The sequence below is a fragment of the Rhinatrema bivittatum genome, chromosome 5, assembly GCF_901001135.1.
Source record: "Rhinatrema bivittatum chromosome 5, aRhiBiv1.1, whole genome shotgun sequence".
Lineage (NCBI taxonomy): Eukaryota > Metazoa > Chordata > Amphibia > Gymnophiona > Rhinatrematidae > Rhinatrema > Rhinatrema bivittatum.
The window spans coordinates 13,859,351-13,914,412 of NC_042619.1; the positions used below are offsets into that span (position 1 = coordinate 13,859,351).

Below are 55,062 nucleotides of genomic sequence, written 5' to 3' on the forward strand. Positions count from 1 at the left end.
TTTTATCTAGACCGTACAGTTGCTCACAGAAAGAGCACTCAATTATTCGTCTCTTTCCATCCTAACAAGTTAGGACAACCTGTGGGTAAGCAGGCTCTTTCTTCCTGGTTGGCGGACTGCATTTCTTTCTGCTATGAGCAGGCTGGCATTCCTTTTCAAGACCGTGTTAAAGCACACTCTGTGAGGGCCATGGCGACTTCAGTAGCACACCTACGCTTGGTGCTGCTTCCTGACATCTGCAAAGCTGCAACCTGGAGTTCTCTCCATACCTTTGCAGCCCATTATTGTTTGGACAAGGCTGGAAGACAGGACTCCATCTTCGGCCAATCTGTCTTGCGTAACCTTTTTCCAACCTGATGTACCGACACCCTTCCACCTGCCCGGTAGGGTGCGGATGCCCTTACCAAATTCCACCCCAGTTGTTGTGCCTCTTGCACGTCGTTGGGTACATTTGGTGCAAGTCGGGACATCCTCAGCTCGGTACTCACCCATTTGTGAGGACAACCATCCTGCTTGTCCTGTGAGAAAGCAAATGTTGCTTACCTGATGTAACAGGTGTTCTCACAGGACAGCAGGATGTTAGTCCTCACGAAACCCGCCCGCCACCCCGCGGTGTTGGGTTTGTTTTGTTTTTACTTTTTAGGCACTGCCTGTAGCTTTGAAAATCAGACTGAAGGGAGACCCCTGCTGGCTGCAGGGTCAGTGCCTTGCTGGGCATGCCCAGTAGGGGCCAGTCAAAGTTCTGTTTAAACTTTGACAGACGTTTTCCGTGGTGGGCTCCATCCTCGATGTCACCCATTTGTGAGGACTAACATCCTGCTGTCCTGTGAGAACACCTGTTACATCAGGTAAGCAACATTTGCTTTCTCTATGAAACAAACGCACAATTCTAGGATCGTCCCCCCTCCACCAGAGATGGATTGTCCAGCGCCTGGTGACACAAGGCTGGATCCGCTCCTGGAGGGTCCTACCCTGGCGAGTGTTTGGGTATTTGCCAGGTTTGGCCTCTGTTGGAAACAGGATGCTGGGCTTGATGGACCCTTGGTGTGACCCAGCATTGCAATTTCTTATGTTCTTATGTCCTCCGGAGCCGAAATGTTAGGGGAATGCTCCGACACGGATCTTGCCAACGAAGCCCCTTGGGGCCGTCCGAATGTCGAGGCCCCCGACCTCTCCGGAATTCTGGGCTTTTTTGCCAGCGGGGAAGAGGATTAATTTCCGACCTGGTCTTGAAGGCCTTATGCAGCAGCAAGACGAAGTCAGAGGAAAAACTAGAAGAAGAATCTGACTCCTCTCCAGTGTCCCCCTCGTCGTCTTCAGCGAATATGTCAGGCCTGAGACACCGCTGGCGGGAAATCCTCCTCCCCCTCCACAGTTTGCACGGGAGATCTGGAGGCTGCCAAAATGGCCTCCATTCCCACGCTGTGGGGGAAGGGATCCTGCGAGAACCTTGAGGTATGCCGCACCGGAGAGATTTATCCTGGCTCCCGGCGCTTAGAAGATGTATCCCCCGACACGTTCCCTGATGTCCCCTCCCCCTTGGGGAGGCATCTGGAACAAAGCCTGCTGTGCGAGGGCATCCCCACAGGCCGAGCATGCCAAGCCCCGTGGCATCAGACGGGAAGACTGGCAAGCTGCTGAGCCGAAATGGGACCGGAGCACTGTAGACGAAACGCCCGCACTGCCTTAACCCAGTGCGTCACGAGAGGGAAGATAGAGAACCGCTTCACAGTCCTTTTTTTTTTTTTTTTTTTTTTAAACAAAAAGCACAGTGTCAAATCAATTTCCTGGAGCTCTGGGCGATCATGTAAGCGCTGTAGGCTTTCAGAGATCGGCTGTCCAACAAAATTATCCTGATTCAAATAGAAACCAAACAGCGCTGTGGTATGTCAACAAGCAGGGAGGCACAGGGTCGTACCTCCTGTGTCAGGAAGCGGTTCAGATCTGGTCCTGGGGCCCGTCCCACAGGATGGTACTCAGGGCCATGTGTCTGGCTGGAATGGACAGACTAAGTTGTGTCTTCAGACCCCACACGTGATCTCTGGACCGGGGATGGCAAACCAGAAATCCACCTCTGGGGAAACTGAGATGTGGACCTGTTCACATCCCCCTACAACAGGAAGGTGATTCAGTTTTGTTCCCTGTACAGGTCAAACGGCGAGCCTGCCTCAACATTGGGGCAAGGGTCTTCTGTATGTGTATCCTCCAATTTCTCTGGTGACGAAGACTCTCTTGAATCTTCACAAGGACCAACGGACTATGATCCTCATAGCCCCTCATTGGCCGAGACAGGTCTGGTTTCCACTCCTTCGGGAGTTGTCCATCCGGAGACCAATACCCAGATCTCATTACACAAGATGAGGGCAGGCTTTGGCATCCCAACCTCCAGGCCCTGAAGCTCACAGCCTTGATGTTAAGCGGTTAATCCTGCAGCCACTCAATCTTTCTGAGGATGTGTCTCTGGTCCTGGTGGCTTCTAGAAAGCCTTGAACTAGAAAGTCCTATGGACTGAAGTGGAGGATGTTTTCTGTCGTGTGAGCAGAAGGTCCTAGATCTGTTTTCCTGCTCCACACAAAAACTGCTTGACTACCTTCTACACCTATCAGAGGCTGGTTTGAAGACTAACTCAGTTAGAGATCATCTCAGTACAGTTGGCGCATGCCACCAAGGTGTAGATGGTGCGCCCATCTCTGTACAGCCTATAGTTGTATGCTTCATGCGGGATCTGTTTCAATTGAAGCCGTCGCTAAGGCCTCCCGCTGTGTTTTTGGACCTCAATGTGGTGTTAGATCAGTTGATGAAAGCTCATTTTGAGCCGCTGCACACCTGTGACCTGAAGTACCTGACCTGGAAGGTCATATTTTTGGTGGCAGTCACCTCGGTGTGCAGGGTCAGTGAGCTCCAGACCTTAGTGACTTATCCACCTTACACTAAGTTTTATCATGGCAGGGTGGTCCTGCCAAGGTGGTGATGGATTTCCATCTTAACCAGTCAATCGTCCTGTCAACATTCTTTCTCAGGCCCCATTTGCACCAAGGCGAACGAGCACTGCACAGTTTGGATTGCAAGAGAGCCTTAGGCTTCTATCTGGAGCGGGCAGAAGCCCAAAGACAGCCCACCCAACTTTTCATTTCTTTTGACAGGAATAGGTTGGGAGTTGCCGTTGCCAAACAGACACTATCCAATTGACTAGCAGAATACATCTCCTTCTGTTATGTCCAGGCGGGATTGCATCTTGGGGGTCATGTCAAGGCTCATTCTGTCAGAGCCATGGCAACGCTGGTGGCCTACTTGCGAGCAGTTCCCGTGGAGGAGATCTGCAAGGCTGCGACGTGGAGCTCTCCACACATTCGCATCACACTATTGTCTGGATAGGGATGGCCAATGTGACAGGAGGTTCGGCCAGTCTGTTCTCCAGAATCTCTTTGAGGTGTAGAACCCAACTCTCCCTGCCTTAGGGCTCATTGTTTGGTTTCAGGCTGTCTCCCCCTCTGTTACCAACAGCACTGTGGTGGTTGTGCCCGTTGGCACCTGGTTGGTGCTGGTTGGTCCCCTTTTGGGTTGGGGAGCAGCCTGTAGCTAGGGATTCACCCATGTGTGAGGACTATCATTCTTGTCCTAGGAGAAAGCAGAGTTGCTTGCCTGTAACAGGTGTTCTCCTAGGACAGCAGGATGTTAGTCCTCACAAAACCCACCCACCACTTCGTGGAGATGGTTTTCTCCTGTTTTTTATTTTTATTGTAATTCTGTTACAAGACTGAAGAGGGACCCTGAGTGGATGCCTGGTTTAGGGCCCTGTGTTACTGATTTCTCTTTTCTCCTGGGGCCCCGTGTTACTGATGTCTATTTTCTCCTGGGGCCCCATGGTGTTCATTTCTCTCTTTCTCCTGGGGCCCCGTGTTACTGATGTCTATTTTCTCCTGGGGCCCCGTGTTTCTGATTTCTCTTTTTCTCCTGGGGCCCTGTGTTTCTGATTTCTCTTTTTCTCCTGGGGCCCCGTGTTACTGATTTCTCTTTTTCTCCTGGGGCCCCGTGTTACTGATTTCTCTTTTTCTCCTGGGGCCCCGTGTTACTGATGTCTATTTTCTCCTGGGGCCCCATGGTGTTCATTTCTCTTTTTCTCCTGGGGCCCCGTGTTACTGATGTCTATTTTCTCCTGGGGCCCCATGGTGTTCATTTCTCTTTTTCTCCTGGGGCCCTGTGTTTCTGATTTCTCTTTTTCTCCTGGGGCCCCTTGTTACTGATTTCTCTTTTTCTCCTGGGGCCCCGTGTTTCTGATTTCTCTTTTTCTCCTGGGGCCCCTTGTTACTGATTTCTCTTTCTCCTGGGGCCCCTTGTTACTGATTTCTCTTTTTCTCCTGGGGCCCCGTGTTTCTGATTTCTCTTTTTCTCCTGGGGCCCCGTGTTACTGATTTCTCTTTTTCTCCTGGGGCCCCGTGTTACTGATTTCTCTTTTTCTCCTGGGGCCCCTTGTTACTGATTTCTCTTTTTCTCCAGGGGCCCCTTGTTACTGATTTCTCTTTTTCTCCTGGGGCCCCGTGTTACTGATTTCTCTTTTTCTCCTGGGGCCCCTTGTTACTGATTTCTCTTTTTCTCCTGGGGCCCCGTGTTTCTGATTTCTCTTTTTTCTCCTGGGGCCCCGTGTTACTGATTTCTTTTTCTCCTGGCCCTTGTATTTCCTCCTGGGGCCCCTTGTTACTGATTTCTCTTTTTCTCCTGGGGCCCCTTGTTACTGATTTCTCTTTTTCTCCTGGGGCCCCATGTTACTGATTTCTCTTTTTCTCCTGGGGCCCCTTGTTACTGATTTCTCTTTTTTTCCTGGGGCCCCTTGTTACTGATTTCTCTTTTTCTCCTGGGGCCCCGTGTTACTGATTTCTCTTTTTCTCCTGGGGCCCCTTGTTACTGATTTCTCTTTTTCTCCTGGGGCCCCGTGTTACTGATTTCTCTTTTTCTCCTGGGGCCCCGTGTTACTGATTTCTCTCTATCTCCTGGGGCCCCGTGTTTCTGATTTCTCTTTTTCTCCTGGGGCCCCGTGTTACTGATTTCTCTTTTTCTCCTGGGGCCCCTTGTTACTGATTTCTCTTTTTCTCCTGGGGCCCCATGGTGTTCATTTCTCTTTTTCTCCTGGGGCCCTGTGTTTCTGATTTCTCTTTTTCTCCTGGGGCCCTGTGTTTCTGATTTCTCGTTTTCTCCTGGGGCCCCGTGTTGCTGAGTTCTCTCCTTTTCTCCTGGGGCCCCGTGTTTCTGATTTCTCTTTTTCTCCTGGGGCCCCGTGTTGCTGAGTTCTCCTTTTCTCCTGGGGCCCCGTGTTGCTGGGTTCTCCTTTTCTCCTGGGGCCCCGTGTTGCTGAGTTCTCCTTTTCTCCTGGGGCCCCGTGTTGCTGGGTTCTCCTTTTCTCCTGGGGCCCCGTGTTGCTGAGTTCTCCTTTTCTCCTGGGGCCCCTTGTTGCTGAGTTCTCCTTTTCTCCTGGGGCCCCGTGTTGCTGAGTTCTCTCTTATCCTGGGTCCCTTTTCTTTAATTGTTTCAGCTGAAACCAATTCTTTCGGAGATCGAGTACCTGCAGGACCAGCACTTGCTCCTGACAGTGAAATCCCTGGATGGCTACGAATCGTATGGTGAGAGGCAGGACAGAAGGACCCTACCGAGCAGGCAAAACCCACCTGAGTGCACCCAGCAGTGCCAGCCCTAGTGAGGGGGAACAGGAAGTTGGGGAGTGGGATAGAAAGAAGTGAAAGACAAGAATCAGAGCAGGTAGAAAAGAGGGAGCTAGGGGAACAAGGAGGAGGTGGAGAGTGGGATAGAAGGAGAAGGGAACAGAAGGAGCTGGTAGGGAGTGGGACAAGTGGGGGAGGGGAACAGAACGTGGGGATGAGGGGGAACAAAGGGAGGAGGTGGGAAATTGGATTGGGAGGGAGAGGGAAACAGATGGAGGAGGCAGGCAGTGGTTTAGAAAGATTGGGGAGAGGAAGATCAGAGGGAGGAGTTGAGATTGGAGCAGACAACTGAGGAAGTGGGATAGGATTTGGGGGATGAGAGGGAACAGAGGAAGGCAGAGGAGAAAGTAACGGGGGAGAGATTATGGCAGACCAAGACCCTCCAGCCTGCCGCGGTTGCTCAGACCCTAAGCTGGAGATCTGGTAGAGTCCGTGGTTCTGTAGTAGGGAAGGGATGATGATGACGGTGGGATGAACCGGGCCCGAGGTTCTCACCTGCCGCCATGCTCTGGGCTTCTGTCCCACGCGCAGCTCACGCCGTGTTCCCGCATGTGCCCGGCAGGTGAGTGCGTCATAGCGCTGAAGTCCATGATCGGGAGCACCGCCCAGCAGTTCCTCACGTACCTCTCGCACCGCGGCGAGGAGACCGGCAACATCCGAGGCTCGATGAAGGTGCGGGTCCCGGCAGAGCGTGTGGGGACCAGGGAGCGGCTCTACGGTAAGATCACCGTATATGGGTGCCACACTTAGGAGGTCTGAACAGCAGTTACAGGGTTACCCAGCACTCACAATTCCTTATTCGTGGGCAATATCTCCTCGTGCCTCGGTTCTACTCCCAGCTCTGCCACTGATGCGCTGTGTGACCCTGAGCTCTCATGTTATCTCGTTGTCCCTTGGTTCTAATCCCAGCTCTGTCACTAACTCTCTGTGTGACCCTGAGCTGTCATGTTATCTCCCTGTGCCTCTGTTCTAATCCCAGCTCTTCTGCTGACGCTCTGTGTGACCCTGAGCTGTCATGTTATCTCCCTGTGCCTCTGTTCTAATCCCAGCTCTTCTGCTGACGCTCTGTGTGACCCTAAGCTATCATGTTATCTCTTTGTTCCTTGGTTCTAATCCCAGCTCTGCCATTGACGTTCTGTGTGAGCCTGAGCTAAATCATTTTATTTCCTGGTGTCTTGGTTCTAATCACAGCTCTGCTGCTGACTTTTTGTGACCCTGAGCTGTCATGTTATCTCCTTGTGCCTCGGATCTAATCCCTGTTCCCTGTACGTATCCAGATCAGTCCAGACTCCTGGGTTTTGCCTCCCTTCCAGCAGATGGAGACGGAGAACATTTTCGAGGTACTGCTTTATAATCTGGTGTGCCACCTGCAGCTCCTCAGTATTTCTCTGTCTCCAGCAGATGGAGGTGGTGCAAAACCTGAGGCTCTCTACCCAGCTTTAAAAAAGAAAAAAAAAATCAAGGAGCAGATCATTCTACCTCCCAGGGGGTCGCTAGGTCCTGGTTGGGCCATCCCCACTGGTTGTAGGGGTCAAGCAAGCAGAGATTGGGAACCCCAAATTTGGCTGTCCTGGGCGCCAGGGGTGATAGCTGGGGGAACCAGCTCCCTCCCCTTCAGTCTGCTGCCGCTGCCATAAAGCAGGAAAGTAACCCTTTATTTTGTTTTTCTCAGCTTCTTTGCTAAAGTTTACAAAAAAAAAAGGTTGTTCCCTGTACGTACCTGGATCAGTCCAGACAGTGGGTTATGTCCCCAATCCAGCAGATGGAGTCAGCACAAGCTTTGAGGGGGCGTATCCATATATACTACTACCCCCTCTGCAGGAGTTCAGTATCTTCTGACTCCAGCAGATGCGAGTAGGGGAATCAGGCTTCCCCTCCTTTTCCTTTTTCTTCACTTTCTTGCTTGATTATGGCTTGTTGTTGTCTTTTTCTGTGGATCAAGTTTGTATCGTTTGTATTAAGTTTAAAAAAAAAAAAAAAAAAAAAGGCAGAGTTCTTTCAACTTCTGGGGAGTGGCTTATCTTCCTTGTCTCTTCTCTGCGGCCTTGCTGTTTATTTCTCGTTGCAGCCAGGGGTAAGTTTGTTTTTCCTTTGTAGTTTTTTCCTTCACAGCTCAGCCCCCGGTGCCCGCGAAAGCCGGTGGAGCCGGCCTCTTCGCTCTTTACTCCCTCACCCGCGGCCATTTTACAGCTCCTCATGGGCTGCTGAGCCATTTAGGGAAAGATGTCTGGGGCGGGTCGTGTGGCCGGGAAGGCCCCCCCGCGGCACCCTCCTCTATTTTCGGACAGCGGGCAGTGCGGGCCGACCGGGCCCCCCCGCAGCGGCGCTTTTGTGCGCGTGGCCCCCCCCCCCCCCCCCCGTGGCTTTTTCTTTTCTCCTACAGCGATCCCGATGCCGCGGCCGTCCAGCTGTGCGGCCTGCGGAGACCCGGGGTCCCGGATTTCCCGGGAGGGCATCTGTGCACGATGCCTTCCCGGGGGGGAAGGTACCTCACAGTCCCTGACTGATTTCTCTTTTTTGCCCGGGCGGCGCGGGCCGGCCACTCCGCCATTTTTGGCGGGAACGGCGGCCATTTTACATTCTGAGCGTCCTGAGGCGCAGGCCACGAGGGGGAACGGATCCCTGGAGGCCACGAGGGAGAACGGATCCCTGGAGGACTCTACCAGCGGGGGTGTTCCCCCGATTTTGGTGCAGGAACCAAGCACCCAGAGCCAGGGAGCAGGAACCACGCCGCCCCCGAAGCGCACCCGAGCAGGCCGGGGTTCTCTCCGGAGTTTATCCTGCTCATGCATACCGCTTATCTGCAGGGGCTGGAAGCACCTGTGGGACCCCCCCCCCTCCTAAGATCCCTCGGATGTCGCCCTCGACGCCGGCCCCCCCCGACCCTCCGGGAGTGGGGGCCTCCCGCCTTCCTACCCGGGTCCGATCCACGCCCACGGCAGTGGGGGCGGTGCCAGACCCAGCGGGACATGGACTTGACCTCCCGGACGGGGGACAAGGGGACGGCACGCAGGAGGGGGATGATCCGCGTACCCTACGCCTCTTCCAGAGGGAAGAGCTGGACGACCTCATCCCGCAGATCATCCAAGAATTAGATTTGGACCCGCCACCAGACCCGCCTGCCCCAGTAGCTCCCGCTGTCGTCACTTCTTCAAGGAAGGGAGATCCTGTCCTGGCGGCACTCCGGCCGAGGGCTCGGGCTTTTCCCATTCATGACTCGTTTTTACAACTTCTCACCAGGGAATGGGACACCCCAGAGGCCTCCCTGAAGAGCAGCCGGGCTATGGAAAAGCTGTACCCGCTCCCCGAAGATTTCTGGACCTCATCAAGGTCCCAAAGGTGGACTCCGCAGTGTCGGCGGTCACGAAGAGGACGACTATCCCAGTGACGGGAGGTGCGGCGTTGCGGGACACACAGGATCGTAAGTTGGAAGTTTTCCTTAAGCGGGTTTTCAAGGTCTCACTCCTCACGTCTCAGAACCTGCCGTCCGATGAGGCTGCCCAGGCAGATCGGCTAGAAGCCGCAGTGGCGTATGGGGCGGACGCCTCGTACGACCTTTTTCGGGTCCTCGCAAGATCCATGGTTTCGGTAGTGGCAGCACGACGACTACTGTGGCTACGCAATTGGGCGGCTGATACGTCCTCTTAAGTCGAGTCTGGGCTCTCTTCCCTTCAGGGGCAAGTTCCTCTTCGGGGAGGATTTGGACCAGATCATCAAGTCCCTGGGGGAGAACGCTGTTCATCGGCTGCCGGAGGATAGGTTTCGACCATCCAGAGCATTTTCTTCTTCTCGGACCAGAGCCAGAGCGCAACGGCGCTACAGGGGATACAGACAGGCGGGCTCCCGGTCATCCGCCCCCAGGTCTCAGCCCTGGTCGCGCTCCTTTCGCGGGCGTCGGCCCGCACGCACTACTCCCGGAACCGGGAACCCCTATACCAAGTCTTCACAATGATGCCAGTCTCGCCCACTCCCCTGTCCCCAGGATTGGGGACCGACTAACGTATTTCTACGCGGAGTGGGCACGGATCACCTCGGTCCAGTGGGTCCTGGATACCATAAAACACGGCTACGCATTGGAATTTGTTCGCCCCCCCCGCAGGGAAGGTTCATCTTTTCCCCCTGTGGCTCGGACCTCAAGAGAGGAGCGGTGCTGCTGACTCTGGACAGACTCCGGGAGATAGGCGCTATTGCGCCCGTGCCCTTCGGAGAGGTGGGCTCGGGCCACTATTCCATCTATTTCGTCGTACCAAAGAAGGACGGTTCCTTCCGGCCTATCCTAGACCTCAAGGAAGTCAACAAATCCCTTCGAGTCGTTCGGTTCCGCATGGAAACGCTCCGGTCAGTGATTGCGGCGGTGCATCGGGGGGAGTTCCTCTTCTCCCTGGACTTAACGGAGGCCTACCTGCACATTCCCATCCGCCCGGACCACCACCGTTTCCTTCGTTTCAAAATTCTGGACCAGCATTTTCAGTTCACGGCTCTCCCGTTCGGATTGGCGACGGCGCCGCGCACCTTCACCAAGATCATGGTAGTCGTGGCGGCAGCTCTCCGGAAGGAGGGCATCCTGGTTCATCCTTATCTGGACGATTGGCTCCTCCGGGCGAAGTCATTCGATCATGGACGCTCAGCGGTGACTCGAGTAGTACGGTTTCTACATTCCCTGGGATGGGTAGTGAACTTCTCCAAGAGCTCCCTCATGCCCTCGCAACGCTTGGGTTTTTTTGGGGGCGACCTTCGACACCCTACTGGGCAAAGTTTTTCTGCGCCAGGACAAAGCTCAATCCTTGGGGGATCACACACGACGGTTCTCTGCGTTACCAGAGCCCACCTCCTGGGACTATCTGCAACTCCTGGGAGTGATGGGGTCCACCATCGACCTTGTACCTTGGGCTTTCGCGCACATCAGAACCTTACAGTGGGCGCTCCTCTCCCGTTGGAAACCAGTATCGCAGGACTACCAGATGATTCTCCCGCTCCCGCAGAATGCCAGGGACAGTCTGGGCTGGTGGTTGGATCCGCCGAACCTGGCCCGTGGCGTGTCCCTCGATCTGCCAAATTGGGTGGTGGTGACCACCGATGCCAGTCTAGCAGGCTGGGGTGCAGTCTGCGATCGAAGCGCCACGCAGGGGACGTGGTCCACGGTGGAGGCGAAGTGGTCAATCAACCGTCTGGAAACCAGAGCGGTCCAGCTAGCTCTGCGACATTTCCTCCCGCTTCTTCGGAACCGGGAAGTCAGAATCCTATCGGACAACGCTACCACCGTGGCCTACATCAACCGACAAGGAGGCACGCGCAGCCCGCAGGTCGCGCTCGAGGCGGCGCTGCTGATGCAATGGGCGGAGCGTCATCTTGTCCGGCTAGCAGCCTCGCACATCGCCGGTGTGGACAACGTCCAGGCGGACTTCCTCAGTCGTCAACTGCTGGACCCCGGAGAGTGGTCTCTCTCCGACAAAGCGATGCAACTTCTCATCCATCGGTGGGGGGCCCCCCACTTGGATCTGATGGCGTCCGCTCTCAACGCCAAGGCTCCACGCTTCTTCAGTCGCCGGAGAGAGCACGGCGCGGAGGGAGTGGATGCCCTGGTCCTCCCGTGGCCGCCACATCTTCTGCTCTACGCTTTTCCACCATGGCCCCTGGTGGGCAGGATGCTCCGCAGAATAGAAAGCCATCAGGGGACCGTGGTTTTCGTCGCCCCGGAATGGCCCAGGCGACCCTGGTTTGCGGACCTGCTACAGCTGGTGATCGACGGGCCAATCAGGCTGGGGCACCTCCCCCAGCTCCTACATCAGGGCCCGGTATTTTTCGAGCAGGCAGAACTCTTCTGTCTTGCGGCCTGGCTTTTGTGAGGCGCCGCCTCCGGCGTCGGGGCTACCCGGAGGCGGTAGTATCCATGCTATTGCAGGCACGAAAGACATCGACGTCGGCGGCCTATGTTCGAGCTGTGGTGTACCAGCCAGGCCACGAGACCCGCTAAGGCTTCTGTACCTCAGATCCTTCAGTTTCTACAGGCAGGGGTGGAAAAAGGGCTCGCCTATAATTCACTACGGGTTCAGGTGGCCGCCCTTGGCTCGCTGTTGAGCGATGGGGGCTCTCTTCTACAGTATCCTGACATTGCTCGTTTTCTCAAGGGTGTCAAGCATATGCGTCCTCCGTTACGGGACCCTTGTCCCTCCTGGAGTCTTAACCTTGTGCTTCGCTCCCTGTCGGGACCACCGTTTGAGCCGCTGCGCAGCGCAACGATAAAGGATCTCACTCTCAAGACTGTATTTCTTGTGGCCATCTGTTCCGCTCGACGCATCTCGGAGCTGCAGGCTCTGTCGTGTAGAGAGCCCTATCTCCGTTTCTCCGACTCTGGAGTTTCGCTTCGCACCGTTCCCTCCTTCCTTCCGAAGGTGGTTTCTGCATTCCATGTGAACCAGACGGTGGAGTTGCCGTCCTTCTCTTCCTCAGAGCCGAAGTCTCTCCGTCTCTTGAATGTCAAGCGCACTCTGCGCCTCTATCTGGAGGCTACAAATGAGTTCCGGACCTCTGACCATCTCTTCGTACTCTGGGCCGGTCCTAAGAAGGGGTCTCAGGCCTCGAAGACTACCATTGCCAGATGGCTGAAGGCCGGCATTGCTGCTTCCTACATTGGGTCGGACTCCCCCACCCGGAATCATAGCGCATTCTACACGTTCTCAGGCGGCTTCCTGGGCGGAGGTTCGCTCGGTATCCTCGCAGGAAATTTGTAGGGCAGCCACCTGGAAATCGTTACACACGTTCTCGAGGCACTATCGTCTGCACCTCGCCTCTTCAGTCTCTGGACACTTTGGCGAGCAGGTTCTCCGAGCAGGCCTCGCAGGACCCCACCCGATTTAGGGAAGCTTGGGTACATCCCACTGTCTGGACTGATCCAGGTACGTACAGGGAAAAGAAAATTATTACTTACCTGCTAATTTTCGTTCCTGTAGTACCATGGATCAGTCCAGACGCCCACCGCGTTTGGGTTCTTGATCCTGCTCAGCTCTGCGCTACTTCTTGCTCGCAGTGTTCTGTGTCTTCACAGTCGTTTCTTTTCGCTGTTTTTCACAGCTCCCTACAAGTTGGTAGGATGTTTGCAGTTACTTGTTGCGGTTACAATTGTTTTCATTATCTGTTTCCACAAACTTGATCCTTCGGGGGTTTCTACTCTGGCTTTGATATACTCGATACTGAACTCCTGCAGAGGGGGTAGTAGTATATATGGATACGCCCCCTCAAAGCTTGTGCTGACTCCATCTGCTGGATTGGGGACATAACCACTGTCTGGACTGATCCATGGTACTACAGGAACGAAAATTAGCAGGTAAGTAATAATTTTCTTTTTTTTTCTGCAGGCAGCTGGCCTTCAGTGCTCCTACTGTGGGAGGCAATACAGGAGCTGCGGGACGGGGGAGGGCTCCCTGCCGGCACAAGGGATTGTGCATGGGGCGGTGAGCGGTGATTTTTAGGGCTCTCTCTCCATCCCTCACCCAATTCGGTGCTGGAGAACCATGCCGCGGGCGGGACGTTCTACTCTCTGTGGAGCGTGGCTTTCCTGCTGCGCCTCGTTTGGCCCGTGCTCCCGCTGCCTCCCCAGAGGGGAGGGTTCTTCTGAGAGCGAGGCGGCAGGAGCATATTTCTCGTGGTCCAGCTGGGGACTGCGCAGGAGCCGTGGGCTGAGCCGTTCCCCCTCAGCGCGGGAACGGCGGCCATGTTGGATGCCTTCTGCGTGGCTGAGGAGAGATTGGCGGAGGGAGGGGATTTCCCTCCGGAGCTGGTTCCCGTCGATCTGAGCCCCGATGAGGCCCGTGGGCATTCGGGAATGCCTGATGCAGAGAATCCTAGAATGTTTGGAGGGGTAGGAGGAGGTTCCTCTGGGTCATCCCCAGAGTTTGTCCTAATGCACCAGGCTTTCTTAGCCAGCGGTGCTCGGAAGAGGGGGGCTTCCCCACGAGCCGGGGGGTCGAGCCCTGCCCCTGAAGGCTTTTAGAAAGGGGGACATGCCGGCTGCTCTCAGTATTCAGAGGGTCCAGGCCCCCGTGGTTCGGTGGGGGGACCTCAAGAGATTTCCCTGGAGAGCTCAGACCCGGACGAGGGCCTGAAGATGAGAGTGGTGTGACTGGCTCTGGAGAGTTTCCTCTCTCTTCTGTGCGACAGGGCGGTCAGGTGGCGTATATCAACCGACAGGGGGAACCAAGAGCCATGCTGTGGCCCTGGAAGCAGAGATGCTGATGCTGATGTCCTGGGCGGAACGTCATCTCACAATGATAGTGGCATCCCATATTGCGGGGACCTCCAATGTTCAGGCGGATTTCCTAATCTGGCAACAGCTGGATCCGGAGAATGGGAGTTGGCAGAGAGCGCCAAGGATTTAATCGCCCGCAAGTGGGATCAACCGCATGTAGACCTGATGACTACCTGGGAGAATACCGAGGCGGAGCGATTCTTCAGCCGCAGAAGGTAGCATGGAGTGGAAGCCATAGATGCTCTCGTAGTTCCTTGGCCTCAGGGCATTCTCCTTTATGTGTTTTCTCCCTGGCCCCTGATAAGCAAGGTGCTCCGGATAGAAGTTCATCTGGGTCCGGTGATTCTGGTGGCTCTGGAGTGGTCACATTGACCGTGGTTTGCGGATCTGGTCAACCTGCCAATGGACGGTCCCATGCGCCAAGGTCCTATATTTTTCGATCAAGTGGATCACTTTTGTCTTGCGGCCTGGCTTTGAGAGGAGCAAGTGAGAAAGAAAAGTTATCCAGAGGATGTCATTTCTACTCTGTTACGGGCCCAGAAACCCTCCACTTCTATGGCATATATTCGAGTTTGGAGGGTCTTTGAGTCTTGGTGCAAGACGTAGGGTGGTGATCTTCGACAGGCCTCAGTCAGGGAAGTTATATCTTTCTTACAGAAAGGCCTTATGAGGGCTTGTCTCTCAATTCTCTGAGGGTTCAGGTTGCAGCCCTGGGTTGCCTCAGGGGTAAAGTCCACGGTTCCTCCCTTGCAGCTCATCCAGATGTAATCTGTTTTCTTAGAGGGGTGAAACACTTACGTCCTCCTGTCCGTCGGATGTGTCCCTCCTAGAACTTGATTTTGGTTCTCAAGGGATTGTGTGAGGCACCCTTCGAACTGCTAAAGAAAGCCACATTGAAAGATCTGACTTTAAAGGTGGTATTCTTGGTGGCCATTTGCTCTGCCAGACGAGTCTCTAAGCTGCAGGCCTTATCCTGTAGGGAACTGTTTTTAAGGATCTTGGACTCTGAAATCTCTTTACGAACGGTCCCATCCTTTCTACCAAAAGGAGTATCGTCCTTTCATATTAATCAATCTGTGAAGCTTCCAGCCTTCTTGGACCTGGAGTTCAATTCGCCTCACGCCAGGGACTTGACACTCCTGGATGTCTGACGAGCCAAGCTCTTATGCACTATTTGGAGGTTACGAACAGTTTCAGATTATCGGATTATCTTGGTGTGGCTCTAAGAAAGGGCAGAAGGCCTCCAAAGCTACGATAGCGTGTTGGTTGAAGGAGGCTATTGCGTCTTCTTATATTTGTTCCGGCCGTCCCGTCCCGGAGGGGTTGAAGGCTCATTCCACACGTTCGCAGGCAACTTCATGGGTGGAGTACCAGGTGGTTTCTTCTCAAAAGATTTGTAGGGCGGCTACTTGGAGGTATTTACATGCATTTGCAAGACACTACTGCTTGGATGTTCAAGTCACGGACATCTGCAATTTTGGCGAGAGTGTCCTTCGAGCGGGACTCTCGCAGTCCCACCCTGTCTAGGGAAGCTTTCGTACATCCCAGGAGTCTGGACTGATCAGGGTACGTACAGGAAAAGGAAAATTGGTTCTTACCTACTAATTTTTGTTCCTGTAGTACCACGGATCAGTCCAGTCGCCCGCTCACTGTAGAGGTTCAGCCTTTTTGGGTGAGAGTGTAACTAAGGAGAGCCCGCTCGATTACTTTTCTGATCTATGGCATAAGGTTCTGCAGACTTTCACTGTAAGATAAGTTCAGTTTTGTTCCTTACTCTCTGCTCGTTTGGGGGTTGAAGTTGGCATGTTCAAATTTGTTTGGTTTTTAAGTTGTTCTCTGCTTGGGCACTAAAACATATTGAAGAGTAGCAGATGGCACAGATTATAAAGCGGTGCCTGCGAAATGTTCTCTGTCTCCATCTGCTGGCAGGGAGGCAAAACCCAGGAGTCTGGACTGATCTGTGGTTGTACAGGAACAAAAATTAGCAGATAAGAACCAATTTTCCTCTCTGTTGATGACTTTGTGTGACCCTGAGCTGTTATCTCCCTGTGCCTCGGTTCTAATCCCAGCTCTGTCACTAACTCTCTGTGTGACCCTGAGCTGTCATGTTATCTCCCTGTGCCTCTGTTCTAATCCCAGCTCTGTCACTAACTCTTTGTGTGACCCTGAGCTGCCATGTTATCTCCCTGTGCCTCGGTTCTAATCCCAGCTCTGCCACTAACTCTCTGCGTGACCCTGAGCTGTCATGTTATCTCCCTGTGCCTCGGTTCTAATCCCAGCTCTGCCACTAACTCTCTGCGTGACCCTGAGCTGTCATGTTATCTCCCTGTGCCTCGGTTCTAATCCCAGCTCTGCCACTAACTCTCTGCGTGACCCTGAACTGTCATGTTATCTCCCTGTGCCTCGGTTCTAATCCCAGCTCTGCCACTAACTCTCTGCGTGACCCTGAGCTGTCATGTTATCTCCCTGTGCCTCGGTTCTAATCCCAGCTCTGCCACTAACTCTCTGCGTGACCCTGAACTGTCATGTTATCTCCCTGTGCCTCGGTTCTAATCCCAGCTCTGCCACTAACTCTCTGCGTGACCCTGAGCTGTCATGTTATCTGTCTGTGTCTTAGTTCTAATCCCAGCTCTGTTACTACCTGTCTCCGTGCCCCTGAGCTAACTTATGAGAAGGACTGGGTTAAAAGGAATTTGCCATTGTGAATTGCCCCTCCCTCTTAACTTATTCCCTGGAGAAGATACGCACGTGCCTTGGTTAATCTGAACTCCCAGCACGGTGCGCGGCTTGAGGGCTGGGAGTCACCCGGTGCCCCTCTGATACCGTAGTCTGGGGAGAAGATGGATCTCTTCAGCTGCTTTCACTCCTTGACCTCCCCCTCTCTCTCTCTCTCTCTCCCCCTCCCCCTCTCCTTCTCCAGAGTGGATCAGCATTGACAAAGATGAGACGGGGGCAGCCAAGGGAAAGCCGGCCTCCGTGTCTCGGGCGAGCCAGGACTACGTCAGGTGAGAGAGTCTGGGCTCGGGCGGTGAAGCTCGTGGTGCGCCAGGCAAAGCTGCTTTACGCAGGGCAGCAAACCCATCGGCATGGACCCTGGGGACACCGATTCTTATCCCGGCAGCTCGTGGATACCGAGGCCGGGTCTCACCCTGTCTGGCCCGGCAGCGCCTCGTAAAAGTCTTCACACCCTTGCGTGTTTTTCATCTTCGGCTGTCCAAAGGATACAAATCCAAATGCATTGAAGTAGGAATTTGTTTCACTGAGATCCGCTATTTCAGAAGTAATCAACAATGTAAAACCAAAAAGTCTTGATTGCATTAAGTCTCTTGTCACAGCAAACCCAAAGTAGCTCTGGTTCAAGGAATTACCTTACGAAAGCCCAAAATAATTTAAATACACCCCCCCCCCCTCCCGTCACAGTAGCTGAGCTGATTCGAATACTCCTGGGCGAAGAATTGAGCTGCATCCGTTGCATGAAGTGAATCTGAAGCAAACGTCAAACGTGCCGAGCAAGGAGCTGCCAAAAGAGCTCGGAGAAGACGATATTGAAAGTTACAGAGTGGGGGACAGGTGGAAGGAAAGGTCAGCGTGTTGGACTCTTCCTTGGGGCACTGGTCGGGTCCATGGTTGTAAAGTGAAACAGTCTGGCACCACCAGAGACGCTGCCGTGGGTTAAGGAAAGGTCGCCATGGGGGCATAAGATATCTTTAAAAGAAAACTTGTGCAGCAGTTTCTCGATTACACCGAAAGCCTCAGGATGTGCCGCATAGCAGCGCCAAAGCAATAAAAGCCACGGTTTTTTAGGGCAGATTTCCTTTTACTCGTTTGTTAAAAAATAAAAATACATGTAAAGCAAATGCCATGCAAATCACTTATGAGTAAAAAAATAACTCGCCAAATGTAAAACGCGCTTTTTTGTTTTACTTATGGGCCACTTTCATGCCATGAAACTGGAAATCCGCACTAAAATAATACGGGGTAGAAAGAGGTTATTGAACGGAAACGCCCCGGTCGCTGCCTGACTTGCTGGGAAGGTTTCCCCGTACCTCGGCCGCGCTGAGGGGAGGGCGGGAGAGAGCTGTGTGCCCCCACTCCCTCAGCTGTCACCACGGGGGGATGTACCCGGAACCAGAGCCGCTCGGGGAGCCGGGGGCTGCCACTGAGCCCGTGGGGTAGACAAAAGCAGCAGGCGTCAGGCTGACCGGATCCAGGCTCCCACTCCTAGCAGCAGCAGCACCATCACTCCGTGCTGCCAGAACCGAGCCCCCACCGTAGCTGGTGCTCCCTGGCGTGCAGGTCGTTAAAAATCCCAAGGTAGGGCTACACGTGGAGAAACCAAAACTCTCCCTGACTGTGCTTATCAAGCAGTACGAGCAGAAAGGGGAAATTGCCTGGTACTTGTAAGGAAGTATTGATTTCCAGCTTCCTTCCTTTAATGTATTGAAAAGTTCTTCTGGCCTGCCTATGTAACAATCTAAACAGTGTACATAACGTGCATAATAAATATATACCACAAACAGACAAAAAAAATATCCTTTGAGAGCAAATAATTACTGAGCGGCCCGTGGCCAGTGGAGAAATGAACCTGGTGGCTGTAGCCGTCTTCATTAAAAGCAGAACGTTCTACTTATGGCACTGCGGACATAAAGCACACTACTGCAGGATCTGTTGTTCTGCTTATTCCCACGTAACAAGTAGGTCCAGGTCACCGTCCTGTCTAGGGCTTCCTTTTTTGGCTCCTAAGCAGCGTTGGATGTCTCCTGCCGATTGCTTTCTCGGTTGTTTATGCATTGCAAATGGCCACCAGGAATGTGAGCTAACTCTGGCTCTGCCCCAGGGCTTGCATTCCAGGGAGTGTAAAACGGCTCCTGGCCCGTCCGGTAGCACGCCTCCCTGCAGTGCAGGGTCATTCCCACGCCTCCCTGCACTGCAGGGTCATTCCCACGCCTCCCTGCAGTGCACGGTCATTCCCACGCTTCCCTGCAGTGCACGGTCATTCCCACGCCTCCCTGCAGTGCAGGGTCATTCCCACTACCTTTGCTAACATGGCATCTGCACATAGACCGGCTGACCTTGGTGCGGGTGTTCACGTGCTTTTTCTGTGCCAAAAAACCCAGCTAAATACGGCAGCCTACCTCACTACAATCAAACAATTAGTAACTAAAATGAAACTTGTAGTAAACATCGATAAAACAGAAATAATAATCCTTGAAAGAAAAATTCAGATCAACTCCTTCACCACCACTAATAATAGAGAATCAAACAACTGCCATCTCCCCAATCTCTCATGCACGCAATCTTGGAGTCATCGACAGCGAATTATCCTTTAAAAATTACATCACAACAAAAATAAAAGGAGGATACTTAAAACTACTAACCCTGAGACGTATAAAACCCTTTCTAAGCCCCGAGGACTTCAGAACAATATTACAACTACTTATTCTCTCCATTCTCGACTACTGCAATTCTCTACTACTCGGTCTACCCCTATCAAGTTTTTGTCCCCTCCAAATTCTACAAAATTCAGCAGCCAGACTCCTAACTGGAACAAAAAACACGAACACATAACCCCAATTCTGACATCCCGGCACTGGCTTCCAATTAAATACCAAACCGAATACAAGATATTAATCATTGTACATAAACAGATACATGAGAAATGAACCGACTGGTTAAGTGAAGAGATTAAACCCCACGAACCACACAGAAACCTGCGCTCTGCCAACAAAGGTCTCCTATCAATTCCTCCCCGCCGATCCACACAACAACTTACCTCTATAGGCGACCGAGCAATCTCCCTCGCTAGCCCCAAACTCTGGAACACACTACCGACTGAACTAAGACTACCACCCAGCCTGAAAACCTTCAAGAAAGAACTTAAAGCATGGCTTTTCACCAACACCTACCAAGACTCACCCTGAAATTACCCTATTCCTCCCGCTACACAATATGACAGCCCTTCCCCCATCAGAAAGACAAGCACACTACCGACTGAACTGAGCAACTATATGCTCCACCCCTTTCTTCTGCATCACCGAAGCGCGTTTGAAACCCTCCATGATCAACCAATTTGACACACCAAAGTTATGACACTACCCGAAACAGCTTGCCAAATATTCTTCGTTACTTGCACATGCCTTATAATTTAACCTTTTGTTTTTTTCTTCTAGAACATAACCTATGTTTATAATATAACCTACGTCTTATATTATACTTTTGTTCTATACTTATACCCTTGTTACCCTTGAAAAATATCCTCGTTACATTGGATGTTTCTACCAGCCTATTACAAGAAACCCACCCCCTTCAATAATTAACACCACTCCTCTTGTATCATATAATCTTGTATCATGTAACCTTTCCGACCCCCACAACTCACCTACGTAAAATCTTTAACCATGTTAACCCAATGTAAAAAAACCTTTGTAAACCGTTGTGATGGCAATACCAAATGACGGTATATAAAACTCTATAAAAATAAATAAATAAATAAATAAAGGGTTAAGTTTGCACGGAAAAAGGTTCTGCTAAACCGCAGGTTAAAACCCATGCTAAGGTCTGCGTTCCCTACTACATCAGCACCGGTGTTTGCAGTGAAGCATTGAGGGGACACTGCACACGTGTAGGAGAGGGGGGTTTCTTAGTCTCGGTGCTAAGCAACGTGTGTGATGGGAAAACAAAGGCAACCCATCACCCTGCTAACACCATCCCTACCGCAAAACCTGCTGCTGGCAGCGTTATCTTGAGGGGATGCTTTGCAGAAACGGGGAGAGGATGGTTTGTGAAGACCCGAGGGGAAGATGGCTGGTGCAAAGTACAAGGCAGATCCTGGAGGAAAGCCTGGGCCTTTCAGCAGGGCAGTGATCCTATGCACGAAGCAAAAGCAACAATGGAGAGGCTGAGCAAGAAGAGAGTGAATGTCCTTGAGTCAGCCAGAGCTGAATGCAATGGAAAATCTGTGGCAAGACTTGAAGACTGCGGTCCATGGACGATCCTGAAAGAGCTTGGGGGGACCGATGTAATAAAACCTGCACTAAAGTCGGGAGTTAAGAGTTTAGCGCTGGCTTTATTTAATGTGGGCATTAAAAAAAAAACAAAACACAGTTCCCGCGATGCATGTCAGTAAGTTCGGTGAGTCCCAGGGGCCCCTGCACCAACGATCACTGCGGAGAACTCCTTTGAGGGTTCAGAAGGTGAGGATCTGCAGGCGGAGGACTTGCCAGAGACAGATCTGGCTTTGGCGGATTAGGATCCAGAAAAGACATGAGAGAAGGCCCCGGCTGTAGAAGGGGATTATCCTAAGGTGGTACGGAATCCACAAGGAGGAGCTGGGTCCTCTGATACCCTATGTTCTGGAAGAATTGGGTATAAAGATCCCACGAGAGGAATCGGATCAGGAAGAAGTGGACTTGGTCATGGATGGAGTCTGGGGTCCGGCAAGGTCTTTTCCCTTCCACAAGTCTGTCAAAAAGTTGGTATTTAGGGAGTAGGGTACTCCTGAGACTGGCTTGAAGGTTAGCTGAGCCATGGACAAGTTGTATCTTTTGCTGGAGGATACACTTGAGCTTCTGAAGGTCCCAAAAGTGGATTCCACAGCACTGAAAGACCTTCAGGATAGGAAGCTAGAAGTTCACCTCAAGAATTTTTTTGAGGTTTCTGCTCTTGGCATACAAGCGGCGGTGTGCAGCAGTTTTATGCTGAGGGCGGGCCTGCGCTGGGTGCAGCAGTTTCAAGCGGACAAATCCTTGTCTGACTCTGAGGCGGAGCAGCTGGAAGCTGTGGTGGCCTATGGATCTGATACGTTATATGACCTCATCAGGACTTCGTCCAGGACCATGTTGTCGGTAGTTTTGGCCCAGAGACAACTCTGGTTGAGGAATTGGTCGACGGATGTTTCATCCAAGTCTCAGTTGAGAGCGTTGCTCTTTGGTCAGGACTTAGAAGAGATGATCAGACTTCTCGGAGAGAATAAGGGTCATAAGTTGCCTGAAGATAAGCTGAAAGGGAAAGGGTTTTTCCTTCATGCTCTCATTTTAGAGGGAATAGGTGGTTTCGGCCTAACAGTGCTTCAGTTGGCGCCCAGAGTCAGCCCTTGGGAATGCAACCGGCCTGGAACCAGTCCTTTTGAGAGCGAAAGCCGGGTAGAGATGGCTCTTCCCAGGGTGGCGGTGGAGTCATATCCGCCCAGTGAAGCGAGGCTGGTCCACTTCTCAGTTCCGGTTATAGGGGGTTGGTTGCCTCTTTTTTTTTTTTTATGAGGAGTAGGCCAAGATCACGTCAGACCAGTGGGTCTTAAGCGTGATAAGACAAGGTTACACTTTAGAATTTGCTTGGACACTAAGAGACTTGTTCATGGTTTCCCCATGTACTTACAAGGAAAAGAGGATAGTAGTGCAGGAAACAGTCTGTCATCTTCGCATGCTGGAAGCCATTGTTCCTGTCCCCCTGGAGGAACAGGGGACAACTCGCTATTCCATTTATTTCATAGTCCCCAAGAAGGAGGGCACGTTCCACCCAATCTTGGATTTACAAAGGGTAAACATGGCTCTCAAGGTTCCTCGGTTTTGGATGGAAACCCTGCTTTCGGTGATTGCGGCGGTGCGCAAGAGGAAGTAACGTGCGTCTCTGGATTTGACCAAAGCATACTTGCACATAGGAATCTGGCCCGATCATCAGAGATATCTAAGATTCGTGGTTCTGGGAGAGCATTTTCCGTTTTGCTCCCTGCCCTTCGGTCTGGTGACAGCACCAAGAACTTTTACCAATGTGTGATGGTCATGGTGGCAGCGGCCCTCCGGAAGTATGGCCCTGTGGACCAGGCTGATTCGAGCAAAGTCAGAGGTTCTTTGCCAGGAGGCAGTGCCTGAGATCATTGGGGTGGATAATCAATCTGTCCAAGAGTCGTCTTTCCCCTTCTCAGGTTTTGGAATTTCTGGGGGCTCGTTTCGATACCAAGGTGGGGAAGGTTTTTCTCACCAAAGAGCGGATTTCCAAATTGCAATCTCAAGTCCGCGAATTGTTGGAGAAGCAGGTGCCCAAGGTCTGGGATCACTTGCAGTTTCTCGGGTCTATGGCTTCCACCTTGGGAGTTGGTTCCATGGGCATTTGCTCATATGCGGCCTCTACAGTTGGCTTTACTATCTCTCTGGGACCCTTTGTCGAAGAAGTTTCAGCTGCCACTTCCTCTTAGGGAGTTTGCCAGGTCCAATCTTTCATGGTGGCTCATTCTGGACAAGTTAAGACGAGGTGTGGACTTGGAAGTCCCGGTTTGGATGGTTGTTACCACTGATGCCAGTCTCTCCGGTTGGAGAGCGGTGTGTCAGCACCTGTCCATACAGGGGCAGTGGTCAGCAGAGGAAGCCTTGTTGTCCATCAGTCACTTAGAGACAAGAGCGGTGCGTTTAGCACTGCAGGCATTTCTACCCCTATTGAAGGGGAAGCCTGTGAGAGTCTTGTTGCACAATGCGACAATGGTGGCTTACATCAACTGACAGGGTGGCACCAAGAGTCAGGCGGTGGCTCAGGAAGCCAGGGAACTAATCAGCTGGGCAGAACAGCATCTGGTGCTGTTAGCAGCCTCTCACATAGCAGGCACGGACAACGTGCAAGAGGATTTTCTAAGCTGACAACAACCTGGACCCCAGAGAGTGGGAGCTGTCAGAGGAAGCAATGCACCTCCTCAGTCGCAGATGGGACAGGCCGCATATGGATCTAATGGTGACTTACCGCAATGCTAAGGCCCTGTGGTTCTTCATTCGAAGAAAGGAATGAGGAGCAGAAGAAATAGATGCCTTAGTTCTGCCTTGGCCGAGGGAGGTCCATCTGAATGTGTTTCTGCCTTGGCCGCTAGTGGGCAAAATCTTGCGGTACATAGAGGTCCATCCAGGCGATGTGATTCTAGTAACGCCAGAGTGGCCGAGGTGTCCTTGGTTTGCAGACTTGATCAACCTAGCAGTGGACGGTTCGTTGAGGCTAGCTCATCTACCAAATCTTCTGCGTCAAGATCCCATATTTTCAGATCAGGTGGCTCGCTTTTGTCTAGCAGCTTTGCTTTTGAGAGGGAGCGATTAATGAATAAGGGTTATTCTGAAGGGGGTCATCGCTACTTTTTTGCAGTCTAGAAAGACTTCCATCTCCTTGGTGTATGTGAGGGTATGGAGAGTTTTTGAGGCCTGGTGTATGGAGCAAGGGATGGATCCTATGTGGGCCTCCTTGGCACATATTCTAGCTTTTCTGCAAAATGATGTGGTAAAGGGTGTATCATTTAATTCCCTCAGGGTTCAGGTGGTGGCTTTGGGCTGTCTTCGAGGTAAGATTCAAGGAGCATCTCTAGCTGCACATTCAGATGTGGTACGTTTACTCCGGGGGTCAAACATTTGCGTCCTCCTGTTCGGAAGTCTTGTCCCTCCTGGAGCCTTACCATAGTCTTTAAGAGCATGTGTGTGGCTCCGTTTGAACCTCTAAAACGAGCCTACTATGAAAGATCTCACTTTGAAGGTGGTTTTTTTGGCTCGCCGGATCTCAGAGCTTCAGGCCTTGTCATGTAGGGAGCCTTTTTTGAGATTTTCGAATTCGGGGGTCTCCTTTAGGACGGTTCCTTCTTTTCTGCCAAAGGTGGTGTCATCATTCCACTTAAATCAGTCAGTGGAGCTCCCATCTTCCCAAGTTTGGATCCTACAGCGCCTCAGGCCAAAGAGTTGCAACATTTGGACATAAAGTATGCATTGTTGCGGTACCTTAAGGTCCCTAACAGCTTCAGATTCTCAGATCATCGTTTTGTGCTGTGGAGTGGTGCAAAAAAGGGGTCATAAGGTGTCAAAAACAACAATTTGCACGGTGGCTGAAAGAGGCTATTAGCTCTGCGTACATCTGTCAGGGTCTCTCTGACCCAGAGAGGTTATGGGCTCAATCTACCCGTTCTCAGGTGGCTACTCGGGAAATCATTGCACACTTTCGCCAAGCATTATCGTTTGGATGTCCAGGCCCCAGAAGCCATGGGCTTTGGTGAGAGCGTATTTCAAGCGGGACTCTCGCAGTCCCACCCCATTTAGGGGAAGCTCTGGTACATCCCAGGAGTCTGGACTGCTCCGGGTACATACAGGGAAAGGAAAATTCGATCTTACCTGCTGATTTTCGTTCCTGTAGTACCACAGATCAGTCCAGAGTCCCGCCCACTGGAGGAAAGGGAGAATTGGAAAGTCCGCTCGATCTGATATTGTGATTACTTTGAAGAATGGCACAGGTTTTGTTAGTCCTACACAGGGTTTTTAGTGTGGGCAGGGTTATCTGTTCCAGGTTTCCACTTCTCACTGCTCTTTCAGGGGATGTTCTGTCATTATGATACTGGTATTTGTTTCTATTTTGGCTTGGGTACATATCAATACGGAGGGACTGCAGGTAGCGTCTTGTCTTATGTGGCAGTGTCAGTAAAACTTTTCTCTGTCTCCATCTGCTGGAGGGGAGGCAAAACCCAGGCATCTGGACTGATCTGTGGTATTACAGGAATGAAAATTAGCAGCTGAGAGCCAGTTCTTCTTTTATATACCTGGGCAATGTTAGTGCCAAAAAGCCCCCTGCTAAAACATGAGTATAAACCCACAAGTGCCAGAATGGGAACACTTTCGGCAGGGACCGGCAGCCTGGCCTTTGTACCTAGGAAGAAAAATACATCTGAAATATTTGTATAAAAAAGAGAATTGGTACTGACCTCTGGGCTGGGTGTTTCCCGTTTGCTAATGATATTTTATTTATTTATTTATTTAGAGTTTTTATATACCGGCAATCATGAAAACATATCTTGCTGGTTTACATAGAACGGGGGTGCAATAAATACATAGAACTTAAAAACATAGAACCAGAACTGAGGTGACAGAAGGTACAGTTACATTTAACAATGGAGGCCAAACTTGGAGAAGGAAAAAGAGAAGAGAGGATAGAAATGGTTAAACAATGTACAATTTAAATGTAGTATACAAATGTTATATACAAATGGTAAGGTGTTTTGGGAGTCATTGGGTTGTGTCCGGAAAAGCTTGCTTGAATAACCAAGTCTTAAGTTTTTTCCTAAAAGTTGGGAGGCAGGGCTCCTGTCTGAGGTCTGTAGGAATGGAATTCCACAGTAGAGGGCCAGCTGTGGAGGTGGCACGATCTCTTAGGGTAATGTGTTTGGTCGTTTTCACTGGGGGAACCAGGAGGGAACCTCTGTAAGCATCTCTGGTAGGTCTAGTAGAGTTATGTACTTGGAGCGGGAATTGGAGATCGAGAGTGGTGAGTTGATGAATAGTTTTATAGGTGATAGTTATGGCTTTATACATGATGCGGAAGTATACGGGTAACCAATGAAGCTCTTTCAGGACTGGTGAAATGTGGTCTCTTTTCCTTGCGCCTGTCAGGATACGGGCAGCTGAATTTTGAACCATCTGTAGTGGTTTGGAGTAGGATGAAGGTAGACCTAGCAATAGGGAATTGCAGTAGTCCAGTTTCGAAAATATGACTGCTTGGATGATCGTTCTGAAATCTTGAGCGTGGAAAAGAGGTCTTATCCTTTTCAGGACCTGGAGTTTATAGAAGCAGTCTTTGGTTGTTTTGTTGATGTGGGCCTTGAAGTTTAGCCGGTTATCTATTATCACTCCTAGGTCTCTGGTTTGTGTGGTAGGAAGATTGGTAGGAAGTATACTGTTGTTGGTGTTGTTTTCAGGCGAGATGAGCAGGATCTCAGTCTTGGAGGAATTTAAGATGAGGTGTAGACTGTTGAGTAGTTATTTGATTTTTTGGTGGCATGATTCCCAGTAGACAAGAGTATTAGAGTATGTGTCTTTGATAGGGATGATGATTTGAATATCATCTGCGTATAGGAAAAACTTTAGATTGAGGTCGGTGAGAAGTTGGCATAGAGGGAGAAGGTAAATATTGAATAGAGTCGGAGATAATGAGGAGCCTTGAGGGACTCCTATGGCAGAGTCAAATCTTGAGGATTCCTTGTTTTGGAGTTTGACTTTGTAACCTCTATTGTTGAGAAAGGTTTTAAACCAGGAAAGGACGGTGCCGCAGATTCCTATGGATGACAACTGGTTTAGGAGGATGGCGTGGTTGACAGTGTCGAACGCTGCAGATAGGTCTAGCAAGATCAATAGGAATGAGTTTCCTTTGTCGAGGCCCAATAGGAGATGGTCTGTCAAAGAGATAAGGAGAGATTCTGTGCCTCGATTTTTTCGGAATCCGTGTTGTGGGGCGAAGAGGAGGTTATTGTCTTCGATGTAGTTTGAAAGTTGAGAGTTGACTAGTTTTTCCATGATCTTAGCGATGAATGGGAGGTTAGCTATGGGGCGGAAGTTGTTGGGGTCCTTCGGGTCAAGGTTTGGTTTCTTTAGGAGTGGTGAGATTGAGGCCATTTTGAGATCATCTGGGAAGGATCCTTGGGCTAGAGAGCAGTTGATGATGTTTGTCAATGATGTGGCTATTGAGTCTGGAATAGATAGGAGTAGTTTGGTGGGGATGTGGTCTGCAGGATGAGACGAAGGTTTCATTCTTCTCAGGATGGTTTGTATCTCAGTGGAAGAGACGGGCTCAAAAGTGTTTAGGCTGGAGTTTATGATGGACGGGTGTTGATATGTCGGGAGGGCATCCGTTGAATTGGAAGGCAGTTGAGTTAAAAGATTGTTGATTTTATTTTGGAAAAACTGGGCGAGTTCTTCAGCTTTGGATTGTGCCATGTCGCCGGGGATTTCTCGCGGTATGGTTTGAGTGAGGCTGGATACATAAGCGAAGAGGGCTTTAGCATCAAAGACCAGGTTGTGAATCTTAGATGCAAAATAATCTTTTTTTGATTTTGAAGTGAGGGCTTTGTATTGGTATAGTGTGGATTTGTATGATGAAATGGTGAAGTCACAAGGAGTTTTACGCCAAGTCGCTTCTTTCTTTCTTAAGCTTTGTTTTAGTTTTCTGAGCTCGTTGGTGAACCAAGGTTGTCTGTTGGAGGCATTGGTGTGAGATTTTTTTGTAGTTGAAGGGCAGAGCTTATTTGCTATATTTTCTGTTATATTGTTCCAGGAGCGAATGGCAGTGTTTGGGTTGGTGAGATCTAATAGAGGGAGCTGTGACTCCAACAGGTTGTTAAGATCATCTGGGGAGCATCGCCTCCTGTAATGGAATGAAGGTGAAGGGATGTTAGGAGTGGTGGTTTCTTTCAAAGCGAAAGAGGTAGAGATAAGAGAGTGGTCCGACCAAGGTACTTTTTTGATCTTCAAATTTGATGTGGTCGTAATGCCTTTGTTACTGAAGATTAAGTCCAGAGTATGCCCCGCTTTGTGAGTGGGTTGGTTGACTAATTGTTGGAATCCCATTGCTGACAGGGCTGTGAGGAGGGTTACGCAGCTATTAGATGGTGAAGGATTGTCTATGTGCAGATTGAAATCTCCTAAGATGATTGCTGGAGAATCCAGGTCGATGAGTGTGGTGGTGATTTCGAGGATTGGGGAGATGTCTGCTTCTAAGAGCCCTGGGGGGGCGTAGACAAGAAGGATTTGAAGATGTTTGGATGTGAAGAAACCGACTTCCAGTTTTGTGTTAGAAGTGAATGGGTGTTGGGTGAAATTAAGGCTTTTTTTGGTAGCTAGAAGGATTCCACCTCCTCTTTTTTTCAGTCTCGGGAGTGAGAAGAAGTCGTAGGTCGACGTAGGGAGTTGGTTTATTAAAGCTGTATCTGAGGGCTTGAGCCATGTTTCTGTTACATCGACCCCCTTGCTCTCTTCTGCCAAGAAGAATGGGCAAGAAATGCTCCGTCCTGCTATGGAAAGCTGGACTCTTAGCCTAAAATGACTCAAGGCAGAGCAAAAGGGGCTTCCGCCAAGCATTGACTTTGAGGCATGTGAAGACTTACGCAGTCAAGACATTCTCGTGTTTTATTCTTGATTACTTTTGGAATATTTTCTCTAACTCTTCTTTCATGACGCAAATGCAGTGTGTGTTGTGCAAATCAGCAAAAAAACCCAAACCAAACTATTTTAGTGCATTTCGATTTGTATTTTTTTATAGGGGAAAAATGTACAAAGGTGTGAGACTTTTGCAAGGCCCTGTAATAGGCAGGAGTAAGGGAAGTGCGCATGCAGTCTCTCTATCTACCTACCTGCTACTGTATACAAGAGGCAGTTTGGCCTTGGCTTCACTTGCTCATAATGAAACCCGCAGCCTGGTGCTGCAGAACAAGGAAGTCCTTGCTGCTGGGTGGAGCTCAGATGTGGCTGGTGCACGTGCACGCGTGGCCTGTCGGCAGAAGCCAGGAGCAGCAGCATTGTCGCCGCTTCCCTCGAGCCCCTGGTCTTTGTGTCTGTCCTCTCTTTTTTTCTTCCTGCTCCCCCTTCCTCTTTTGACGGACTGCTCCTGCCCATTAGGTCCATAGGTCGAAAGGCTGCTCCCGGTGAGAGTGCAGCCCCTCCGCTGGCTAAGCTGTTCGATGACCCCGAGAAGTTGAGCGGTCACTCCACCAGCCGCCCACCAGTGCCACTGCCCGCCTCAGCCAAGGAAGACAGCTCCCTGAGCCGGTCAGTCTCCGTGAAACCAGTAAGGGTCTGGGGCTGTAGATGGGCTACGCTGCTCCTGGGGGGAGGGGGGAAGAGGAGAGCAGGGTGGTCCTGGCGTGGCCAAGAAGGCAGCATTCAGGGTCCTTGGGAGAGCCATGGCACAACAGTGACATCTGCTGGTCAGACCCAGGGTGCACATGCACGGTCCTTGGGAGAGCCATGGCACAACAGTGACATCTGCTGGTCAGACCCAGGGTGCACATGCACGGTCCTTGGGAGAGAGCCATGGCACAACAGTGACATCTGCTGGTCAGACCCAGGGTGCACATGCACCAACTTCCAGAGGGGAGCTGCGGCCCCCTGGTCACGTACGGTCCCTGCAATGGCCAGGATTGATGTGGGATTGTTAAAATAGTGGGGGAAATACTCCACAAGCCAATAAAGGCCGGTTCTGAGTGAGCTGCGGCAAAGCTGCTGTCTGATACTGTAGGTTACAGTATAGCAGATGCCGGAAGGGAATGCTTTGGGGAAGAAGCAGCAACGTGGCCTTTGTACCTGGGAAGTAAAATACATCTTAAGCATTTGTATAAAAAAAAAAAAAAGCATTTGTCCTGGTCTCTGGATAGGGTATTTCCTGTTTACTAATTTAATTATGCAGCAGGATACTGCGCGATTATAGAGAGGGTGAAAAATTGGGGTGTCCTGAACTCGCAAATCCCAGCCAGAGTTTGGGCATCCACCTGCAGGCGGGACCTGGTGAGTCAGGGTTACAGGTTCAGGACTCCGTCTGATGGGGCGGGGAACTTTTCCAGTTATTCCCTGGTATCTTGGGTTATTGTTCTTACCGTGAGACTAAACCCTAGCTGCAGGTGACTGTGTAAATAGGATTTTTTTTTGTCCTATTTCTAGTAACCAGAGAGCGATTATTCACAGCAGGGGAGGGGGTTAGGTGGCTTGCCGTAGGGCTCTCCGCGGGGGTGCCGCAGACGTGAGGCGGGGGGGGGGGGGGGGGGGCTCTGCAGGATCTCCCTATACCAGGCTGCGGGGGGGGGGGGGGGGGCTCGGAGAACGTTGACAGCACGAGTCTTGTGTATCTCTCATCTTCTTTCCCTTTCTAGGTCAAAGCAGGACGCCCCGGCGGACCTGGATGGAGCCGGCCTGAAGAACAGTTTCAATAACCCTGCCTATTATGTGCTGGAGGGGGTGCCCCACCAGTTGCTCGCGACCGAGGGCCAGAGCCCCCTAACCCTGAGCAAGCCAGCGGCGGGCAAGCACAAGGTGGCGATCACCGTCCCCGTGCAGCCCGAGAAGTACCGGCAGGCTCCCCCTCACCACCCGCCCGCTCTGGGAGAGGAGAGCTCCTCGGACGACGACCTGGGGACCCTCAACCTGCCGCCTCCCGACTTCCCGCCGCCACCGCTGCCCAAGTCTGCCGGGCTGGAGATGGTGGACAACCCCTTCTACGCCAGCGCCAGGGAGCTGCAGCCCCCCCCCCTCCAGGTGCCAAAGGTGGGGGCAGTCAGGGAGGAGCCGGACGCCAGGCACAGGCACCACCGGCTTGGCGTGGCCTTCAGCGAGCCCTTGGAATCCAAGGCTTCGGCCAGGGCTCCCCCTAGAGCCCCGTTTTCCCAGGCCGTGACGTTCCTGGCCGAGCCGCCCCAGCCGCCGCAGGGCCCGGTGGACGACCGCTCCTGCTCGGTGCTACAGATGGCACGGACCTTGAGCGAAGTGGATTACTCGGCCGGCGGCGGCGGCCTGGGGAGAGGCTCCCACCTGCACTCGGGCAAAGGAAAGCTGGACCTGCCCTCGCGCTGCCTGCACTCCGACTACAGCCGACCCGCTGGCTTCCCGTCGCGCTGCATCCAGGAGAGCATCAAGGAGGACCTTGCAGAGGAAGTAAGGAGGCAAACTCTCTCACGTCATTCCGGTCACCCCAGTTTCCTTAAGTAAATCTGCACGACAAGGCCGTAGATGAGAGATGGGGTTAATACCAGGACTCGACGCGGCACGAGTGCCTATCCCTGTGTGTTCCCACTGTGCCCCGAATGAATTAAACATTTCATTGTAAATGGAACGGCACTGAAATGTTCCAGGTTTATCCCACCGTTCCCTTGACCCCCCCGAGGGGACAGCCAGGCTCAAAGCTTCATTACAGATTTACCGTGGCATGGCTTGTGATGAGTCAGTGCCAGTCCATGGTGTCTGTGACATCACACACTTCCATAACCAATCGGATCCCATTGCATGTGAGGTCATGTGTGATGCGGTTTCCAAACACAGCCGCTGTCAGGGGAACAAATGAAAGTGTTTCAGTAGCATGAATTTTAAGTGGAAGAATTGTATTATTCTCAAGAAACTCTGAGGGCAGTATTCAGAGATTTGGCAAATTTATCCAGGGAAAGTCCACGGATATTCAGCTGGATTTATGTGCAGGAGTCTCTGGCTGAATATACTTGGATAAAAGTGGTATTTTTCCAATCAGACTTGTGCGCTCAATATGTGGGATTACTGGCTAAAGTTTAGTTCCTGCAATGCCTCCTTTCCTAGCCTGTAGCCAGATGGACTCAGGACCAATGGGTTATGTGCTCCCCTGCCAGCAGATGGAGACGGAGTCAGGTTTCAAAGCTGACGTCACCCTAGATACACCCCTGCAGTGACCTCAGCCCTCCAGTATTTCTCCGTCTCCAGCAGATGTAGACGGAGTCCAGTTTCCAAGCTGACATCACCCTAGATACACCCCTGCAGTGACCTCAGCCCTCCAGTATTTCTCCGTCTCCAGCAGATGTAGACATGCTTTCCCTATGGGGATTGCTGTACCTTTTGGAAGAAGAAACTCTACTTTTAAATTGGAGAAAAGATTGAGCCCCTCTCTCCTACGGTGATACCTAAAAGTCCCTCCCCCAGTTGAGAATTCCTGAGGTGATTTCCAAGACCCCTCGGAAGTGCGCCTTGGTCCGGTAGCCGGTACCCAGCATGGACTTTGCTGCTCAAGCAGCTGAAAGGCAGCGGGCGGAGGAAGCTGAGCGCGGCAGTGACAGCTAAATCCCTCTCCCCCCCGGCAGCTGGAGACCATCTCTGTACTCAGCCGGTAAGCGCTGAGCCCAGGTTAGTTTTTAATAAAAAAAAAAAAAAAAAAGGAAGAAGGGGTTTCTGTAAGACTTCCTCCAGTCTCCTTGCTCGGTGCGCCATACCGACGTCATTCCTGATCCCGTTGGGGCATAGGGAAGTGGGCTTACGAGCAGGTTGAATGGATCCCCGGTAGGCTACGCCCCGCTTTAAACTTGGTCAGCACACTGCATGGTAGCCGCGGCGGTGCCATCTTGCATGCGTCTTTGTGCATCTTATATTGCCCGCCATAGGACGTCTGTACGCATAGTGCATCGGCTCTGCGCACACAATGTCGTGCGCGTACTTACACGCACAATAAAGTAAGCGCAGGATACAGGAAAAGCCAGGTGCACAGGCTGTGCGTGTGCCTTGCTGATCCCCGCCTAGGCGCTCAAAATTTGTGCGCATAAATTTTTACGCGCGAGCCGATCGAACGCACAGTTACTGACGCCATTGGCGCTGGCAATCAAGAAACATAAGCGCCTTCCTCTCTGCGCTGCTTGTCATATTAGGGCTTCCCAGCCTGACCTGGATTCCAACTTGTGTCAGCACTGTGAGGAAGGCCAAGGGGATTTCTCCTCCCCGGACTTTGCTCAGTCCAGCTCCTCCCATTCATATGATGGATTGGCAGCCTTAACTGGAAGTAAGTAACTGGAAGTAAGTAACTGGAAGTAAGCCTTAACTGGAACTCAAATAAACTCATCAGAAATCGCTCTCAACCAAGCCAAATCCAAAGCGGAAGAACTAGCGCTATTTTTCAATAACAAAATCAGCAAACTTCTAACTCAGCTGCCCTCTAACACCGCATCTACTTCTATACCACCTCAGACTACCTTCAAAAATTCCCGCTTAGAAGAACTGGAACTAACTTCTTCCATCGAGATCCAAGGTATTCTACGGAAAATGAAACCATCTTCTCACCCTTCGGACCACATCCCCTCGAAATTGCTTCTATCAATTCCCGACTCCATCTCCAAATCCCTGTCAGACATCATAAATTGCTCAATAACACAAGGTTCTTACCCAGATGACCTAAAATTGGCCTCTCTTAAACCATTACCGAAGAAACCTAATCTAGATCCTAATGACCCAAACAACTACAGACCTATCGCCAACCTCCCCTTCATAGCTAAGATTATGGAGAAACTGGTGAACACCCGACTCTCAAACTACATTGAAGAAAACAACCTCCTATTCCCATCACAATACGGTTTCCGCAAAACACTAAGCACTGAGTCCCTCCTCATTTCCTTAACGGATCACCTCATCCTGGGCCTCGATAAAGGGCAAGCCTTCTTACTGATCCTACTGGACCTTTCTTCAGCCTTTGACACCGTCAATCATGCCTTACTCATTAACCAGTTAGCCTCCATAGGCATCTCAGGCACAGCACTATCTTGGTTCATATCATTTCTCAGCAATAGAGGATACAAGGTCAAGATACAGAACAAAGAATCCTCTCAACATCCGTCGTCAGTAGGAGTCCCACAGGGGTCCTCCCTGTCTCCTACTTTATTTAACATTTACCTTATACCATTATGCCAACTTCTCACCGACCTCAACCTCAAACACTACCTTTACGCGGACGATATCCAGGTCCTGATACCCATTAAGGATTCCTTCGCAAAAACTCTGGCTTACTGGGATACATGCCTTCAAAAAATTAAACTCCTCCTCACCAGCCTAAATTTGGTATTAAACTCCGGCAAAACTGAACTCCTGCTCATCGCCTCAGAAAATAACACCATCACCTCTGCACAACAAGCCACGCCAAAAATCACACAAGTGAGAGACCTAGGAGTCCTAATTGATAATCGCCTGAATTTCAAAGCCACTATTAACAAAACCACCAAAGACTGTTTCTACAAACTACAAGTGCTGAAAAGAATTAGACCTCTTTTCCATGCCCAAGATTTTAGAACCATTCTACAAGCAATTATTTTTTCAAAATTAGACTATTGTAACACCATCCTACTCGGCCTTCCCGCCTCATACACTAAACCGCTCCAGATGGTGCAAAATGCAGCTGCACGAATTCTGACAAATACCAGGAGAAGGGACCACATAACCCCCATACTAAAGAGCCTCCATTGGCTACCCATACACTTTAGAATAATATACAAGGCCATTCTCACCACATACAAAATCACCCACCAACTGGCTCCCATCGACCTACAGATCCCCCTCCGACTACACAATTCATCAAGACCGACTAGAGATGCATACAAGGGATCGCTACAGGTACCACCGTCCAAATCTACCAGACACTGCACACTAAGAGACCGGGCTTTCTCTATAGCCATCCCACCGTTATGGAACTCCATCCCCTCAAATCTCAGAACAGAACCTTGCATCTCAACCTTCAAAAAAAGACTAAAGACCTGGACATTCTTACAAGCCTTCCCGGACGCCAACATAGTCAACTAATCTCCAACTACACCTTGGTTATCCATTCTATTGTTTTACATATTTAAATTAATAACCTATCCTTTCTCTTCCTTCTCACCCAAGTTCTTATCACCCTGTTATATGTAACTGCCTTTTCAGCACCTTTGTTATAGTTATGTTTACTATGCACCCCTGTTTTATGTGAACCAGCATGATGTGACTGCTGTCTCGAATGCCGGTATATAAAAATTTGAAATAAAATAAATAAATAAGTACTCCGGATCTGAGTAACCCCTTGGCTGGGTCTTCCATGGGAGAGGAAAACTCGACTGGGCCCACCCCAGTTCCCCCTGGGATAGGCATGGTCCCAGCGGCCTTTTCTTGGGTGGAATGTTTTCAGGAACTACCTGCCTTTGTAAAGGTGCAGTCTACTTCCTTGCTTGCCCTTGTCCGGATTGGAACCCCAGGCCCCCTCTCTCATTCCTGTTGGCAGACCTCGAGGCATGTCCTGCCTGACCAAGGGTATCCCTAGTGGGGACCCTGATGACACAGATGAAGAGCAAGATCCCTTGGAAGAAGGGGAAATTCCCCGGGATTAGAATCGATTCGAACCATGATACAGTTCTTTCATAGAGATGAATTGCCGGCCTTGGTTTCCCAGATCCTGAAAACCCTGGGGGTTCCTGGAGCAGAATCTATGACGAAACCAAAGAAGAATCCTATTCTGATTTCTTTGCACAAAGCCTCTTCTTACTTCCCAGTACTGGAAGCCATCCTGGAGTTGATTGACCTGGAATGGGATGCCCCAGAAGCAAATTTTAACAGGAGCCAGGCATTAAAGCTCTATACCTGCTGGATCCAGCAGTGAGAGAACGTTTGCATTTCCCTAAAGTGGATGCACTGGTCTGCGCTATCTCTAAGCGAACAACTATCCCAATGGAGGGAGGAACGGCCTTAAAGGATGTGCAGGATAGACGGCTGGAGTCTGTCCTTAAATAAGCCTTTGATGCAGTCTCCAATGACCTTACAGATTGCTTCTTGTTGTGCCCTGGTAGCGTGTTTGTGTCTACTTCTCTCTCAGGAGGTGGATGACTCAGGGGTGAACCCCAGAGTGACTATGGAATCCGCCACTGCCTTTTTAAGGAGATGCAGGTTCGGAATTAGTCCATACTTCAGCCAGAGGAATGACCTCAGTGGTAGTAGCCAGAAGACAGCTATGGCTGCGGAATTGGTCAACCGATGCAACTTCCAAGGCCAACCTTACAAAGATGCCCTTTAAAGGATCACTCCTATTCGGAAACGAATTGGAAAACCTGGCCAGTAAATGGGGTGAATCTCCAGTGCCCTGGCTACCGGAAGATAAAAGGAATTAGTTGCAGTGCCCCTCACTTATAAGGGGCCGATCCAGGAGCTTTCAATGTTTCCGCCCCTGCAGAAATTCTACATTTCAGAGGTCTCAGCCCTTTGGAAGAACTCAGTCTTTCATAGTCGACAGCCCAAGAGAGGGGCAGGTTTGGGTTCAGGATCATCTCGAACCTCCCAATGAAATTTTATTGACCCATCTTCGGAATGCGGAGATAGGGGATGGACTGTCTGTCTCTCTTTTACCAAAAGTGAGTCAAGATCACTTCGGACAAGTGGGTACTGGAAGTCATATGAGAAGGATATGCGCTGGAATTTCGCAACACTCCTCAGGACGTATTCATGATGTCTCTTTGTCACTCCCAGCACAAAAAGAAGGCAGTGGAGATTACTTTTTTAAGGCTTCTCAGGATGAAGGCTGTAATCCCAGTACCTACGCCCCAGGAAAATACGAGACGTGATTCAGTTTATTTCATCGTAGCCAAGAAAGAAGGTTCCTTTTACCCCATCCTGGACCTCAAGAGTATCAACCGTCACCTACGAGGGAGTCATTTCTGCATGGAAACATTATGCTTTGTGATAATGGCCATACAACCGGGAGAGTTCCTAACCTCCCTGGACCTATCCAAGGCCTACCTACATATTCCAATCCATCAAGAACTCCCAATGCTTCTTACGCTTTGCTATATGGGGTCGCCATTATCAGTTCCAGGCACTGTGCTTTGGCCTAGCCACCGCTCCAAAAATATTTTCCAAGATTATGGTGGTCGTGGCGGCAGCATTTAGAAGAAAAGGAATCCTGGATCACCCGTACTTGGACGACTGGTTGATCCGAGCCAAATACTTGGAAGCAAGTCTTCGGGTGAACAACAGGGTGGCCTCCTTGCTTCAGGAACTCGTTTGGGTAGTAAACCTGGACAAGAGCAGTGTCAAGCCTCCCCAGTCGTTGGAGTATCTGGGAGTCCGATTCGATACCAGGCAGGGGAAGGTCTTCCTCCCGACCACATGGATACGGAAGTTGATGTCTCAGGTGCATGAGTTGATGAATACAATATGTACGACAGTGTGGAGCTATCTCCAAGTTCTCGGTTTGATGGTAGCAACCTTATAAGTAGTGAGAGCCCACATGTGCCCACTTCAGCACCCGCAGTCTTAAGACTATTCGATTTAGCTCCACTTACCAATGGGAGTCTGTTCTCTGTTATGGTTAAGCGGTGTTTGGGTGGATCCTTGGGTACTGTGGCAGATGACCACGCCCACGGGGAGGAGCCCCGTGAGGAGCCACAGTACTGGGCTAGACTCAAATCGCACAAACAGTTAGTTCTTTATTATACAGCTTGAAGAGTACCACCAGAGGTGGCAGTAGTGAGGCAGTCTGGTAGTAGCAGTCTCAGGGACCTCGGCAGAGGGAGCTTTTCTCACCCCATTGGTATAAGGAGGTTCCGAAGCAGGTTTCCCAGCAAGGTAGTACCATGGATGAGATAGACTGAGAGTTAGAGTACTCACTAGGTGTTTGCTGTAGGTATGCGATTCCACCAGGTTGAAGAAGATAGTGCAGGCACCAAGGCAGGGAGAGCAGGCCCTCGAGGAGCGAATACCTGTTCCCTGTAAGGCACCTGAAATAAAGCAGAGGGCCCCCGAGGAGCGGGTACCCAGGTTAGCAGTTACCCCGAAGGGCAGAGAGAGAGCTTCCAGTGGCAGCTCGGAAGCGGCAGAGTAGCGTAGACAGGAACGGATTTGAGTCCTTGCTATCTCAACGAGCTAGCAAATTAGAATAGGTTATATACCCGGATGGCATGACGTCAGCAAGGGGGGACGCCCCCGAGGTTTGTGCCAAGGTTGGAATAAAGACATGGGTGGCGCGCACACCCTAGTAGGTACCTGAGAGGAGCATGGCGGGAGGGCTGCACCATGGCCGTTCCGGGGACGCCGGAGAGGTCGGCTTGTAGATGCGGCAGTAGCCATCTTTCCCAGGTAAGCTGGAGGAGCCATGAACAAGGTGAGACAAATGGGGCGAAGCTGTCTAGCACCGACGGACGCAACACTCTCACCTCAAGTGGTGGCTGCAGGAGGCTGATCTGAGCAGGGGGGGTGTCCCTGACCTCCCCAAACTGGCTGGTTCTTACAACAGACATGAGTCTCCGGGGCTGAGGAGCTCACTGTCACTATTCCAGGGACGTTGGAAGGAGGAAGAGGACCTCTGGAATATCAATCGCCTGGAAGCCCTGGCAGTATGGCTGGCATGCTTGCAATTCAGCCACAGAATCCAGGGTCAAGCAGTCCACATAATGTCATACAGTGCAATGACGGTAGACTACATCAAAGGCCAGGAAGGAGCCAAGAGCCATCAGGTGTCTCGGGAGATAGACCTCCTTATGGAAAAGGCGAAAATGCATCTACAGACTATCTTCAGCCTCACTCATCACAGAAAATGACAATGTCAGAGCAGACTTTCTAAGCAGGGAGAGTCTGGATCAAGGAGAGTGGGTGTTGTGATCCGAAGCCTTTCAACTGATAGTAGATCGCTGGGGCCTCCCGTCCATCGGCCTGCTGGCCGCATCTCCCCGATTCTTCAGTCGCAAAAGAGATCTGTGGTCCCTGAGGATCGACGCTCTTGTTCAGACCTGACTGGAAGAAGAGCTGCTATACACCTTCCCTCCATGGCCCCTGCTAGACAGGATCATTCGCAGAATTGAGCACCAAGGGGATTAGTCTTATGAGTAGCTCCAGATTGGCCCAGGCATCCGTGGTATGCGGAGACTTCTGGTGGAGACCCCCCTGTGTGCCTCCCACCACACAGAGACATCTTCTAAAGCAGGGTCCGGTCCTTCACGAGGATGTGACTCTATTCTGCTTTGCAGTCTGGCCCTTGAGAGGGCTCACCTGGTGAAGCGAGGATATTCTGCAGCAGTAATTGCCACCTTACTCGGCTTTCCGAAGTTCTCTACGTCCCTAGCGTATGTGTGGGTCTGGAGAGTATTTGAAGCCTTGTGTGAGGAATGTGTTGTCCTTCCTTGGCAGTCAAAATCCCATTTATTGTGGAATTTTTTCAGGACGGCTTCAATAAAGATTTGGCCCTTAACTCCTTGAAGGTGCAGGTAGCGGCGCTCTCCTATTTCAGGGGCAAGGTGAACGGAACCTCCCTATCGACTCATCCGGATATGGCCCATTTTCTGAAAGGGATGAAGCACCTTCAGCCGCCCCTACGGTAGCCGGTTCCCTGTGGAATCTTAATCTAGTATTGGAATTTTGGGCAGGGCCCTCCTTTCGGCCGCTATGTAGTCTTTCCTTGCGTTTATTAACCTGAAAACGGTGTTCCTGGTGGCTGTATGTTGTAAGTTTGACATGTTTATGGACCCTTGGTTGCTGTATTGATGACTCCTCCCATGGGGAGGGGCCCCATGGGGAAAATACAGCAATAAGCTGACTCTTCAGTAATGACCACAGAGAGAATAGAAGCTTTATTGTACAGCAGTTGGCAATGCCCAAGGAGCAGGCTGCGTTCCTCAGCCAGTGGAGTAGGTCTCTAATGATTAAGTTCAGCCAGGCACTGAGTTTGTATCAAGCGCAGAGAAGATCTTACCAGAAGCTGGAAGTGAAGGGTCCGGTAGTGGACCGCAGAGTAGGGTAGGCTGAGAACCCAGTCACAGATGACGTAGTCAGTGATGGTAGATCCGGTAGTGGTCCGAGGAGTGGAGTACGCCGAGAATCTATTCTGTGGTGAGTCAAGGCAGAGAGACTGAGAAAGAAGATACTTATGAAGGCTGGTAGCTGTAGGAGAGGTGACCTCCGCAGCTTGGAGGTAGAGATGATGCAAAGCCCGGAGCACCGGAGCCAAGTTATCCTCTGTAGATGCAGGTTAACCCAGAAAGAAGGCAGGCGAGTGCTAGGCCCCGGGGAGCGGGTACCTAGGATCCTGATGAACTGGGAAACCTGGAGAGTAGATGGCGAAGCAAGACCCCCAAGGAGCGGGTTCCTTGAGCGTCCTTGCTGGAACAGCGTAACTCCGGAAGGTAGGTAGGAGCAAATAAGGCCCCCGAGGAGCAGGTACCTAGAATGCCCTGGTGTAGCCAGCGTAACCCCAGAGGGTTAGTAGGAGCGAGAACTCAGAGCGGGTGTCTCTGAAGGAAGTCTAAATTAGCTGGAGCGAAATCCTTGCTAACTTGTAGCTGGATTGGAGTGATGTCATGCGGTGGGGACGCCCCCGAGGTTCCCCCCATGATGTATTCAAAAGAGAGGGCGGCACGTGTGTGCCCTAAGTGACCTCAGTGTAAGAATGGCGAACACAATCACCCATGCCAGTCCGGGGACGCCAGAGAGAGGCGGAGGCAGCCATCTTGCCCAGAGGAGAGGAAAGAGAAAGAAAAGAGGTGAGACAGAGAGGGCGCAGCCGTTTGCGACCGATGGGCGCAACACTATATGTTCGGCATGTATCATCTCTGAACTACAGGCCTTGTCATGTCTGTAACCGCTCCTCAGGTTAACTCCAGGAACGCTACAGCTTCATACTGTTCCATCCTTCTTGCCCAAGGTGGTCTCAGAGTTTCATTTGAATCAGTCCATTACGTTGCCATCCTTAGATAAGCACAAGGACGCGGAGGAATATCGCCTCCTCCATCATTTGAATGTCGGTAGACTTTTGCTGCAGTATTTGGAAATTTCAGAACCGGTCTGACAGACGGGACCGCCTGTTTGTCCTTCACGGTGGAAGGAAGCGGGGTGAACCAGCTTCACGGGCTACCATAGCTCGCTGGAATAAGGAAGTGGTCATGGGAGCCTATGTGGAGGCTGGAAAGCCATTACCTTCTCAGATTAAAGCTCATTCCACCAGGACTCAGGCGGTCTCATGGGCGGATGTGATGTCCTTGCACACCTTCTCCAGCTTCTATCGCCTGGACGAACAGGCCCGAGAGGATGCAGCCTTTGCAAGGGTGGTGTTATCCGGAGCGCGGGCAGCCTCCCATCCCGATCGGGAGTAGCTTTTGTACATTCCATTGGTCCTGAGTCCATCTGGCTACCCGCTAGGAAATGGAGCAATTACTTACCTGATAATTTAGTTTTCCTTCGTGTAGACAGAGGGACTCTGCATCCCGCCCACGGCTGCTCAAGAACGGTGCCAAGGATTCATCCAAGAGATTACAGGTAAGCCGTCACCCAGTCCCTAGACCCAGGGTACTTATATTCTTACTGGGGTTCAGGGTTTAGGATTGGTTGAGTACAGTTACCGTTATCCGTTTTTAGTCATACTTTTAATCAGGTTTTTTCATTAGTATGTCCACAGTGGCTTTTGCAGAGAATAACGAGGGGCTGAGGTCACTGCAGGGGTGCATGTAGGGTGACGTCAGCTTTGAAACCTGAGTCCATCTGTCTACACTAAGGAAAATGAAATTATCAGGGAAGTAATTTCTCCATTATTTACCCGTTCCACCCCACTCGTGACTTTATAAACTCCCATCGCGTCCCTTCTCAGCCGTGTCTTTTCCAAGCTGAACAGCCCCAGCCTCTCATCACAGGGAGAGACGTTCCATACCCTTTATCATTTCTGTCGCCCCCCCTCTGCACCTTTTCTAATTCTGCTCTCCCTTTTTTCATTTTTTGTTTTATGAGATGGGGGCGGCCAGACCTGGACACAATACTCAAGGTGTGGTCACACCGTGGCTCCATGCAGAAGGCAGTATGATGTTTCTGCTTTATTCTCCGCTCCTTTTCCGATCATTCCTTACCATCTGTTTTGCTTTTTTTTTTTTTTTTTGACTGCCTCCACGAGCTGATAATCCATTTATTGTCCACCAGGACTCCCAAGGTCTTTTTCCTGAGCTGTGACTCCCAATACAGAACCCAGCATCGCGTGCCTGCAGCTGGGATTATTTGTCCCTCTGTGCATCACTTTCCACTTTTTTACATTAAATGTCATCTGCCGTTCAGTTGCCCGGACTCCTACTCTCACAAGGTCGTCTCTGCAGTTCCTCGCAATCTGCTGCTGCTGTTTTAACAAGTTTGAATAATTTTGGTCACCTGCAAGTTTCATCACCTCACTTCTTCCCTTTTCCCAGATCATTTATGAAGATATGAAACAGTTCCAGTCCTGATCCTGATTGAACATGTTTAATGAAACATTAAACATGTTCAATGTTTAATGTTCTATGTACAAAACCCCGGTCTAACCTCCCAGACCAGGGCAACCTTTTCGTTACTTGTAAACCGGAATGATTTGTATTGCATACAGGAATTCCGGTATATAAAAATTAAAAATAAATAAATAAATAAATCCCTGTAGTACCCCACTAACAATGACTCTCTATTTGGAAAACTGACCATTTAGTCCTACCCTCTGTTTCCACACGTTTAACCAGTTCCCAATCCACAACAGGACCCTGCCTCCTACCCCATGACTTTGTAATTTCCTGAGGAGTCTCTCACAGGGGACTTTGTCAGACGCCTTCCGAAAATCCAAATACACCATATCAGCCGGCTCACCTTTATCCACATGTTTATTCACCCCTTCAAAACGTTCTCCAAGACTTCCCCATGCTAAAACCATGCTGACTCTTCCCCAAAATACCACCACCATCTACGTGGTCAGTGAATGTGTTTTTTTTTAAGAATGGCCTCTACCAATTTGCCATGCACGCCTATGTGTTTGAGTGCAGACATGTGACACTGATGTCTTGTCGTTCTCTTGCCCTCAGGCTCTTTGCCAGGGTGGTAGGAGCAGCTCCAGTCTGAGCGAGTCCAGTGTGGGAGAGTGGTTACGTGCCATCGGGCTGCAGAGATATGAAGAAGGGCTGATTCACAACGGCTGGGATGACCTGGAATTCCTGAGGTAAGCGGTCACCACCTAGCAGCCAGCCGTTCTCACTCCTGTCTGTACTAGCCAGGAAACGAGTGCCTACCTATTAGGGGGAAGGCTCATGTTCTTCACGTGCCTCCTCCGTGCTTGACCTATGTCTTGGCCTGGGTTCTGTGCTGTTCTAGCTGGGGAGCTATAGGAACATGCATTGTATCATTCTGCAGACCTGCGGTGTGCTGGCTGCTGGTGAGCAGGTCTGGGGCTTGGATTCTGCTCCGTGTACTTGCGAGGGACAATTGTGGAATGCTTTCCAACCTTCAGGCAGGGTGACCACAGGTTTCCCAGGTAGTGAATAAGATGTGTTTTGGTTACTGCCTTGGTTACATGCACCTGTTTGTTTAGGCCAAACCGTAGAGTAGCTCAGTAAGTCTTTTGCAAACTCAGGATGTTGCAGACCAGTGACAGGTTTGGAAATCAGGCACCCTCTACTATTTTGTGGCATGGAGGAGCTGAGTTTGCAAACCCAGTCTGCTTCCGCCTGTCACAGGATCTGCAGACACTCGAGCTAGAGAGAAGAATCCTGTGAAGCCAGCAGAGGGAGCCAGTGACCTGCGGCATGTCCCAGACGGCACAGGCCATCCTGCCGCATATCCTGAGTGACACAAAACTGAGATGATGGTTCAGGCTTACTGAGGGCAGTGAGGGAACGATCTCTGCCATGTATCCCGAGAGACACAGACTGACCATGGGGACCAATCAAAGTTACTGAGGGTTCTGAGGGGGGCCGTCCATGCTATATACCTACAATATCTGAATGTTCCTGTTCATACCCTAGATCAGTCCCAACAAGTGGGTTTTCCTAGCGTGTTACCAGATGGACTCAGGACCAATGGGTTATGTGCTCCCCTGCTAGTAGATGGAGACGGAGGCGGCTTTCAAAGCTGGCATCACCCTAGATACACCCCTGCAGTGACCTCAACCATTCAGTATCTCTCAGTCTCCTAGCAGATTGTGCCTTCCCTATCAGGAACACAGTACTCTTTAGAAGAGGAAATGTAATCTTTAAATGGAGAAAGATTGAGCTCCGCACTCCCTGCGGTGATACCTAACCTCCAGTTGAGATGATTTCCGAGATCCCTCAGAGGTTTGCCTTGGTCCGGTAGCCAGTTCCCGGCTTGCAGCTGAAAGGCAGTGGGTACAGGAAGCAGAGTGCGCACTCGAGCTCAGGCGCTAACCAGGTGAATGCACAAGCTACAGTTGACTATGGCTCCGGCAACAAAGAAGCACAAGCGATTCTCCCTTTGGTACTGCATGCCATCTTAGGGCTGCACAGTCTGAGTTCTATGGCATCTACTCTAGATTTGGTACCGTGGACCTTTGATCACATGCATCCTCTCCAAAGGGCGCTTCTATCCCGTTGGGATCTGTTGTTGGAGGAGTTTTATCGGCCCTTACCGCTACAAGGGTTCTCCAGATCCAATCTCTCGTGGTGGCTGCCATGACCCAGTTTGGAGAGGAGAGTGGATCTGGAGGTCCTGGACTGGGTGGTGGTGACCATAGATGCCAGCCTCAGAGGTTGGGGGGGCGGGCTGTCAAGGGCGGATGGCTCAAGGATGGTGGTCGTCAGTAGAGAGTTCCTGGTCTATCAATCGTCTGGAAACGAGCAATTTGCAAGGCACTGAAAATCTTTCTTACTCAAGTTCGAGACCGACTGGTGAGAGTTTTTTCGGACAATGCAATGACGGTGGCATATGTCAGTCAACAAGGAAGGACGAATAGTAGAGGAGTGGCCCTGGAGATCCTGGAGCTATTTGTCTGGATGGAACAATACATAGAAATGACAGCAGAAGAAGACCAATAGGCCGATCCAGTCTGCCCAGCAAGCTTTTACACTTATTTTCTCATACTTATCTGTTACTCCGACCGCTGAGTTCAGGGCGCTTATTGGTAACTTTTTAAATTCTAATTTCCTTCCTCCCTGCCATTGATGCAGAGAGCAGCGTTGAAGCTGCATCAAAGTGAAGTATAAGGCTTAATGTTTGAGGGTAGTAACCGTCGTATCGAGCAAGTTACCCCGATGTTTGTATACTCATACTGCTCAGATCAATGCCTTGTTAGATGTTGTCTGGATGTAAATCCTATTTCTTCATTCCCCCCTGCCGTTGAAGCAGAGATCTACGCTGGTTATGCATTGTAAGTGAAGTATCAGGCTTAATTGGTTTGGGGTAGTAACCGCCGCAACAAGCAAGCACTCCTACACTTATTTGTTTACTCAGACTGTGCTACCTTGTTGGTTGTTGCCTGAATGCAAATCCTCTTTTCCACATTTCCTCTTGCTGTTGAAGCATAGAGCAATGTTGGAGTCGCATTAACCATGTGAACGTTTATTGAATAAGGGTATTAATCACCAGGTAGTAGCCGTCATTCCCACAAGCCACCCCCATACCTCTTCTCATTACCATCCTCCAGGCTTTATGGATCCACAGTGTTTATCCCATGCCCCTTTGAAATCCTTCACAGTTTTGGTCTTCGTCACTTCCTTTGGAAAGGCGTTCCAGGCATCCACCATCCTCTCTGTGAAGAAATACTTCCTGATTTTCATTCTGAGTCTTCCTCACTGGAGTTTTAAATCGTGACCCCTGGTTCTGCTGATTTTTTTTCCCAATGGAAAATGTTTGTCGTTGACTTTGGATCATTAAAACCTTTCAAGTATCTGAACGTCTGTATCATATCACCCCTGCTCCTCCTTTTCTCCAGGGTATACATATTTAGATTCTTCAATCTCTCCTCATAAGTAATTCAATGAAGACCATCCACCTTTTTGGTCGCCCTTCTCTGGGCTGCCTCCATCCTGTCTCTGTTCCTTCGGAGATACATTCTCCAGAACTGAGCACAGTACTCCAGGTGAGGCCTCAACAAGGACCTGTACAAGGGGATAATTACTTCCCTTTTCTTACTCTATATTCCTCTCTCTATGCAGCCCAGCATTCCTCTGGCTTTAGCTATCTCCTTGTCACATTGTTTTGCCAACTTCATACCTTCTTGGGATTGCGGCATCTCGTTGCAGGAGTGGACAACGTTCAATCAAATTTTCTCAGTAGGCAGCAGTTGGACCCGGGGAAATGGGAGTTGTCGTTGGAGGCCTTCAACCTCAATTGGGCCAGATGGGGCGATCCCCAGCTGGATTTGATGTCGTCATCCAGCTATGCCAAAGCAAAGAGATTTTCAGTTGCAGAAGAGTCGGGAGCCGAAGGAATTGACGCTCTGATTCTTCCATGGCCAACAGGGATTCTGCTGTATTTGTTTCCTCTGTGGCCACTAGTAGGCTGAGTCTTGTGTATCGAATGGCATCCGGGCAGGGTGGTGTTGGTGGCACCAGAATGACCTCTGCGTCCTTGGTTTGCGGATCTGGTTCATCTCGCCATGGATGGGCCCCTCAGGTTGTCTCACCTACAGGGCCTTCTCAGACAAGGACCTATCTTCTCGGATCGGATGGATCGCTTTTGTCTCATGACTTGGCTTTTGAGAGGAGACGTTTAAGCTCCAGAGGATATTCAGAGGCAGTGATCACTATGTTGCTTCAGGCTCGGAGACCCTCCACATCGCTGGCTTATATCAGGGTGTGGAGCATGTTTTAAGCCTGGTGTGTGGAAAGGCACTTAGATGCATTGCCGATGGATATTTCACACATCCTGTCCTTCTTGCAGCAGGGCTTGTTGAAGGGGCTCAGTTTTAATTCGCTTTGCATACAGGTGGTGGCCTTAGGATGCTTTTGAGGGAAAGTTCAAGGAAAGCCATTGGCAGTTCACCTGGATATCGTGCGTTTTCTCAAGGGAGTCAAGCATCTGCGACCTTCGGTTCAGAGGATATGTCTTTTGTGGAAATTGAATTTGCAGGGACTTTGTGGTCCTCCGTGTGAACCATTGTGGAAGACATCTTTGAAAGACCTTACCTCAAAGACTGTGTTCCTGATTAGCGATTTGCTCAGCCAGATGCATTTTGGAGTTACAGGCTTTGTTCTGTAGAGAACCGTTTCTACGAATTTTGGATGATGGGGTTTCTCTGCGGACCATACTTGCATTCCTACCAAAGGTTGTTTTGTTTTTCCACCTTAACCAGACAGTGGAACTTTCTGCGTTCCCAAGTGTGAAGGGGAAGGACAATTAGCGAAAGATCTTCGCTGTCTGGACGTTCAGCAGACGCTGTTGCGATATCTTAAGTTTACTAATGCCTTTCAGCAGTCAGATCATCTTTTTGTCCTATTCGGTGGCACAAAGAAGGGAACCAAGGCATCTAAAGCCACCATAGCTCATTGGTTAATGGAGACTATATCTTTGATCTATTTCTGTAAGGGTCAGTTTGTTCCGTTGGGGTTGTGTGTGCATTCAACTAGAATGCAGGCGACCTCCTAGGTGGACTGTCAAATGATGTCGCCACAGGAGATTTGTAGAGCGGCCAATTGGTCGACTTTGCACATTTTCACTAAGCATTATCATCTGGATGTAAGAGCAGAGGAAGCAACCTTTGGTGAGCGCATTCTGAGAACAGGTCTTTTGCGTTCCTGCCCAGTATAGGGGAGCTTGGATACATCCCACTTGTCTGGACTGATTTGGGGTACAAACAGGAAAGGGAAATTGGTTCTTACCTGCTAATTTTCATTCTTATAGTACCACAGATCAGTCCAGAGGCCCATCGCTTTGTTTTTCTTTTTTTTTCTGAAAGACTGCATAATTGTAGATTATATTTTCAGAAGAAATTAGAGCTGTATATAGTTGGGTTCTAGGACCTATATGAAGTTTTTCTGTGGCCTTGGATAAGAGGGCTCGAGTTCAGGGGTTTCCAACCTATGTTTATATGTTCGCCCTAGAAGGGAAGTTTATTCTTTGGGATTATTGTTGGCTCTACATTGGCTTGGGTACAGGTCAATACTGAGGGACTGCAGGTGCCGCTCTCGGTTAAGTAGCAATGCCAGAAAAGATTTAGTTCTCTACCTCCATCTGCTGGTAGGGAAGCAATACCCACTTATCTGGACTGATCTGTGGTATTGCAGGTAAGAATCAATTTTCCTTAATCTGCTTTGAAGTGCCAAAAAGTGGAACAGAAATCAGTTCAATAAACAAATAAATACACACATCCTGATTGACACAGACAAGCCTTGGGGAAAGCACTGAGTTCTGAGGGGAAGGTCCCTGCCGTATATCCCAAGAGAGAGACAGACTGACCTTGGGGATGACTCAAGGTTACTGAGGGCTGTGAGGGGACGGTCCCTGAGGTGTGTCCCAAGTGACATAGACTGATTGTGTGGGGTCAGCTCAGGGTCACTGAGACGGTGAGGATTTCCTGCCTTCAGAGCAGCATTTTAAGGGAATATCCAGTCCTTTTGTCCTATGAAGAATGCGTGTTATAGTGAAGTGTCTGCCATCAACCCTGTTAATTGATACTGAGCCTTCAGCAAAATCAGCAGCTTTTGGTGGCAAATGTCTCAAGAATGGCATTGCTTGGCCCTAAAGCCCTTCCCGGTGGAAAGCATCTGGTAAGATGGATTTTCTGGTTGCTGAAATAATATTGCCCCTGACTTTGTTTTGGCCCTGCCACTGCAATCTGAGCCTTCTACGGGGCAGGGCGGGTGACAGAGCCCCCGGCGCAGTCGGCTTCTGTTTTTCCCTTAGAAGGGGCTGTCCTTGTCCATAGCTTTGTGACTGGGTAGTGAGAAGCTGTAAGCTTTGGCATGCTTTGCAAGAAGTGATGCCTTGCACTGGACCATGAAAGGAGCTGCTTCTTTACGTGAGTGCTCAAGACTGCGTCCATTCCTCTTATCACTCCTCACAAGCTTCAATGTTTCTGTATCGCCCTTGTGATCGGCCCGGTGAAAGATAACACAGCCAGTCCAGAATACAGTTCCTCCCAGAATCAGTCTCGCAATGATCCCAGCTCTGCAGCCCTGTATGTCTGCCTCATCTGTGTCTTTGTACAGCGCTGCATAGAAGTGATAAGTGGTGGTACAGTAGTGGGATGGAGAGGAGCATGCAGTCACGGCACCTTCCAGTCGGGCGGCTCACAGATCGTTGCTGATGTCTAGAATTTTGACTCTTTAAAACAGCATTACGACAACTCGTTCTCTGCTCTTATTCCAGCGACATCACCAAGGACGACCTGGAAGAGGCCGGCGTGCTGGACCCCGCCCACAAGAAGGCGATTCTGGACAGTCTGCAGCAGACTCCGAGGAAGTGAGAGAACTCTGTGCCTTTAACCATGCAATCTCCCCCGCCCTCTGGGTCCTGGGTAGCCCACAGCCAACTGCCAAGAAGCGACGGGACACTGTGCCTTTAAAGACATTCCCCCCAGACTGCAGCAAACCGTTAACCACATTCCTCCCACCCTCTTCCCCCTCCAGCACTGGACTCGAGATCCTGGAGTTGTCTGCTGCAGACTCGCGGGAAAAGAGGGGAACATTCCCCCTGGCCTTGAGTGCTGTTGTCTCTCTTCCACTGCCGGTTTTCTTTGCACATGTGTGGCACTTTCCCCCTTTTTGGAGGGTCCTGCCTTGTGTACTTTGTGCCTAAATATGAGAATGAGTCCTGCTGGAGCAGAGAGAGAAGGGGGACAACCCAGGGGAGGGGCCTTGAAAAGTGACATTTGCAGGAGAGCACCTGGTAACGGGCTAGGGTGGCATTGCCCAGAGTCTGTTAGGCAGCCACAGACAGAACAGCCAATCCCTCTCAGATTAGCCCCCCCCCCTAATATTAAACACCCCCCCTAATATTAACCCCTTCTCAAGGAAAGTCTTTCTCTGCCCCCCATCTCCGTGTGCTGCTGGGAAGAGCCAGGAAGGCCTCGGCACACCCTGGCTGTAGGTTTCAATGTGAGGCATCTGGGCCCCGCTGCTGGCCACAGCGGTCTCTCTCCAGACAAGAGGTCCAGGTGTCTGGCAAAATCTAATAACTTATAAATATTTATTTTAAAATAAGCAGTGCAGGGAACAAAACTTGCAAGGAGCTGGATTTTATAAAGCATGAGAACCATTTTCAAAAAGGGGTTAGGCTCCAAAACTGGCCCTTGAAATTGTACTAGAGTTGAGGGCCCAGATCTAGGCTCCCAGTTTCAGGGGTCTTCTAAATTTAGGAGCCAAAAAAAGTGGGTGGCGGCAGGAGCTCAGCATGGATTTTCAGCACCAGGCCCCCCACCCCCGACCTACAGTCCTATATTTAGGTAAATGAAGAGCAGACCTGATCTTAGGACACAAATGTGGGTTCATTTTCAGCTGAAAATAGGTGCCTATAGTTAGGCACTCGGCTTTGATTTTTTTTTTTTTTTTTAACATCAGCTTCGTTCTCTCTTGCTTAGGCATTTTTGGTCGGGTGGTGAAGCGGGTGGACTCAGAAGGGAAGGGTTTGGCCGGGATAGGGGCTTAGTGAAACCAATTTCGGTTCGCCGGAATGGTTTATGAAACTGTTCCAGCCCCGCTGCCCGGGGCGGAGAGCTCTTCTGATACGAAGTTGGACCTGTCTCGGGCCCTGCTGCTCCTCCTCCTTTAATTGGGGCTGGGGTATCTTTTTCAGATACCGAGCTGTATCACGAAGCAGGGGCGCGTGCGCTGTGGTCGTGCAGCGTTTCCGCTTTCGTCCAGCGAGGAAGGGGCTTTGCCTTCAAGGTGTGCGCTCTGGGAGCCCTTGATCACAAGAGCGCCTTATAATTACTGTATTCCCCCCCCCCCCCCCTTCCGGACCCTGGGCAATAGAGACTATGCTGCCCCTTTCTGGAGGCAAAGAAGGAGGACCTCCAGAGTTATTGTGGGCTGTGTGTCCGGACGTGAGCCCCAATCCTTGGAACCGACTTCCTATAGACCTTAAAAAAAACAAAACAAAAAACCATTCCCCCATCCCGAGGTAACAGAATTCATCCAAGATCTTCGGCTTCCCCTCCGTCACAGCAGCCGCCGAACATTCCTGCATCCTATTCACTAAACTGGAGGGAGACGGCGACCGCCCAGCCCCGCTACTCCTCCCCGGCTTCGTGACCCAGCCGTGTCCTCTCGTTTCACGGTTACTGGAAGGAAACAGGTTTTGGGGGGGGACCTCCAGAGTTCCCCATCCCACTTCCCCCTGCTTTGTAGGGGCCGACGGTGAGGCGAGAGGTTCAAAGGCACCGCAGGTGCCCGCGGAAAGAGCCCGACGGCCCCTGGTGAAAGGCGTGGAGGGGGGGCCGTTCTCAGAGAGCCGCCGTGTGCCCGGTGCGCACCTGCTGGAGAGCCCCCCCCGGCCGGAAGCGGCTCGGACTGGGTGCCTGCGCCTCTTACCCCTGCTGTTTCTGGAATGGGGGAGGGGGAGGGGGCTGTTAATCCGGCTTACGGTGCACGTTGGGTCAGCACTCAATCACTTTGAATATTGTCCTCTGCAGGACCTGATTGTGTGGTAGAAACACTCGTCCGTACCACGTCTGGAGGGAGCAAGGGCCACGGGCTTCTTTCTTTCTGACTCGTTGCACCAGCGTGGAAATCTTCAGGCCAGGCTTGCAGGACAAAGCTTAGCTGCTCTTCCAGCTGAGAGGTCAGGCCTGCGGCCGGGGGAAGGCTAGTGCCCAGCATCTGACGGCCTGCGAGAGGGGCCGGTGCTGGAGCAGGGTATCCGGGACACCAGCCTTCTTCACTCCTCCGCTTGCCGTCCTGAATTTCTCTTCCCCGGCCGCCCACCCACCCGTTGGGCCCTGTTCCCGAAGGCGTTCTCAGTGCCCGCAGGCGATTACAGAAATGAAATTTTGAGTAAATGAGCGCTGGGGCACCCGACGCCTACTTCCCACTCAGCCGCCGGGCACTGGATGAGTCATTTTTGTATCGTGGCCCTAATGACTGATGCCAGGTGTCCTGTTCTGCGAGGGTTAACCCTTTCCCAGTCCTTGAAATCAAAGAGCCCATCTGCTCATTTTATTCTCGCTGAAGACCAAAATGACTCCTCCAGCCTGCCCAGGTAAGGTGTTTAGGGACTGTAACTGCCACCCCGTGCCGAAAAGATGCCCCAGGGTTACCCTCGCGCTTCATTTCCGTCCTCCAGCCACTAGGGGGTGCCCCGTTTATCCCACGCCCTTTTGAATTCCGTTGCCGTTTTTGTCTTCGCCATCTCCTCCGTGAGGGCATTCCAGGCATCCACCACCCTGGCCGGGAAAACATATTGCAGGACCTTGTTCCTGAATTTGCTCCCACATCCAGAGCTTCATCTCATGACCCCTGCTTCTAGAGTTTCCTTTCCACTGGAAAGGTTTCATTCTTTTGCATTCTTAATACCGATGGTCTCCTCTCCTCCAGGGGCGATGGTCCTTCAGTCTCCTCTCATAAGTCGTCTGGCTCTGACCCCACACCATTCTAGTTGCCTTTCTCTGGACCGCCTCCGTCCTGCCCCTACCCTTTTGGAGATCCGGGCTCCAGAACTGAGCACAGTACTCCAGATGAGGCCTCGCCAATGACCTGGACAGGGGCATCACCACCTCCTTTTTCCTGCTGGTTATGCCTCTCTCCATGCAGCCCACCGTCCCTCTGGGCCTAGTCACCAGCTCATCAGTCACTGCGCCCCCTGAGGTCTCCCTCCCAGCCTGGCACCCCCTTCCCTTCCCCCGTCATGTATAACTCCTTTGCATTTCTAAATCCCAAACACTCAATCACTCCTAAAGCGCTCTTAGCTCAAGTCTCATTGTCTGCTCCCTCAGCGGTGTCCACTCTGTTGCAGATCTTTGTGTAAACACAAAAAAAATCCAAACATAAGAACATGCCATACTGGGTCAGACCAAGGGTCCATCAAGCCCAGCATCCTGTTTCCAACAGAGGCCAAACCAGGCCATATGAACCTGGCAAGTACCCAAAAACTAAGTCTATTCCATGTTACCATTGCTAATGGCAGTGGCTATTCTCTAAGTGAACTTAATAGCAGGTAATGGACTTCTCCTCCAAGAACTTATCCAATCCTTTTTTAAACACAGCTATACTAACTGCACTAACCACATCCTCTGGCAACAAATTCCAGAGTTTAATTGTGCGTTGAGTAAAAAAGAACTTTCTCCGATTAGTTTTAAATGTGCCCCATGCTAACTTCATGGAGTGTCCCCTAGTCCTTCTACTATCCGAAAGAGTAAATAACCGATTCACATCTACCCGTTCTAGACCTCTCATGATTTTAAACACCTCTATCATATCCCCCCTCAGCCGTCTCTTCTCCAGGCTGAGCAGTCCTAACCTCAGTTCCTTGTAAACCCTGCAAAATAAATAGATGAGACGGAGGGGGTCGGGCTCAGGTGTCGTTCCCGTGCTGTTGCGGTTCGTGGTGGGAGTCCGTGCGGCACGTGCTGGCACGAGCCAGCGGACTCCAGCACAAACGGGAAATGCGGCACAACTGCCCTATCCGTTCGCACAGCCCTCGAGGTCCGCCCTCATCGTGAAAAGAGGCTCATTTCAACCCACAGACATGGGCAAGGTGATTGCTGTCTTGGACTGTGCTCGGAAGGGACGGTGAAGGCTCCATCCCTTCAGGACAGGGCTAAGCCAGTCCTGGCTTTACCCCACTGAATGCAGGGACTTGTAGTTTGGATTTCCCTAACGAAAGCAACAGGACTGCAGTGCGGGAGGGTGGGGGTGGACCAAGACCGGAGCATCTCGTCCCGGAGAGCAGGACGGGCTGGTGAAACCCCCCACGCAGAGCCAGTCCCTGTTCAGAAATTGTTCTGTGACTCACATGTGATTTTGTTTTGTGCTTTCTTTTTAATCCTTACTAAATAAGATTTTGGTGATTGTTTGTGAGCTGCGCATTGTTTTTCTTTATTATTAATAATTATTATTGTTGTTATTGTTATTAAGTTTAATTTAAAAGATCTTGTGAATGCGCCTGCTTTTTAATTTTATTTGCTTAAGAAGACAACGCAGGCCTTCGTGGAAATCCTTCTTGGTCCAAACTGAGGACCCCCGTGTCCTGGACTGTTACTTCCTGCCATAATAAACATTAACGAAACCAAAAGCCGCCAAGCCTTGCTCTTGCTCCTGGGGGGGGGGGGGGTGTTTGGAAACGCCGCTTCCTGCCTCGTGCTTTGCGTGGAGGTCACGGGAGCTGTCCCACTCTCTGGCAGGCACAGCCTTTTTCTGCAGCCCTTGTTAAAGGTAAAATTCGCAAGGACATTACCATACGGTAATGCGTTCTGCCAGCGGTGTCTCTCGTTATGTAAGATCCGCAGCCTTGCATCCGTTTGCCTGTGAGTTGGACTCCTCCCCTAGGTTCGTACATCCCTCTAGTGGCTACGGCTTTCCCGGTCCAGTTACCCTTTAGAAGGTTATGGGGTCTTTCTTAGGGACGTACATCAACGCGTGGCCCGGTGTTGAAGGTACAGGCGACCATGGTGACTGCATGTTCACGCCTGAGGGTCGGGTGACCGGGCTTGGTAACGAACCGATGGAGTCTCCTGGAAAAGGCAGAATCTCTGCTGCATCCCTGCGGCTTCCCCTCTCTTTGCTTTCGTCAGCGGAAACCACGGGACACGTGCTTGAAGGGGACGTGATAGAGGCCCTCGCCTCGTCTGATAAGTGGCTTCCGGTAAGGAATTTACATGGGGGTCTTGTGGCTTTAGAGAAGAGGGTTTTACACCTTTCAGAAGCAGCGCTGTTTGGGGTTACCGCCATCCTTATGAAGATGTAGGAGGAAGCCCCTTTTCTGTTCAGCCACTACTTGTCGGCCTCCTGCACGGTCATGGGGCATAAGAGTGGTTCTTACCCAGCTGCTGGAAGCCACGCTCAAGCTTTATAACTCTTGTGAGTGCAAGGGCCTGACGCGGGAGGTCTTTTTTCTGATGTGGTCAGTATGGCCCGGCGCATGCCCCTTATACCCCATTTTATCACAAGCAGGCTCACGCTTCTGACGGGCTTCGGCCTTGTCTAAATAATCGTCCAACCAACGTTTTTCGCTAGGC

General features: G+C 50.9%; 1 protein-coding gene across 1 annotated transcript; it reads left to right on the top strand.

Annotated features, from left to right (window-relative positions):
• The first annotated feature begins 5,467 nt into the window (after positions 1 to 5,467).
• On the top strand, positions 5,468 to 49,866 carry LOC115091813 (phosphatidylinositol 3,4,5-trisphosphate 5-phosphatase 2-like). The gene is made up of 7 exons (XM_029602041.1): positions 5,468 to 5,615; positions 6,277 to 6,432; positions 16,880 to 16,964; positions 29,349 to 29,498; positions 30,596 to 31,373; positions 43,025 to 43,158; positions 49,260 to 49,866. The coding sequence occupies exons 2-7, from the start codon at positions 6,303 to 6,305 to the stop codon at positions 49,354 to 49,356; spliced, it is 1,374 nt and encodes a 457-aa protein (XP_029457901.1). The 5' UTR covers positions 5,468 to 5,615; positions 6,277 to 6,302; the 3' UTR covers positions 49,357 to 49,866.
• The last annotated feature ends 5,196 nt before the right edge of the window (positions 49,867 to 55,062 follow it).

Coding starts and splice junctions, on each gene's coding strand:
- LOC115091813 (XM_029602041.1), top strand. CDS start 6,303: ATGATCGGGAGCACCGCCCAGCAGTTCCTCACGTACCTCTCGCACCGC. Junction 6,433..16,879: donor GACCAGGGAGCGGCTCTACG/GTAAGATCACCG, acceptor CTCCTTCTCCAG/AGTGGATCAGCATTGACAAA. Junction 16,965..29,348: donor GCGAGCCAGGACTACGTCAG/GTGAGAGAGTCT, acceptor CCTGCCCATTAG/GTCCATAGGTCGAAAGGCTG.